The sequence below is a fragment of the Balearica regulorum genome, chromosome 1 (genome assembly GCF_011004875.1).
Source record: "Balearica regulorum gibbericeps isolate bBalReg1 chromosome 1, bBalReg1.pri, whole genome shotgun sequence".
Classification (NCBI taxonomy): domain Eukaryota; kingdom Metazoa; phylum Chordata; class Aves; order Gruiformes; family Gruidae; genus Balearica; species Balearica regulorum.
Window position 1 is genome coordinate 109304846 of NC_046184.1, and position 72089 is coordinate 109376934.

General features: G+C 41.2%; 1 protein-coding gene across 2 annotated transcripts; it reads right to left on the reverse strand.

Annotated features, from left to right (window-relative positions):
* Nucleotides 1–10059: 10059 nt before the first annotated feature.
* C1H21orf91 (chromosome 1 C21orf91 homolog) lies at nt 10060–28956 on the reverse strand. 2 transcript variants are annotated; one of them, XM_075769924.1, is made up of 5 exons: nt 28629–28956; nt 28074–28198; nt 14823–15356; nt 11439–11501; nt 10060–10974 (listed from the first exon to the last, which is right to left on the reverse strand). In XM_075769924.1, the coding sequence occupies exons 2-5, from the start codon at nt 28195–28197 to the stop codon at nt 10814–10816; spliced, it is 882 nt and encodes a 293-aa protein (XP_075626039.1). In that variant the 5' UTR covers nt 28198; nt 28629–28956; the 3' UTR covers nt 10060–10813. The 2 variants fall into 2 exon arrangements, with proteins under 2 accessions (XP_075626039.1, XP_075626031.1); XM_075769916.1 differs by having other exon boundaries at nt 28074–28203; nt 28639–28955.
* Between the last annotated feature and the right edge of the window lie 43133 nt (nt 28957–72089).

Sequence of the window (72089 nt, forward strand, 5' to 3'; positions counted from 1 at the left end):
GGAGGTGGAGTGGGCCTACACAGCTGCTTTCGCATGCCCTAGCTAAAACCGCAAAGCAGATCTTGCTTGGGTTGAGGCAGGACTGAGCCTGGCATGGACAGCCCTGCCAGCCACGCTCAAAGTGGTGACCTCACAGGTGGCGGTCGCAGCACCAGGGGTTTCTCAGAGGGACGTAGGTCAGTCGGCTTTGAGCGCAGCCTCACACGGGCAGGAGAAGGTGTCCTCCCGCAAAGGCTTGGTGCCAGGGACGGTTTCATGTCCTCATGCCAACGCACAAATGCGCAGGCGCTCGGCAGCGCTACTGGCATTTGGAGGTGGGAAAGGATAGCCTCTGGAGCAGACACCTCGTGTCAACGTGCGTACACCAACAGAGTGATGCATAGCAGCCAAACTAGCAACTGAGGCAGCGTGTTACTATCAAATGAGTCTGAAAACTGTAATGTTTTTACACCAGGCAATGCTATTTTCCCTGCTTATATCAGCTATATGTAAAATGTATGGTTTTTTTTTTTTTTCCCAAGAGATAATGTGCAGCTACAAACAAGCTTTTAAAAAAGATTAGTCTTGCTCCAGCCACACCTTGAAAAAGGTCTGCGATCAGCAAACAAAACTGAAACGTTCACAAAGCACTATAGAAAACAGCACTGTGTGCTGGAGAACTGATGCACCGAAGTTGAAGGTTAATGTAAATAATATAAATGATGATTAAGCAGTGTGCTTTTAGCAGGGCGAAAAGCTGCATTTCACATTTAGCTATGCCGTATCTAGGAACTGCCTCTCTGGTAACAACCTGAAGAATGTCAAAGGTAAATTGGCAAAGCCTTGAGCTGACCTTAAACATGAAGCAACACATCCCCACAGTGACTTCCTTCGCAGGGCCTGCTCGTGTCTTATGGAAGATGACACTGAACCAGTCGCCCCACCGTCACTGCTGGAACTGTTTTAAAGTGCATTTGCCAGATAAAACAATGAATATACTTGTAACTGAGATTCACAGACATATAGTGTTTTATTTACACATAAACTCTATTACTGAGTATAAACTATCTGCTTTTAGAAGAATATTTCTGTCATCTGATTTTTCCTGTGTGGAAAACCTCACCTCATCTGCTAAATGGCATGCAGTGTAAGAAAATGAGTACAAGACTAGAGCTAGCAAAGAGATTACATTAACCATGGTGCAGCACTGAACACTAAAATGTTGAATCTAAACATTAGGCACTTAATTTTGATCAATGCAGTTAATTAACAGATTTGTTGTGATTGAATAGGACAGAGCAGAAATAAGGAAATGGCTGAAAGCGTCTGGCTACTGGTTCTTTTCTTCTGGCACTGAGGGACACCATCGCATTACTGGCAGCAATAGCTGGTTTGCTTTTCCTGTTGGATCAATGTCTTTGACTCATAGGCCAAAACTCAAATTCCTCTCTAAGTGCTGTGTTATTTTAACAAGTACAAAAATAAGTGCCAGCCAATGACCTTATCCATTTGTCACAGTGAAAGAAAACAAGTGCAAATGCTCACGAGCAACAGGGAAGGTTTGTATAGTGTTTCTGTGGCTGACAAAGCTGCTGTGGCGCATCGCAGCGCCTGGGCTCTGAGCATTATCTGGCCACTCACCCAGAAGAAAAACATGCCCTCGGTACAGGCTGCTCTTCTTCTTCACCCCCAGCCCTTGCCCTGGGCAAACCCAAGGACAGGCCCCTCTCTCCCTGGAGGAGAATCTTGTGGGAGCCAGTCCCACACCTGCTGCTCATGAACCCAACTTTGCGGGTGCAGATGGAGCTATCTCAAGGAAGGCAGAGGTACAGCTGAATTTGGGAGGGGTAGGGGCTGGAAAAGACCGGATTTCCTCCCACTCCTCCTCATTTCACTTATCTCAGGTTAGTGGAGCCAAGTACAAAGGTAGCTGAGTGTAGACAGGGGCTTGCTGAAGGCCAGCCTGTGCCTCCTGGGGATGTATGCTGCCTGCCTCCCCTGAGGTTGTGACCTCTTGTTAGTTACTGAGAAATCTCATAAATATCTTTTGTTAAAAAAGCTAAGCAAAAGAAAAAAAAAGGACTTGCCTTTTCCTTCCCTTTCTTTTGCCTGTCAATACACCACAGTGCTTTCAAAAATGTGTCTCCTTTGCTTCTCAAGAGTTGATCATGCAGAGAAAATACACTTTCTGAGAACCAAGCAGTTTGGCTGGAACTGTTGTAAGGAAATGCTTCATAAGTACATACAGTAATAAAAATAAGTGCTCATTTGCTGCTGGGACAAAAATATATGGGATGATCTCAGGTTAATGGAGACCAGTTTGACCTGCCAGCTGGTTAGTGGTGTAAGTGAGTGCATCTTTACCATGAGTGGATTCAGCACTCTTTAAAGCTTTTTTTTTTTTTGCCCCCAATAGCTATGATTCTACAAGAGGATGATTTTTTTTAAAGTATGTTTTTGAAGGAAGAAGGAATTTCTACAATTTCTTTTTTGAGTGGGGGGGAGGAGAGAAGAAAGAGATATAGCAGCAGCCACAGCAAATGGAGGTATTACTTGGCTGTTGGTGTGCTCCAGCTAATCTGCTGGAAAGAGAAGTAAGAAATGCCCTGCTGTGTCCAAGCAACGGTCTGTTTAGCCCAGTAGAGTGACTCCAGCAGCGGCAAGAGGAGAGGCTATTTAGGGACTCCATGGGAGCCTGGCTTTCCATGGGCATCCGCTCCCCTCCCACTAACCCAGCATCTGTAGCTGCAGTACTTACAGCCCTGCGCATTGCCTTTTGCTGCACGTTGCTGGCAGTGGTTAATTATTGAAAGATTATTACAAATTGTGTTATGTTTGGGTTTTGGAGCTTTTGGACAAAGACTATGGTCCAGCTTGTTCTGAATGGCAAAGCTGCATCAGCATTATGGAGGATGCTGTTGCTTATCCAACTCTTTGAAGCCTATAGCATGCTGAAGGAGGAGAAATATTGCATGTTCCAAAGTTAACTGCAAATTCACACTGTATTTTTCCTTCACCTGTCTCCACATTGAAAGACCTATCTTTAAATAAAGTCACCTGTACAAAAGCCTCATTGAAGATTAACCACACAAAGAAGTTACAGCACTTCAAACAAACCTCTAGTTAGACAGAAGCACAAATATTTTCCAAAAGTGCAGCCTACATAAATATCTAGTCAGGATCGCTTTTTAAATCCACCTTGGCAAAGAAGTCCCTTATTGTTTATTTCAATGCACGGCTCTAAACAGAATAATTTGCAGTCTATGATCTTTTCATTTTGAAGTCTGGCTGCCTTGGATTTTGAATTCTAATTAATATATCTACTGGAAGCCACAAACTGCTATCCCTCCTTCCCCAACCCCCTAAAAACTGACTTACGACAGTATTTTTTAGCTTCAGCAGATTAGCAAAAATAATTGAAAAGGTGAAAACTGTGAAACTATTTTTCGATAATTCCATCTTTTTAGGAGGATTAAAGAAGTCTTATCATTTAAAGCTGGCATTTGGCTTCACAGTGTACTTATTTTTTCTGCTATATCAGGGAAAAAAAGTATTTTAAAGAGGAATTACTGGAACTATTCTGCTCAGGAACCTGTACCAAACTGGTGCTATTAAAAAAAAGAACCCAATCTTTAGCCAGGTTTCTTCACTTATGGATGAAACAATGAGGGATACAATCATTCATGCATTGTAACATACACTGTTACATATATATTTAGATGTACATGCTATGTATAAAGGTATTGTGTATCCTTATGAGAAGTCAATGAAGTCTGCTATGTGCTCGAGTGACCACAGAATGCACACACTGACTTGCCTGTATTCAAAATACACAGAAAGGCACAATAAACAGTTAATTGTTTTCAAATAAGAGGCAGAAAAAATTCTTAGCCAAGTTATCATTTTAGATATATATGACTGTATCGTCTCATCAATTTTGTGAATATAGCCACACCATGCAACTTAGACTGCAAAGGCTACCTCTATCCAAAAACCTATTTCTACTTAGTCTCTCGGCATTGCAATCTACTTTTGAATGAAGGATGAAGATCCCGAAGCTGTGCAACAGAGGTTCACGTACGAGTTGCTCCAGGACTGCTCTTGGTAGGCCTTTTATTATTGCTGAGGATTTTACTCAGAGGCATCTTGATCCAGAGTCAATACAGTACCTTAGGAACTAAGGTTTGAACTGAACTTGCATTAACTATTTTGTTGTTATAAGTAAAACTGAATGGTACAATGAGAGTGTGTTTTAAATGCTAGCCTAATACACAGACTACATTTTAAAGAATTGAAAAAGGCACTGTTGGGTTGTGTCAGGTTTTAGACCTGCTGAGAAATTATGATTGTACAAAAGAAGCATTACAAAGCATCTCCTGGTGGTTTTATATCAGATTTATTAACCACTCGTGTCATTAACCTCATATTTTGTGTGTGACATCAGTAATTTTAAAACAAAATCTTGCAGCTAAACTTCCATCCTAGTAGGCTGGTGTTTCTCTGCTCTTCCACACAGCTGGTCAAGTGCCCCCTGCACAAGTTTAACAGTGACGCTGCTGCTGGTCTCAAGTGAAACATCACTAGTTCATTCAATGCCTCTCTCTGGTGGCATGATGTTCTATAGATCTGATGTGTTCTGCAAAGATGACATCATGGGGTTGTCCCAGTAAACCACCAGGAGCTGCTCTGCTGCTGCCTCAACCCACAGCAAGAAATGAGTCGGAAACCTGGTGTGTAAATCTCATCTGGAGGGGACACTGCGGGATTGCATTACCAGCATTGGAGCATCTCAAGAAGTCAACACAGGTGCAGCAGTGGAGTGAAGCCCTTTTGCCCACAGCCTTGTGTCATGGTTCAGCCCCAGCTGGCTCACTCTCCCCACTGCTGCATGGTGGGATGGGGAGTAGAATGGGAAGAAAAAGGCAAAACCTCGTGGCTTGGGCCAAGGACAGTTTACTGGGACAGCAAAGGGACACAACAACAGTGCTTATAACGGAACATACACAACGGGTGATACATAATGCAGTTTCTCACCCAACGCATGCTCAGACCCGTCCTGAAGCCGGACTGTCCCTGAGCCGCGCGTCCTGAAGCTATGCTGACCCTCCCCAACTAGCCCCCCTTCTATGCTGATCATGACATCACATGGTATAGAATATCCCTTTGGTCAGTTTGGGTCACCTGTCCTGGCTGTGTCCCCTCCCAACTCCTTGTGCACCCCCAGCCCACTCGCTGTGGGGTGGTGTGAGAAGCAGCAAAGGCCTTGTCTCTGTGTAAGCACTGCTCAGCAGCAACAAAACCATGTCTATATAACAAAAACATCTTTATATTCTCAACACTGTTTCCAGCAGAAATCCAAAACACAGCCCCATACTAGCTACTATGGAGAAAATTAACTCTCTCTCAGCTGAAACCAGGACACCTTGTGACTCCTCCTTGTTCCTAAGCTCCCTACAAAGCTTTCCTTGTGGTTGGGGCATTCCCAAACACACAGATATGCACCACTCTCCCTCTGCCGATGCTTTGATGTAACCCTGTCCTGCAGACTTCTTTCTTTCCTTGTAAGTGGAACACCTGTAGGGGGCTTCAGAAAATCTCCTTGAGCCACACCATCTTATAAAGATTTTGAGATTTTTAGCTTTCTACCTAATTTCCATCAAGTTTAGGTAAAATTAACAGATTCCTGAGTTACTGGGTAGAGTGAGAGAACAGGACAGACACACATACAACAGCAGAAGCCTTCCCTTGCTAGGTATTAGGTGATTATTAAGAATCACACACATTTTTCATCACCGCTAAGTAGTATCTTTCCTAAAATAACATATATTGAACATTTTCTTCAGTATGTAGGTAGGCTCTTTTCCACCTCACGATCAGATGCACTTAATTAAAAGGTAGTATGTTGACTGACCTGATCTTCCCTCAGGAACCTCCATTAAACAGGCTATACAAAGGAGTATTGCCTTTTTTTGTCACCCTTTTTAATAAAAAAAACCAAGTTGAAGCTTACCTACATAACTTCGAAAGATGAGAAATGCAAAACCAATGCACGTATTCATTCCTTCTGCTAGCATAGGGGCACATAGGTATGGTATCGCAAATAAAATATCGATTTTTTTTCCTTTTCTTTTAGGTGTACCAGTAGCACATCTGGTATACATTTAACTTTGAATTTCACAGCTGGAATGTTTTTGTCTCCATTTGTGCGCAAACAAAACTTTCTTGACTTTATAAGTGATCACCTTCACTGCAAATTTAACCACCTGTATACAGCAGATTTTTTTCCTTCTGAAACACCTGACCTGTAGCATTGATACCCATATGTAGCATCAAGGACATTTGCTGAGTGCTTATCTCCAGTTCAGCCAGGATACAATATACCTGCATCTACCTAAAGACTGTATTTGCCAAACGCTGACATCTTTTACTGCTTGAGTCACTATATTTGGCCATCCGTAGGCTGCTGTGCCTGGGACCCGGGGAAGGGTACCGGCAGGTTACCGAGAGTGCAAGATGAGTGTCAGAGGGGCAGAGAGGAAATTTTCAGGTATTACAAGTACTGAGAAGTTAACTAACTGTTAACAGAGGAACGATGGCATTTCTCAGGCTTTTCACAGCGACTTGGGAGTGGAGACTACAGTGAGTAGAGGAGGGTGCTCGTGCAGGCGAGGACCGGGAGGTGTCTGATGTGGGTGGCTACCTTAGGAAGGGCCTATGGAAAAAAATTAACTACATAACTACACCTTCAATTGACTAATTTCTTCTTGGTAATTGAGGAAAACACTCCTTTAAATAACCATTTAAGCAGATGGTAGATAAACAACTGATTGCAAGACATTTCCTGCAGGTTTCAGGACTCTCTGGCAATGGGAAATGTACGGGATACAACTTAAATGGAGGCAAAACCCCCAGTAACGTTCTGCCTTTCATTTCACTGTGGGATCCACGATTGCCTGGTGTTATTATCGCACAACCAAACAACAACAGTAATTTAGTAGCATCTTTGTTTTTTCCACCCTACTGCAGAATTTAATCTACCTGGAGAACTATGACTACTGGCACTCCTACTTCCCTTTACTCCAACACACGGTCTTAACATAATGTCCTTCTGAAATCGTCACTTGAAAACTTTAAGCCAAGAGATGCTAACATATTTAATCATTGCAAAAGTGAATAGACAGCTGCTGCACACAATTTAAAAAAAAAAGGATTTCTTCAAAACCAATAGATATACTTACATTCTTTATGAATTTAAACTTCTTTAGCCAGGAGCATAACGATTTTGAGACTTTTTAGAACCACAGCTACTCTGTAAAAGCTTTCTTAACATATGATCCAACAAACTTTAATAGCTTCAAAGCTATTACTAGAGACACAGTTTCCTTAATGCCGTTTCAGTTATACATCACTAATTTTATATCTGGTAAAAACCAGAAACATTTTATTTGTTCTTAGAACCAAAAATCCCGAGGAAAAATTAATAAAGTAAGCAATCTGTTAATCTGAAAAAGAAATTAACAGATTGCTTTATTACATTTCCCTCAAAATGAAATCTCAGTATTTAAAAATGTAGAAGTCAGTCTAAATCTGGTAATTGCAAAAAAAAAAACCAAACAAAAAAAACCTGCCCGTGCAATCTATTATGTATTTGCTACATGTAATTAGCATTTCCAATTTTGACATAAACAGTTGCATTTTCTAGAAAGTGTTATGTGGCAGAAATATTTCTAATAAAGAAAAATAAACAAAAGAAGCCAATTCTGTTCCTAGGGCTTGATTAACTAAGAAGCAGCCCCAAGCCCCCTACCCACTTTCTGGAAATGGTTTGTTGGCATGGAAACCAGCACATGCATTATCATTCAGGGATGCCAACAGAATACCCCTGCCCAATGGAAGATCTCAAGTTAGGAAAAAGGGAGAACAACGTTTTTATACTGCAGTTACTGAGTTGCTCCTAAAAAGGGAAGAATCTGCATGAAAATAATAGATTAAGCCCTTAAATGGATCTAACTTTGTGGTATGCTCTTTTATACTCATACGGATCTCATTTTGATCAAGAGTCCTCCTTGTGAATTTAATTACTGTCTAATCAATCCTTAGATCCAGCTGTGTTCTCACAGCAGGGGTGTCCAGGCACTGAAATAAAGTAGCAAAAGATTTTAAGGTTCATTTTAGATGAACATTTTTACTGGTAATATATTCTTCTGTTAAAAAACAGTATTCAGTTTCTGCCCTTCACCACTAGCAACTGCAAAAAAAAAAAAAAAAATCTGTAGCAATTCTGCTTATGTTTCCAGATCCTTCTGTTTAAAGAAGCCACTTTCTAGCCAGTTCTTATTACCATTTAAAACAAGCGATAGCTTGTAATGCAAATGAAAACTGCTAAGTTTTAAGCTGTTAAAGTGTCTCAAATTGGATTTTATTTGATAGGTGTTCACAGCCTCAAATATCACTTCTGCAAATGCAAGTCTTTCCCCCTGCACCTTCCATAAAGCTTGTTCACTACCCACTAAAAATACACGCATCTCTTATTTGAAAGATCAGCATTTCATATACAGAAACAACTCAGATTCAACTCAAGATTTACACCAGACAGATTTCCCAATGAAAGCCAGGAAAGCAATGAGGAAAGAAATCCCATGCATGTGACAGCAGGAGCATTTTCTTATACCACATTATTTTAAACCAAAGCACCCAAGAACTCAGCTGCTTCCATCTTCTTGAACTCTGGGCTACCGAGATGTGCAGCAGCAACTCGGTTCAGATCAGCCAGACAGCTGGGGTACACCCTGACCCCTCTCCGCAGCTTGAAATTAAGAAGAAACAGTTGTATAGTTCTTTTCTTTTAAACACATACACTAGGTGCATGCTTTCCTTTCCCCTGGTCTCACAATTGTATTGAGGGCAAGTAAAAAAAAAGAATTTTGCTGCTACAGCTTATGTGCCCCAGAAGCTATCCTTCCTAATTATAACCCATCTTATAAAACCAAAATAAAGCCCCCCCCAACCCTGTTTGGATCAAAACCCTAATGTAACAAAAATAAAATACAGAAATGTAGCAGGAAGGACTTAAATTGTAGATGCTATGCTTTTAACTCCCGCAAGAGCAAACAGCAAAAGTGGATGTACAGTTTAACTCTCCTCACTGTCTAGTGAGGTGACATGGAGATTTTCATTAGTCTGATCAGACACCTGGGGAATTCTAGATCCAGCCGCACTCAGATGGTCATTTGCACAGATACGGGTAACAACGGTATTTCCTCTCTCACCTTATACTTGCAGTTATCCTAGTACTGTATTAATAAGGTTTACAGACTTGCACATGCAGATTAATCCATCTTCTGACAATTTTAATTAGGGATTAGCTAGCACACATTTACTTATAGGCCCACTTGCATATGATGCTACCAATTTTTTTTCCCCTCCTGAACCACAAAGCACTCTGAGATGGACAAGTTCAAGTCCCCACTCATAGTTACTCTCAAGCTGTTCCAAATCCCTTTCAGGGCCCTTCTAGAAATGCATTATGAAAACAAAATTAAAAAAAAAAAAAAAAAAAATCGACCTGTCCTATATAGTCCTGATCTTACTATAGGGAGGGCAATCAATAAACCCAGTCTGAACTTCATCTTACTTCTCAGTTTGATTTTAAAAATAAAATCTAAACCTTTCTTCATGCTAGTCAGGCTTTCAGCTCGGCTATATAAATTGCTCCCCATTTTCACTTAAAGTGATAAAATCAGAAAGCACAAAGACTTTAGTGTGCGTGCGTGAAGTTTTTTTGGCAAAGACTAACACAGATTTCTCAGTATGGTAGACAGGTAGAAGTTTTTAAAAAAGCAGAGGCTGTTCTCTTTTATAATGTATCATCACTGTTTGCATTTCAAGATGAAAACACTTTATCATAGTCTGATCCAACTTTATAAAAACTCGTAACAAGGTAATGTAGTATTACAAATTTATTTAGCTTCTTCAAAGTAGTTTTTCAGCATTGAAAATTTCACACATACAAAACTTCAACTGTATGCATTAAAACCAAAGTATGGATTTTTTTTTTTGAAATTTAAATGAAGTGCTGTGTTGTTTTTTTTAAAACATCTCTCACGAACCAAATTCTTCAGTCATAAAGCTGATAAAAAATAAGTGATGCACCACCACATTTTTTTTTTAAACATGTAAAATTCATCTCTTTGGGAAACAAGTTTTTTTAATATTTTTAAAGTGTATCATGAAAGATACAGACCTGAAAAAGGATAAACAATCATACACAAGGCATAAACATTACACACAGTAATTCAGACATTTTATAAAGAGATCTGGAAAAGTACCTAAAATAGTGATATTTATTTAGTATAAAATTTCAATAATAAAATATTGCTCATAATAAATAAGAAAACATGAGTTTCTATTAATACTGTTCTCCCCTTAAAGCTCTCTTGGATGTAACATGATCAGACCTGATCAAAACTCAAATGTTTATTTTTCCTCTGTATGAAGGAGGCAGGTTACAGGCTTCAGGTCGTTCTTTACTTGAAACAATTTTATTATCAACAAAACACAGAATTCATTTCAAGGCTCACGTGTAGTTAGGGGCAAAAAAAAAAAATATCCCTAAGTGTGAATAAACCTTATTACAGCAGATTTTAACACCTAAAAGAGTTGCCTTTTTTGTTAAAACCAAAGTGGAATAAGACCTCTCATGGATTATGAATGCAAAGAGAAAGCTGCCCAAGATTTCTCAAAAGCTTCTAAATATCTGTGCAGCCGTACGGAATGGTTACCAAAGCTGTTAGGGAAAGTTAGCTCTAGAAGGGGATGGAAGCTGTATCCCCCTTTATATGGGGACGTTTGATTTCATCCCTGCTCGTCCCATCTGTAGACACGGCAGTTTGGAGTAGTTCTTCAGCAGCTGCTCAATAGCAATATGACGGCCATTGAGCTCCGAGGCCAAAGAGTCCTTTTCTTGGACTTGCTGCGTCAGCTCTTCAAACACATCTGCAAGAACATTATTAGGTTAACGCACCTGGTCCCCGTACTTCCACGGAGCGCAGAAGCAATGCCGAACATTACTATGAAAGAGGCACAGACAGTTAAGTGGGCTCACGCACAAGAACACCGCTTTGTCTGGTTCCAGCACAGCCTGGTGTATGCACTGCAAACTGAACGGGATCACCAGTTTATAGTTTTAGGTGACCTGAGGAAGGTGGATCAGTTCATAACTCAAAATTAAGGTGATTCTAGTCAAAAAAATTAAAGAAAAATACTATATGCAAGCACCAGTTTGCAATGACCAAGAAGGTTACATAATAAAAGCACCTTGTTTTTTGCGGAAACGTGACATACAGAGATTTCAGTTCCAAACTCAGCTGATAGTAAAGCCACTGCATTTTTAAAAATAAAAAGATTTTCCTTATTACAAAGCAAGACAAAACCAAATCAAAGTATTGAAAAATTCTCACCCTGGATTTGCTTGAGCAGTTTTTCATTAAGTTGCTTTAATTCTCCAGGAGTCATCACAGTCACTGTAACAATGAGATCTGTTATTACTACTACCGAAGTCACATAAGCATCCCTAAGCAGATTCCTATTTTCTCAAATGTCATTTGCATCCTAAAAGTCAACAGATGTGTGGCAGCAAGTCAGAGGCCACATTATTTATCAGTCATTTGTGGAAAGTATGAAAAAAATCTCTTTATGTTGATAGACAAGGATTTACTCCATAGAAAAGCTCCTTCAGTGTCAAAAAGCTGGAAACTCAAGCCCTCAAAAGTGTCCAGAATCAGAATTGTTTGTAAATTGCTTGACATCTTTAAATACTTGACCTTCCTCTGACTGCAAAACATGGTTTCCATAGCGTAACCCCTGCAAGTACATCTGTTTAATTGCAGGCAAGTGCACAGTTCTGAGTTAAGTCCTGCTATGTTTGCAAGCCTGCAGAAAATGGCTTCTGGATAGAATCTTCAGCATGCAGCTACTTGTTTTGGCTGTGAATTTTTGCACTTTATGCATGTAAGAATAACATATACAGTTTCCACTGAGTACCTCAGTGACAAGTGATGAAGTCTAACTTAGATACAAAGAGACAAGTCTTAGTTAGATACAAAAAACAGAATATAAAGGTTTACTTCTCTCTCCTGCTATGTTCCTAGTGAGAACTCAAAGACCCTCTGCATCATTCAAAAGTCCTTCTGTATCTCAGATTATGTGTACATTGATCATCCCTATAGAAAAAAAAATTAAACCTCAGAGGAGAGAGTTGTGAAAGTATTGTATGCAGCCCTCGATCAAGCGTAGCAAGTAGGGAAGCACTGGCCTGCTTCCTAGAAATCCCTCAATCCAGCAGTGGCGGGCATAGGTCGGTGTTATCCCTGCTGCTGAGATGCCCTAGGCAGACAGTGAAAAGTGACAATCTTAATCACCACAGCAGGATACAGGGCACTGAAACAAGCTTGAAGACCTTGTAATTTTTAAATAGTTTTTAAATGATGCTGCAGCTTAGCAAAGCTCTCACTGCATACTTGAGAAAAACCTACGCTGCAATCACACAGCTTTTGTTCAGAGATTTCTCAGTGCAAGAGGGTTCTATATAGTAAATTTAAAGCGTAAGTTCTGAAAAGGATGTTTTTTACCTGCCCACAGGACTATTCAATTATCCTAAGCTTCTCTTTCAACCTTTCTCACATCTCACAGTTGTGGGATACTAACTTTCTGTTAGCATTAACAAACCAAAGTTGAGTAACAACTAAGTGATCTTAGCTATTGCTGAGACATAAAGGCCACTCTGGAGTGGTGACACAGATTCACCTTTCTCTTCCAACAGCCAGGTACAGCAGTGCTCCTTCATACCTCCAGCTATCACTACAACTGACAATTCCTTTCTCACATCTTACCATCTTTTAAGTTAACAGTTTTTCAGCTCCATGAAAACCCTGATTGGATTTAATATAGTAATGGACAGCTTTACAAGAATTTCAAGAATTGTTTCCCCTTTTATACCCAGTGGTAGGATGTTACTTCCCATTTGTGCATTATTTTCATCAACATTTCATCTACTGTAGCAGACAGGCAAGTTCACACATTTTGTGTATGTGCCCGTGTATCAGGACAGGACTGTATCAGAATTGTGATGTGAAACAGAAGGGGAAGGGAGAAGGAACAGAACACCAAATTTAAATGATAAAAGATTATTCTATCCATGGCTGAGGTAAATTATACAGAAATATTGACCAAGCTATTTACAGTTACATTAACAATAGTTTTGGTTTTTTTTCCCAGTAGACTGCTATGTTGCTACAGTGGAGGTACTGCAATAAGAAGGTACCTAATTCTGGCAGAAAAAGTGTGCTAAGTTTTTCTCCAAAATACAAATTTTATACAATCATAGAGTCTCCAAAGGAATGTCTTTTAAAGCTAAATACTGCAAAAAGATTAAACAAATACCTCTAATACAAAGCAAAAATGCCTCAAAAGTGTGTTATGCAGTCATAATAGAGGGGGAAAAAAAGAAAAGCTGTTCTCACACTCAAAACAGCTTTATGTTCCCCTGTCCTGAAAATCAGGGATCAGAGAGATAAATTCCAAGTCACTAACTTCAGTTAGATAACCTCATAAACCAGGTCAAGCTTTCATAATTCCTGTTAACTGCTGTCCTGATTTATGTAATCCCAATTTATGACTCCAGAGGACAGGTGGTCAAACAGTACAGCATATCTGTTTTGATTTATGGCTCTAAGACTACTAATTCACTACAAATGCAATATGAAGCATCATATAGCAGCTAAATTAAATCCTTTTATAAAGAATGTTAAATTACTGAACTTTCCAAGGACAGGTTTGTTTACTTAAAACAAAGGAGCCTAAAGAAACTGATTCCAACTTTTTACAGTACCTCTTCTCACTGTCTCTTCTGACATTCTGAATTCCATTATTACCTTCTTTTTTATTACCTAATTTTCCACTGAATATTTTACCAGCTTTTTTGTCTTCTTTCTCAAGTCTTTTGAAATTCAGAAATCCTCTCCAATTACTTTCCTCATCTACAAAACTAAGAGTGGGTGTATTCCTGTTTAGGACCAGGCACTGTTCTAAAAGCAGGACTGAAACTGCAGAGATCTCTAGGAACTTACTTCTAACACATTTCATGTAGATTGATTCTAGAGACACTACAACATCCTAGGTTTTTCTTAAAGATTTCTTCTAGTGATCATCTTAAATAATGGGAAAACTTATTTTCTGCTGCTTTCAGTACCACCACAGTCATCAAAAGAACTGCTCGGGTCTACTGCTACAGCCTTTAAGGGGACATGGTGGCACAAGGGCCTACTCATTTTCTTACGCTCACTAAAAGAAGAAAAAACAATGTAGTAAAAAGCACAAAGTCTTCTAGTATTAAGAAAGTTCCTTCACAAATTTGCTCTGCTACCTTACCTCTAATTTCCCCTATTGCCTAGGGCATGTCTGTGTAAAGCGTAAGATAGTTTCAGGAGCTTAGTAATCTCCACAGGCAGGACTGTGCAACTGCCAGGACTGACATATTAAAGTGACTGCAATCAACTGTTAACAGTAACTTTTTGTGTAAATTAGGCATGTTCTGTGTCACACTGGGGTGTAACTAACAGGAAAATTAAAAAACAACCAAACAAAACCCCATCAACAATGAAACCTTCCACACTATTTGCTTAACCACGTAGCCTTTTTCTTCACAGGTTTTACAGTAACTCCAAACTGTTAAAAGCTGCATTTCAGGCTGTGAATGAATGCTCTGTGGGGACATTAAGTGGTCAAGAGTTATTTCGAAGAATGCCTTTGCTTGCTAGGTTGTGTATAAATAGATATATACTTACATTCTTCCCTGCTGTATTGAGGATGCCTTCTACGAACACTGGTAAGTGAATCACCTTCAGCTTTTTCAGCCTTCTGGGGTTGGTTGTGATTAGACCACAAAACACTGCTGCAACAGAAGGTAGCACCTGCATCTTGTAACACACCAAGTCTGAAATCAGTGGATTCTCTTTGTTGTAAAAGAGTTTGTGAGCAGCTTGAGATGCCCCCAGAATTCCCATCTATCCATTTGGCAGAGTATCTAGGTACTGGGGAGTCAAACTGTGGGAGTAATTTTCTATCAGTCTGATGTCTGAAGTTAAAAAGCTGGTGTTGGGATGTTTTTGAGCTTTCAGGATCAGAGTCCAAATCCTTGTTTTGTGCATACTGTATGATCCAGTTAATTTTTTTGCTCAAGATATTTTTTACTTCTGCATATGGACTTTTAGAGAGCTTTGATCGTGGACAGTCCTGATTTGCTATTAAGTGGAATTTTTCAAAGCAGTCTCTGTGCCCCCTTAAAGATCTTGTATGTAGAAGATCTGACTTTGGTACTCCTGTAAAGACACAATAGAAAAAAGTTCACTTACTGTATTACTCAACTAATTTTTCAAAATCTTTACTCATAAGCAGCTAAGAAAACAAGAACTTAACCGATGCTTTCCTATTAACAGTCTACTCACTAAAGTAACCTGAGATATGCGATACTTTCAAAAAAAATCTCAAACTCCACTCAGTCTTGAGTCCTTAGCATACAAAGTGTTTTGCACAGAGTAATCTCTAGTGCAGGACTTACACATTACTTGCACGTGCCTCTTAGATGACATCACAGATGAAACAAACTGCTAACTCTGTACATATTGCATCACACCTATACCCAAGTGTATCTGCTGTAGAACTAAAATAATACCAACTGTAGATCAGAAAGTTTTATATAAAAATACTGAGGAGCATTTTAAGAACAGTCATTCATGCTCCTGTCTTCTGTGGATAACATTATGAGCTATCTGCTCAACACGAACTGCAGTGTGCAGGCTTGTGTCATCCAAGTGGTCAAACATAATTCAGTTTATTATTTTGCATTGGTACAAGCCTGCAGCCTAGCTAGAGAAGCAAGTTCCAATACTGTCAACACTTGCCAACATTAAACTGTCCTGACATTAATTTCATGTAAGATGGATGCCTGTTCTCCTCTTTGCTTGTCCTCCTTCAAATAATATTCAAACAGCTACAGCAGGTAATTTACTCAAACCCCAAAGTAATTGATAGTGATTGACATGTTAAAAAGGAACACAATCTGTGAAGATCTACAGTTGGTGAGTGAACACAGATGGTATGAGAAATTACTATTTCAAAGTTAATAGTACTCCAGTACGAAATTAGTTTCTGCAACTTCAGTGGATATTTATTTTTCTTCAGATTCACCTACGCAGTAGATTCAGTATCCAAGTCCAGAATATTCAACAGTTCGACATTTATCTCAACACTCAGTATACTACTTAGGAGGTTCCCAATATAATGAAAAACAATTCCGTCAAACAAGTTCCTCATTGCAAATAACAAATAATATACCTGTGAACCACTGTTTGAAGGTGCTCAATGCTTACTAAAGCCAGAATATTTAAGTCAACATACGATAATGTAATTTGATTTTTGAAACTAGGCAACATGAACCAAGCTGTAGCCATTTCACCTTTCAGCACAGAAGGAAGTATATAAAAGTGATTAAAATAAAAACCATTAAATGCAACAAAAGCTGATAATGGAGACTTTAACAAGCAATTAGCAGAAAGCTACATGTTATAACCGAGAATTGTTGTATCTGACTTACCTCTTAAATTCTTGTGGTAAACTTTAAGCCCCCCCACCCCAAAAGATTAACAAATGATAAGCTGTGATTCAATTCTGCAAAATCCCAAACTACTCTCATAACTAAGCTACAAAGGTAAAATTGTTAACATGAAACTAGTGAAAGCAAATCCAAGCGCTTAATTTTTATTATCTCACTTGCTGGTAACTGGTGTTTCAAGTTGGGGAGTTCAAACATTGAGAGTAGCCATTATAAATTTTTGATCTTCCATTCTTTGTGCAGCATTGAAACTCAAGAGCATTACTGTTCTGGTCGAGTTTGTAAGAGTGTACACAAAATTTATGGGGCAAAATGACAAAAAGAGTAGAAAGTGACAGAGGACAGCAGTGGAATTTATTTTGTTCTTAGCAGCAGGGGGAAAACGGTATGGTCATGAAAACACACACTCCTGTCTGTGAACTAAGTATTAGAACAAACAAAAGACACACCCTAACCAGAGGCTCCTTTTAAGAAGGAAGTTCTTGAGAAAAGCACAAAGGCAGATGTTGTCTTCATGGCTAGAGTGAAGATTCTCTACACCTCAAAGTTATCTTTCCACCTCTTTCAGCAAATAGACATTCACTAACTTTTCTTAAGCTCTACGTGATCTACTGCCTACTTGGAAGGCTATTTTCCCTCTCTATCTCTACAAAGACTTAAAAAACCAAAATAAACATTTCTGGTGAAAACAAGAAAAGTAATTTGTTTTCATGACTTATCAGTACCATTTAAATATAGCAAGTCTGCCTAACTCAAGTAGCATGATGGAAACCATTAAATCTTTAAGCCATCAAGGAGGCTCAAACACTGTCAATTGAAGTTATAAGGCACATATTAACAACACTGCAAAACTCTACAAAAGCAGACCAATTCGTTCAATGTTATGTGCTTGACCCAAGTGATTCTACCAACATGCCACACTGCTGATGCTTATAGCGCTTTCTTTTTACTTACAGAAAACATCATCAGATTGGCTGAAAACCCAGTTTTACACATACATAACAGTTTTTTATACGGTAATTCTCAGGAACCCATCTAACAATTCAACCATGAGATGAATGAATGTCCTTCTGATCTCAGGACCGAGTAATCCTGTCTAAAGCAAATACTTGAAGATTTGGTGAAGAGGGAAGAGAACTGCAGAAAGCACAAATAGTAAAACCTGGGACAAATGCAGTTTTGTACACACTGTTTCTAGTTCATGACTGCTAATAGGTACTAATGTCTGTTTAGCTCTAAGGATATCACCCTTCTACAAACTCAAAAAAAAAATTCAAACATACTTCCCAAGTTTTTACTTGTCTTTATTTTCCCCTGCATCCCTTCTTTCCCCAAAGCCAGGGAAAGAACTACTGGACTGTTTCTATTAAAAACAGAAAAACTGAATGTTCCAAGTTTAATGAAATATTCCCAGAGCTGGCTCTAGAGGCATGGCCTCTTGCAGTTAGGTCCTCCGCCTGGCACATCTGAAGAACCAGGTCAGACTATGTTTCCTCACATATACACACTATCACTTCTGGGACAATCACAAAAGAAACACCTGCACAACAAATGATAGAATACTGCAATCTCACTTAAAAAAAAATTCTTTGAGGCTTTCTATTTCATTATTTCCATGAATAGCATGTAATTTGTCCAACAGGACAAGCATGTGAGAGCACACAAAACCAGCAACACACAATTTTAGTTATACGAAAAAAGAACAAGTGCCATATGAGTTTATGAAGCCACATCTGATTTATGTCTAAGCCATAAGCTCAAGATTACTCAAGTTTTTACAAATTTATCTTTTAAAAGCATTCTGAACATTAACTTCCCCACTCCAGAATGATGCTGCTCTATTTTATCAGAACTCAGTAGTACTGGGTATGGCTGATATTAGCAACTATTACAGAAGAAAAAAAGTTACTTCAAAAGTCTAAGTTTTGCTATTTATATGCCACGTATTAGCCATGTCACTATTTCTGACCATAGAGCAAGTCATTACAAAACACTTCCACTACACAAGAATAAACACACCCCAAGACTAGAATGTACAGCCTTCCAATAGTCCCCTGAAAAAAAAAGGTTTATCTAAATACTCTTCAATACAGTAAGGAACAGAAAACGTACAAAACCAAACCAGTTTTGTACAGAATTGCTAACAGACTTGCTTCAGCTTTCACATAATTGGTTTGGATTTCTACTGTGACAAACACATGCAAAAAAAACCCCAAACAAAAAAACCCCAAAACAAGCCTTGATCTTTCTTTTGTACTGAAGTGACCATTAGCCCCTTCCTATATAGAGGATGTGAATAACATCAGCCATTGACCTTCTGGAATCACATACCAAGAGCTCAGCATTCACAACAGCTCCTGTGCCAGCACAAACTAGTAGTGACATACTAGTATTACAGCAAGTAAGAGTACATTTCTTTGACACAAATCATTCTGTTGTGGGCAATACCATCAGCTTCATGAGGCAGAAAAGATGCCTATTTCTTTTAGTAAGACTTAATACTCCACTCAGATTACTTCATATTTTTCCCTTCATCACAATTGCAGAAAAATCTGCCAGCTGGTAAACTGGCAGGGATCAAACAAACGTTCTATAAAGACGATTCAGTTTTAGAAGATACATTACTTCATAAAAATTACAATATCACTTCTTGTAACGCACAGAAGTCTTACCTTGCTTTATTCGTCTCTGTGTATAGTGTTGAGTAAAGAGCTATTTATTGTCAGTTCTAGGGATTTTCACAAGGTTTCAGTTCTGTCTCAATGTTCCTGTTTGCTAATATACACCTCAACTTTTTTATTTTTTGGCTGGTTCTTCAAGTCAGAAATCATACAACCATCAATGGTCTTTTCCACATTTGTAGGTGTGTGTAAATTTGTCCTTTGTCTTACTTTCCAAGTATAGGATTGCAGACTATGTCCGAGTATGTCCTAACTTTCATACTTATTTTTTCAAAGAGGGAAAAAGAACCTCAAAAAAGCAGCAAAAAGCCCACAACCATCCAGAGCAGGAAAGTTTCATCTGCAGGGAAAAAACCCCACAAAACCCCATCAAAATTCAATAACATCTTGAAGACCGTATCTAACTACCTTAAGACAGCAGATGCTATTAGGAAATGTTCATGACAGAGATCATTCCTCAAGTGAGCAACATTCACAGGATGATGCCAAACCTCAAGACAAAAATCATAAAAGAATGTAAGTGTTTGCCATCCATTATTTGCTTCTGACTCTGGTAACTCATCTGTCCTAGATGAAATATGGATGGTATCACTTTACTCAGCAGTATCTTTGTATGTTGAGCACTTCTAAGAACACAACTGCTTATTTAAGAGCCTAGTATTTAGGCAAAAAAAGGTTTTCAATATTTCAATTTGTACGATATGCAAGGCAGAATTTCTTCCTTTATACTAGTACAGTTCTCAATATAATGAGTCCTAATCCACTCCTGCGAAATAATTTTGCAAATGAATGACTAGCAATCAGGCAATTTAAAGAGCAGTACACATTTTTGTAACTTCTAGTTATTCATAAGTGCAAAGTAGCAGGGAAAATATTTACCATTAACCAGGTGTGTAATCACATCTCAATAAATTCTACCACATTTTAAAGCATTTGTACCTGAAAGTGTATCAGTTTCTATCATATTAAAGTTCTGAGGTTTTTTTGAAGGGAAGAAGTCTACAAAGACTATTTCTGCTCTGCCTTTGCAGCTGATTCTTTGAGAACTACGTATAACTCTTCCTCATGATAAGAATCAGAACAAAGTTGAAATGTTTGCTTACATTTATATATAAAGCTGGCTAGAATAGTTGTCTTATTTGGAGATTGTTATTATAATGAACAAGTTCAATTCAAATGGAATGCTCTTGAATATCAAGACTATTTCACATCCCTTCACAATCAAATGTTTTCATTAAAAAAACCACATCAGTGATCATTAGCCTGCTTGTTTATCTTCCACAGTGGTTTAATTTGTTATTATTTTTTTATAAAACCTTCTTATTTGGTCTTTTAGTTCCATCAGTTGAAAATAATGCTAAAGAAAGCCTGCATTCCCTTCTTAGCAATTTATAATACAGTGCTGGAAATGAACTGTTTTTGCAATGGTGAATAACTGCAGCTTGAGCAGCTGAAGAAGAAAACAAAAACAACCAGAATTTAAGATGGAGTGAACTAAAATTAACAAGAATACTTCTAGACACATAGTCAATTATAAGTTTGTACTAAGCATTTGTTAATTAAAGCCATATTAAAGTCCCTTTAAAGAATTTACAAATACTTATGGGTAAGATTTATACCTGACCATAGAGAAAGGAAAAGAAAAGCTGCCTTCTCAGTAAAATGCTAGTGTCCACCATACATATAACTTCCATAAATGTGTAAAGTACATGTGGTTATTAAGGACATTCAAAGGACAGTGAATCCATTTAATGCAAATTTGTATGGTACTGGCAACATGGGTGAAATTACCTGTTTAAGTCAGAACACTTAGAAAAGGTTCACCTCTAGTTTTAGCTGGTTGTGGAGACTGCCTTCATAGCCAGTGAAGAAACACTTCTCAGACACAATTCACCTCATCCTGAATAGCTAACTCTAGAAAGATTTGTGATAGGCACCTATGTTTTTTTCCTTTAATCCTGTAAGTAAGCAAGAACCCTTGTGAAAAGCATCAGTCCGTGACTGCCTATTTTAAGAGCTCCGGCTTTCACTAGACATTCCAACCGCTGCTCCGCTCAGCTGTCCACCTCACACACACACAGTACTGCTCTTGAAACAGGAATGTTCAGCCAGCTCCTCAAACAAGGTCCACTCAGAACACTAAGATCAGATGACCCGACAGATTTTACCTACTGTACAGGGCTAATACCTGCAGCAGACAGGGAAATGTTACACATAACATTAAGTGTTCATTTTCATATATTTTAAGCCACTGCTGCATATCAGTCTGCTCATCAGGAGTGCTGAAAGAGGGGGATTCTTACAGTAAAAAAATCAGATCCCAAGACCTCTTCAAAATACATTAAATAAAACCAGCCCATGATGACCTAAGACAGCAAGTCATCCACACATCTACATGACAAGGGGTGGGGAAAACTGATATTCTTCAGTTGTACAATTCTGCCAACACTGAAAAATGGGATCATTAGAGAGATATATCTCCAATACAGCTCTCTGACAAGACTTAAAACCAACTGCTATTTTTAAGTGTATGCATGCAATTTCATTTGAGAGTTAAATCTTACGATTTATTAGATCGGCTAGAAGGAAAACGCCAGTGCCATTCATTAACTTCCAAAATAAGACACATGGTAGTAAAGACTAGATACTATCTTGTTCATAAATTAAAGTTCTCTCCTCACTTTCACATGATAAAGCCAGTGCATTCCATACATCAGGTGTGCAGACAAATCATCCCCCGCTACATTTCTATTAGCTCATTTGTATTTCAGCACATAACAAAGACATCCTATATAAGACAGAACAGAGATCCAATTGACCCTTTAAACACATTTTCAAAATTCATGTCCCCTATTAACTACTATACTATCTAAGAAGATAATTTACTACTGTATTAGACAAGCCAATACATTCTGATGAAAACTTTACTGCAAGAACTACTATGTTAAAGTTGTCTCACGCTTTGTATGAAAAAAATCAATTAAACTGACCTAGAACAGAGTGGAAGCCATGAGATAATATTTCTGCATTCCGGATGATGCTGGTTAAGTAATATAACTGCTCAATTTACTCATTTGCATGTACAGACTTCCCAAATTTATGCACAGAGAATTAAAAATGTACTTTTAGAACTAGCCACACAGCTCTACTCAGTGGTACTTCTACGGCACTTAGAAGATTAAGAATAGCATCTCCAACTATGTCTCAAATTCGTAGTTAAGTGGTTTACTGGAAACCGCAGTTAGTTTCACAAGTCCATTCAAGTTTGCAGAAATGAGTCATACCCCTGGACTGCAAATGCTACCTTGAAACAAGTTCTCATCTGTCTAGCCTAAAGGGCAATGATGAAATTTTTTAGCTTTTGTTGCCAAAATAATATATTTGATCGGTTATTATTTTATTAACATTAAATAATTAAGGATGTGTAATATTTCAGAACAGAATGAAATTAAAACAGCTGTTTCTAATCCTTTCAGCTACACCTTGCAATCCATTTTATTTCAGTGACTCTTCTGTATGGTGTAAGAAAGAAAGAGTGAAATTTAAGTGCTTACGGTTTTCAACACCACCTTTTTTTTTTCCAGATGAACACAAAGAACACAGAATGAGGATATTACACAAGATTTTATAAAGCTTAAGAGGAGAAAAAAAGCTATGCAGTAAGACAGCTTTGTTCATAGCATCTTTATCTCAATGTGGAGTCTGGAATACACCAACCTGATGCTGAAATTGATTCAAAATCTCTAAGTCTCTCAGCACTTTGAAGGACCACCGAAGTGTAACTATTTTAACATAAATCAGGGGAATAAATGCCCAGTACTTACACCATCTTTTCTTTTATATTACAAGACCTGGGATACAGACTGTCATTTGCTGTTCAGCTGTTGTTCAACTCAACTGAAATGGAAGCAAGCCAGTTTGCTTGTCAGCTAGCATTCTCCAAGATGTTATCGCAGTTAGTAGCACCAGATAAGCAAAAGAGTAAATAAAAGTCAGCTAAAACAATCAGATTTTCCCCTTCTATTACAGTTTTGTCTCTTATAAACCCTCGAATTTCAGGAAACCAACAGATTTTTAAGTAATTCTGCATTAAGACATCCCAGCAAAAACCCAGGTTAAGACAGATACATTATGACAAATAATAGAAAACTAAACCATAATTATTACATACTTTCAACTTCAAAAGCTTCAGAGAAAAGTCCAATGTCTGAACAAGCACATTCAAGTATTAAGCTCCTGAAGCTGAGATTTCCACAGGCATTGCTGGATCACAAAGTGCGGGTTAACGAAGGATACATCTGCACTGCACAATGCGTTCCCATGTGAAGATACCTGAATAACTAAGCAGCACCACAGGCAGGCACCACAACTGCTGGGCACTCCAGCTGCCTCTACCTGCTCTGTGAAACACAGGCTAGATGGTTACAGCCTCCTAGTAGGAGAATTTAGAGCACAGTCCGCTACCTCCATACGGCACTGCATTCTTATGAGGAAACACTACAACTAGTTTCAAAGCAGCTTGTAGGGACACCATATTCAGAGGGTTTTGTTGATATATATACACATAGCTTTTAAACACACACACTTTTGTGTGTATATATATTCCCCCCCACATCTGTTGTTAGTATTATACATTTGCTACCAGAGTTCAGTTAATTATTTTCCCATATTATAATGAAATTAAAAAGGAAAAGAAATTTGTCTCTAACACACAACACATGATTTCCTGGCTTATGCAATCTAGTTACATATGAATTTTAAATGTTTCCTGTTTCAATCCACAGATTAGTGTGACACCTACTCAGAAAAACAAAACAGTACACAACAATCACTGACGTTCACTTTGTCTGCACAAGGCAAACAAAAGCCAACATCAAATTCCAACAGACCCACAACACCAGGATATTCTAAACCCCATCTAGAACTTTAAAACCACTGTACAGAATGAGCTTTGTCACAGGTGAAATACAAAACTAACATTTTAAGTATTTTGCATATTTTGAAGTTTAAGACTCATATAAGCATTCTGATGTGCTAAATCACCTGGTAATGATCCTTCAGACACAAAAGCAAGTTCTGCAATACAGCATTTTTGTATCTTAGTCCACTCAGCTTCCCTGAGCATGAATCCTCCAAGTAAATGAGCTGAAAGAGCAAGTGCAAAAGGGACAAAAATACTGCCCTTTCAAGATACCCTGCCCTCTGTTTAGACTGAAGATTAGCATTACTAAACTCTCCTAAGAAAGTTAGCCTTTCCCTGTTCCTCGAGAAAAGCTGATGACATAGGAGGAAGTTTAAGCCTGCATCTTGACTTTTTGTTTCTGTATGCCCATTTTCCCTTTTCTCCTTACTCATACTTCTCAATACTCATTCAGTCAACTTCAGAAAACAGACCCTATAATCCATATACATCACTCTTGAATAAATTCTGTGACAGACACAATAGCCGAACTCCAAGCTGCACTCAAACCAGTGGTTTCTGTGAATTAACTAAACTTAGTAAGAAGCACAATCCCATTTTAGGCTAAGCTATAATTATATTTCATTAAGACTAAAAATATAGTATTACAAAAAATATGGAGACATGATTTCTAATAAAAAACATAAAGGTTTTACAACATAATGAACTTCTCCTCATTCAGAAACTCGGCAGTTATTTAATTACGGCATACCACAGATTAAACCTTCTATGCAGCAATCTTCTGTACAAAGTACTGTAGGAATAACTTTATTTTTTTTGTTTTAGAATTATGTATCATTATTGAGCTATTATTCAAACATAATAAAGGTTACCAAAAAACCACTTCAGTGTCAGGAAGGTATCGACTGACACACGTCACAACAATGATCCAGGAAGAAGTCTGTCGAGTCATTACAGATGGGGATGTTCTCGATTTGCTCATTTCTAATTACTCATATTACTTAACCACAATGATCAACAACATTACCATCTACACGCATGCCAACTTGTACAGCTGTTGAACTCAAAGATGTCAGAAGACACAAAGATTCGCCAATACAAAACTATAATGTAATTAAGCACAGCTAAGTAAATGATGTTTCTGTAGCTTTTTGTTTATGTACCTTTGAGAAAGTCTGTTTCAGATGGGGTTACCAAGGTTAAGCCTTGGGCTAGATCAGTTTCAAGTGCCTGGACTTACCGTAGACAACTTTGAGCAATCACATAATGGCGGGAAGGGAAACAGAATTGTTCTCATCAGTTTTATTAAAGCAATACACTACATTATGCTTTTAAAAAAAGGAAATTGGGAAACCTACTTCCAGAACTTCATAGATGGAAGTTAACAGGGTGCTGCAAACAGTGGGAGTACTTAAGTGTCCTGCAAGATGCTGAGCTGTGACTTACAGCCTGCCTGTTCTTGAACAGCAGCTATTTCCTACCTCACTGAGGGAGAAGTTATGCATGTACATCAACACTAAAATGAACAAGCCTTAAGCACTGTCCGAGCTGTTGCATATGTTTTTAGTACAACCTAACTCACTACCAGAATTACTTAAAAATACAACAGCGAACAAAATGAAACTACTTGTTTTAATTGCTTGGATTTTAAAATACAATTTTAAATAAAAAGGCAAACTATTAGTAAGAATGACACTTATTTGTATGTGTGGGATAGCACATCTACAGAGTTAATACAACTTACAGCTGATGCTGTTCAACAAGTAGCTATCTTATAATGCATGTCTTCTTTTAACATTAACTGCTTATATAAGCAGTCTTCTTTTAAAATTAACTGGAAATGTAGAAGATTATGCAAAGGGGTCTGCTGCACAGATTAAGTCTCTACTATTATCAAGTCTACTTAAGAGTTCCAGAAAAAAAACAAAACTGTTCCAGCTAAAACACGTGATAAGTTTGTAAAGCAATATCCATAACGAGACTTCGACAAACCCACAGCTTCTCAAACAACAGCACACAGAAACCATCCAGCAATTTTTAATGCATCCTGGTTTGTCTGTTTCAACACAAAACTAGATTCTGAATGTAATCAAAGTACTTAATTTTCATTATGGCAATATGCTTATTTCTCATTTTAAAGCCTAGAAAGAAAAACATCTTCACTCCACTCCATATTGAAAAACCATAAACCTATCATTTTAAAGCAGTAAGAAAACTCAAGCAAACTGACAGGTTGTCTTAAGTTAGACAGTTGCTCTGAGTTTTATCAAAAAGTGCAAATACAAAAGCATATCTCTTCTAAACAAAAGCATAAACATGCAAATTACTACTGAAGTATCAAAGTATTGTTCACATTAAAATATATTACCTCTAATAGCAAAGACCTTAAAAGCACCCCCCCTTTTTTTTTTTAAAAAAGTCAAAACACTGTACTGAGTCAGTATTTAAAAGTGACTCCAGTTTGCCAATACATTTTTCAGATTTCTGTCACGTAAGAACAACATTTGTTACCTATACATGCACTAAAGTCGGATGCACAATAGAAACAGTGCATGGAATAGATATCCTTACAAGCTCCTACATTCCAGTCAGTTTTATGCTTCCAGGGTTCAGAATAAGCAACTAAATCTCTGGATACAGTGCTCATATACCACTTCACCCTCAGAAAGAACCACAGAATATCTAGAGTTGGAAAGGACCCATAGGGATCAAGTCCAACTCCCTGTTCCTGGCAGGACTACCTAAAACTAAACCCTATGACTAAAAGCATTGTCCAGATGCTCCTTGAACTCTGCCAGGCTTGGTGCCGTGACCACTTCCCCGGGGAGCCTGTTATTAAGACTTTACCTTAAAACCTTTAGTGTACTCTCATATATATCGGAGACACAGCAAATCTCATTACCTGTCATCAAGAAATGGGACTATTCACATAACAGCATTAAGATCTTCATATTCAATTGCCCTGTACCAGTTTAGATTGCTCTAGAGAGTCACGTGCATGTACAAATGGCAAATACCACTTTATATAACTGGAACAAATTACTTTGTTGTCCAAAAAAATCAAGCAACGATATTTCTACTTTAAAAAAATAAAAAATCCTTATTTGACTTAAAAAGGGAAAATAACTAATCTACTGCTCATTCATGCCCAACACTTGACTCATACATGAATAACAAGATAAGTAAATTCTTCAGCAAAACAAGGTTTGAAATTTTACAAATACCATTTTGGACACCAGAGATGAGGCTTACAAGGCTAGTCTTTTAAAAGATGGGCAAAATTACTACTTTATGATTTGAAAGCTTTAAGAAGCTTTGATAGTGAACACAGTTTTACCATATTACATATATTATCACCTTATTAAAGCAAAAATAAATAATCCTCTGATTACTTCTAATGAAAGTAAACCACTGATCTGCTTCTAAGAAAAAACTATTATGCTTTAATAAAATTTGTTATTTAGGTAAGTTTTATATGTGGACCCTTCTAACTATTGAACAAAAACTCCTTCCCATTTGAATTAACACTAGAGGTCTAATACCAGAAGGTGAAATTAACACTAGGGCATTTCAGAAGCTCTTGGAAGATGGGTACATCTTTACATCTAGAGAAGCAGGCAGTAGGGCACCCACCTTTAGTGGAAATGAGCTATTTAGGAACCTAACAAACTAGTTTGGCCAGGAAAAGAACTTTATAAACATACACATTTTCAAACTAAACCCTTTAGGAAAGCTTTCAGATAAACTTACATTTGTATTCCACTACAAACTAAGCGGTCTATGACCAAAGTTTGCACAAAATGACTCGCAATTAAAACATTACCTTCAATGTTCAGCTCAAAACAAACGTGGCAAAACGAGAGCGTTTCCTTCTCGGTGCCCAGCTTGCAGACGCTGCAGACGTTGTCATCGTCCAGGTCGATGCTCACAAACTGCTCTTCGTTCATAGTGCCCTGGGGGAGAACGAGGGAGGCGACAAGGGACGGGACCGTTATTTCAACCGCCACCGAAGCGAAGCACCGGCCGCCCCGCGCCTGGGACGGCGGCAGCAGCACCACACGCCGGCCCCCAGCCACGACTCCAGCCCCCGCCGAAACCGCCGGGCCAGGGGAACGAGGGAGGGACCGTCCTGGGAAAGTTTCTTTCCCGGAGCGCGGGGAGCGCGGCGCGGGCCGCGGCCAGGCCGCACAGCGGGGCTGGCAGGGACACAGCCCTCCCGCCGCCCCCCCGCCCGCGCACCCCTTCCCTTCCCCTCCCTCCGCCGGACGGTGCCCCGTCCCGCTCCCCCTCAGCTCCATCCTCAGGCTCCTCATCTCCCGCTTCTCCGCGCACCAGCGGCGCGGACACTCCGCCACCGCCAGAACCGCGACAGCCCCAGCCCCGCTCACCGCCGTGCCGTGCCGTGCCACACCGCTCCGTGCCGCCCGCCCCAGCACCGCGCTCCACTATTGTTCACCCGCCAGCGCCTCCGCCGCCGGAGCTCGGCGCCAGGCACCGCCCGCCGCTTCCGGCCGAGACCACGGCTCCTGCGGGACGGGGTCGGGGGGGGGTGTCGGGGGATCCTGGAGCCGGGCTCCGCCGCGCCTAAGCGGCTGCGACACCTCAGAGAGGTGCAGTGAAGGGCGACGGAGAGAGACGAGCGAGCGGCTGCCGCCTCCCCGCCCCTTCGTGCGGCCACAGTGGCCGGGAGCTCCCCTGCTACCCGGCAGCAGTTGGGCTCTCCCAGACCGCGGCTGCTGCCGTACCTCCCCCGCGCGGAGGAACCGGGGCGGGGCGGGGCGGAGGGGGGGTGGGTGTGTGTGTGAGGGGAAGTCCGCCCGGCGTCGCGGGAGCCCCGCCCTTCGCCCCGCCCCGGGAGAGCCGGCGGGTGGGAGCGGGCGGCGTGGTGCTGCGCGTGCCTGGCGTGGGGCTGGTTCCGCGGTTACCCGGCCTGCATTTACGTGTCATCAGCTGGTGACACGTCATACGGGCTGCGCTCGGGATTCGTGCGGGTTAGGTTTTGTTACGAGTGCAAAATTCATTTGCGTATAGGAATTGGGGTGCGGGGGGGCGGTTGCCGAACGGCATGGGGGAAATAGAGTCGGGATGTGCTGCCGCGACGGGCGAATCGGGGCTGGGTCCTTCGGTGGCTCAGGGTGGGATCACTCTAACCTGAGCTTTCTAGGGAATGACAGCGGCTCCTCAGGCGTTGCTGCTATTTTTCACTTTGTGTACCTGCGGAGGAAGGAAAGAAAAAAGTTGAACAGGATTAAAAGTTGGGGCGTGTGAAAGGGAAAAGAGGAGAAAGGAGAATGTGCCTAAGAGGGAAGTAAAGGCCCACGTATACACGTTGGACGTGATGGAAAATATCAAGTACAGATTGTCAGTATGATCAGAATGGAAAGTAAAAGCAAGCTGGGTCTGTGCTTGCACTTTGCAGATCAAGCCGCAACTGGTAGATTGTATCGTCTTGAGAATTTCCACAAATGGCAGAAATTACGTACAAGACATTCCTACGTGTCCAAGCGGGATTATTTATGACAGAGCAAAATAATCTTCCAGAATCTCCTCTGTCGAAACACATCTCTACAGCTTTTATTGTTTCTTTCAACGTATTTTTGTGAGGCATTTTCTTCAATTTTATCAAAAAGAAAGAAAAAAGCCCCATGCTGTGCTAGAGTCCATCCCTCGGAAGTAGTGATTCGACTTCAGATTTGTTTCTGTTGGAGGCTGACGGAGCGTATTTCATCCCAGAGCTTCCTCAAATTGTTTCTCCCACTGGTTGACACTGGACTTGGGGAGGGGTTGTGTTTCCTTTGCCGCATCCTTGAGTGCTTTTTTGACAGCAGCAGCCAGAATTCGTTGCGAAACCAGTATTAAGACAGAAAAAAAGACGTGAGCCTATGGAAGAGGATTTAGAAACAGAAAGGAGAGAGTGGACAGATGATGGTAGAGGATTATAAAATCCTTAAATATTAGAGTATTTCCCTCTTCGGAATCTGACGTAGATCCAAAGGCTATTGAGTCCCGACAGCCCATTGCCACAATGCAGCAGCAGCTGTGAAATCCAATGGCAAAAAAGTCGTGAATCTTATTAATAAATGACATGTGGGAGACAGTATGGCTCTTGGTAACTGAACTGCTTTTCTTGTAAAAAATTGCTCTAAAATATAGAGGTCATTGCAATAAAAATAGTGAAAGAGAACTAATGTTTCGGGTGCAAAGTTATGAAAAAAACTACTAAATGTCAAGATGAAGATTGCACAATCTTAACTACTGCCTGTGATGTGGTTTGTATGTATATTGTATGTCCCAAGACCCTTGTTTCATCAGTGCGTGTTATTCTAGCTAACAGTTTACTTACACTGGAAAATTATTTTAGTAGCAAACAAATCTGTCTTTTTATGTTTCTTTTTCCTTACTGAGTTTGCATTTTCATTATAGTGCTTTGGCAGTGATTGTGTTTTAATAATTCCCACTGCTTCACCTTCCCCCAGCTGCTTGGTCATGTTCCCACACTATTTTCTTACTGTGCTTTAGTGTTTTTGAGATGGCACAAGGGACTGGATCACCGATTTAAAAGAAAGAAAATGAATTCTACCTCAGATTGATCCACTCCTTTGCTTCGCAGTGCAGCCCTACAAGCACTGGTGGGAAGGCAGCTGAAGGGGTAATACACAGATAAAAATGAGTACTCTCTGGCCCTTGTATCATGAAATCATGGCTTGAGCTTCATTAGGATCTTCACTCCAGTTAGCTAAAAATTAGAAATGAAAGCTGGTGTCAGTTTTTTATGGACATACTTTGTTTAAGTTTCCTGAGTGAAAATTTAGCAGTTCTAAAGCTAAAAGACATTTTTACTGAAAAATACAGGGTTAAACAGGAGTCCAGGGAGAGGTGGGGTTGCTTGGGCATTATCAAAAATACTGCAGCAGATCCCCAGTGGAGATAACACATAGTATTGGCACTGCTCAAATGAAAATATCTGTGTAGGTTTCTGTGTGTATATTAAAAGAGACTCAGGAAAGGAGAAAAGTTTATGAAGAATTTGAATTTGCAGCTCACAGTCTAGGTGAGGTAGGTCTGCCCCCCTGAAAACATCTGAAAAATAACATTTCAAAATCAGCCTGACTTCTTTCTCTTCCCTCTCTGCTCTTTTCATTCTGTTCTCCCCTGGGCTTGGGGATATTTTTTCCCCTCTGTAGGTCAGGCAACTGGTGCTTTTCCAGGCACTCTGGCAGATCTTCTTCTTCTTCAGGCAGCTAATAAACACATATCTTTTCTCCCACTCTTCTGGGTTTTTTTGGTTTTTTTTTTTTTTTTCATATTCTGCTGGTTTTTTCCTAGTTTCTTTTACTTGTTGCTGTTTTTTTTTACAGATCTCTTCTTTCTGTGTTGTCTAACCTTTCCTAGTTTATTTTATCTTTGACCCCTGGAAGACTGAACAAATATAGATAGGAACACTTTGCTGGATCCCCTCTCTTTACTCCTCTATTTTGTGACCTGTTACCTCTTCTTATTCTCCCAGTCCTCTTCCAGCTTCACTCACTGTGCAACCTTTATTGACTAGTCTTAGTCCCCTTAGTGTGTGCTGTGAAACCTGATTGGAGGGAGGTCGTTTCACTTACCCTCTCCCTGCCATTTCTTTGTGTTGGATCTGGTGATCTTATGGCTACTGCAAGGTGCAATGAGTCACTGAGGTGATTCAAAAGAAAAAACAACAACAACCAACGGAAAAAACCCCTCAAAACTTTTTTTAATTATCTCATTGAAATGACTATATATTCAGCTACCTTTCTGCTAGATTTGGTGTAAGGGTTTCTGGGGTGGGAATGTGACTGACCTTCCAGCAGTCTGAAATTGCATCAAACTTGATGTCAACATCATGAGTTTCATCTCTTGCTCCAAGTCCTTCTGTTCATTGATCCAGTCCCTTTGCTATATCTTCCCTCTAGGCTATGATCCCATGATCCTCTTTTTGGCAACAGTGCCAGCTGAAGTATTCCCTCCTTCTATCCATTTTTTTCTGTGTTATTTTAACATGTGCTGAAAAGTAGCCAGTGTCAGTTAGATTCCTGTCTGGTTCACTGCATGACTGCCCAGACATTCGTTGTGGTACAGCAGGGCTTGTGTCAAGACTGCAAGAGGAGTAGAGAGCAGTAGCAGGGACTGTTTAAGACAACTTCATGAATACGTGGGTAAAGACAGCCAAAGTCTTTCTTCTCCTGCCTTTTTCTGTTTTTCTCCTCTTCCCCTTGTGACCATTTTCCTCCAGTCCATTTCCTTCATGTCCGTCCTCTTCTGCCATATGGAACCACATAGTTCCTCCACTGCTCATTCTGTAGAACACTCCTGTCTATGCTATGGCACAGCACCAGTCTTTATCTCTTATACCTTCTTCTTCTTGCACTCACCGAATTGCATGCCTTCATTACACTGAGGTCTTCTCCTGTGGAAATTTAGTTTGGTTCATTAATCGGTGACGGAAGAAGATGTAGGCCTGTTCTGGACACTCGGTAAACTCAGCACTGAACTTGAAGAGACACTGCTAAGGAAAATTTTAAAAGCTAACCACGGTACCACTGGTCTAATTCACAGATGCCATCTCAGTAAACCAGCTAGAAAAGGAGAGGTTGCTCATTGTTAAGTTTTTTTGCTTCGTGATTGGCCCCTGAAATTAAATATCTACCTAGTGTGAAAAAATATTCCTTAGAAAGTCATGCCCTATATTTTCTGAGGTTAGAAAAACAAATCTGCAACTGTGTACATCTAATAGGCCACAAGATGGAGGAAGCTGAGCCAACCTAAACTTACTCCTGAGTCACAGCATGCAAGGGTGGAGCGACAACAATTCGTGTCTTATAAACAAAGGCTTATAGCAGGTTGCTGGCTACAGTGGATCAGAGACATGATAAATCAGTATGTGGGTATTCAAACAATCCATGAATGGGAGACAGAGGAGGGGAATGACTTCTCTGCCTTTGCATTCTGGTAAAAGACTTCCTGGTAACTAGTTTATCCTGATTTTCTATTCAGAAGAATACACAAGATTTCCTGATCCTAACAAGATCTCATTGATTAATTACAGTGATGAAATAGCACTTAATTTCTAAGTGGTGTTTATGCATTCCTTTTTCATCCATAGATAAATATCCTTTACAATGCCTCTTGCCCCTTTAATGATCAACAATGCTCTTTAAAGCTCTTTACACGTCTTCTTTCAAGGTTAACTGAATGTGTTGTCTATTGCCACCGCCTTGTTTCTGGCACAGCCTCGCTTTCCTCCTTGATCATCACAACGTGGAGGTCTACAAGTCACTGACAGTGCTGTCCCAAGCTGAGCATGCCTTCATTCCGCCCAAATCTCAGCCCTTCTATTCCACCTTAATCTCCCTTGACCTCTCAGTATCGTCTGACAGTGCAAGTCATTCCATCGTTTCTAAAATCAAGACTTAATTTTAGCTTTTGGGTTTTGTGTGATGGGCCTTCTAATTCTTGGTTATTTCTCTTAAAGCAGCTGATCCTTGTTAATCAGCTTTTAATCAGGATCTGTGATACATCCCTCAAAGTTCTCACAGCTGTGAGTCCTGTGTCTAGTTCTCTTTCCCATGAACTTGGCATTGACTCATTCTGGTGATTCATGGCTCTCCATCTTTATTGCTGGCCTGTCTTTCCACACCCAGTTAAATCGGTACCTTTTTGCCACCTCCTTGAGGGCAGCTACCACAGCTTACACTTGGCAGAGTACTTTCAGGTCCTGTTTTTTCTTTCACAAACCTCTCTCTCTCCTTCTTTTTACTGCTAATGCCACACTACCCTTCCAGTCATTTAGGTCTTTAATTTGACTACTGCTTGCATCATAGCAGCTTCTCTGGATCTATACATGAAGACTGTGTCTAAATTATGTTGTTTCGTCCTGCCTGTCAAATAGAAGATGCAGCCTTGTTGACTGCCTCAGCGCCCCTGTCACTTCACACCTTGGCTATTACCAACTTCTCTCTCTGACTCCTGTGACTTCCACTGTGTTCTCCGAAAGCTCATTCAGAATTGCACTGTGAGGATTATCTTCCTTGCTGACATAATGTCTATGTCTCTCTCCTGGTTTTCCATTTCATCAGCATCAAAGGCAAACTCATTGTCCTCTTCAAAGTTTCTGATCAATTGACTCTGTACTGAATCAGCTTTATTGTCACATTGAGCACCAGCCCTCATGTACTCTCTGTCAGTAATACTAGTCTTCACTGTCTCATTAGTGCATTTCTCACACAATCACCTTTGGCCTTTTCACAAAATACGGCCTCCTTTGCTGGAAGTTCCTTGCAAACTTTAAAAGAATTAGTTCATGCTGTTATCTCACCCAAGACTTTTTTCTGCATTGTTACTTAGAACTGTCGTCCAGAGCTGAACATGTAAAATACAGTCGTTGTGCTCTGTACCCTTCATTCTCTTCACCAGTGCTATTTACCCAATTGTTGTTCTCCTTGTGTTTTTGCAAACCTATAAACTTTGGACTTCCTTTTATTACAAATGCTTATGCAGTTGTTATCAAAGGATTACGGTTGCCAAACTGTCATCTGCTGAAAACCATCTTAAGTAGTCTGCAGTCTCATGTTGCTTGAGTAAAAGTTTCATTAAAGTTTTGGCCAATTGATGTTTAATATTAGATGAGACATTTTAATAATATATTATAACAACATCAACACACGTTATGAAACCTACATATATACCTACAGCATTATGAAACTTTTGTGGTCTTCAATGGCTTTCCACATGTTGAAACACCAACCTGAAATGTATACAAGAAGTTATGTATCATCTGAGAAAGCAGATATCTACTATGCAGATTAAGGTGTGGCTTCTGGTCAAGCATTGGAACAGGCTGCCCAGAGAGGTGGTGGAGTCACCATCCCTGGAGGTGTTCAAAAAACATGTAGACGTGGCACTTCGGGACATGGTTTAGTAGACATGGTGGTGTTGGGTTGATGGTTGGACTTGATGATCTTAGAGGTCTTTTCCAACCTTAAGATTCTATGATTCTATGATTCTGAAATATGTAGGTGTTTCAGTATCTTAGCAAATCCTCTATACTTACCTAGAGAACTGATAGCATTAGTTGTGCTATAAGAATACAGAGTATGCCGTCTTCATGCTACAGTCTTCTGTGGCAGCAAATGCAAGAACAGCATCTTCATGATACTGTTCTCCCTTTTTTTTTTTTTTTAATCCTGAAACTGCTCTTTAACAGGATATCAGAAGGGGCTGATGCAGTAAGTGGTTGCTTCCCCTGTTTATTTCCTAGAGTTAAAGTTCAGTAGACCAAAAAAAACAGAAAAAGAAGAAAAAAAAAAAAAGGGAAAATCAACTACCTGTGCATAATTGTACAACAAGCTAAAAACATTTAGTGAAACTTGTCAAAAATGAGAACCACTTTCTCATTTGAATGCCATTGTTTGAATTATTTCTTCTCTACACTCTGTTTTCGGATGATAATAATTCTCCAAGTGGTAGGATCCCTCTGTGATGGTAGTGCTTGCCTTAAGAAACATATACACGATTGAAGTGCCTGAATTGTTCACTGCAACACTAATTCCAATTACTGCCACAGCAGAACCATCCTTTTGGAAACTCATTTATCCAGTGACACTGTTTGCTGCTACTCCTGCCTCTTGTTGCTGTCACCATTTATGTGTTTATACATACACAGATATTTAAAAGTTCTTGCTTCAATGAAAAAAGTCAGTAGGGCATCAGAGGAAATGTACTTGCAGAAGCAAGCAGCACTTTGCAGCAACATGAATTTGCACTAGTGCAGATGGTGAACCTCCCACAATACTTGCTTCACTGAGGTTCCCTGTTATAAAGACTTTTTGCCTATGTATATATAGAGTTGCACTGTAGCATGGCTGTTAGAATCCCTGTGTCTGGGTTATTGGCTTAGCCCTGCCTTCCAGCTCTGATAGGTGTGTTTTGGTGCCTTTGCACTAACTGGTCACTCACAAACTACTTAGATCTGCAGGAGGAGGAGTTAGTGCCATACCACAATGTTAGAAAAGACCACTACTAATTCAGCCTAAACATAGAAGATGAAAAGTGAAGGAGGAAAATCTCATCAAGAATTTGTGCAACAGATGTGGGCTGTCAATTTTAGAATTATCTGAGCACAACACACTCTGCAACATTTCTAATCACACACACAGTTGGGGACCGGGAGGGAGGCAGGGAGGCACCTTGGGAGATGGCCTGGTCCAACCCCTGCCCAGAGCAGGCCCAGCCAGAGCAGGTTGCTCAGAGTTGTGTCCAGCTGGGTTTTGTGTATCTCCAAGGTTGGAGACTCCATGGTCTCTCTGGGCATCCTCTTCAAGTAGTCAAACACCCTCACAGTAAAAAGATTTTCCTTATGTTTCAGTGGAATTTCCCGTATTTCACTCAGTACCCGTTGCCTCTTGTCCTGTCACTGGATACCACTACGAAGAGCTTGGCTTCCTCTTCTTTACTCCCCCCATCAGGTTTTTATACACATTGGTAAGATCCCTCTGAGCCTTCTCTGAGCTTGAGGCTGAACACTCCCAGCTTTCTCAGTGTCTCCCTGTAGGACAGAAGCCTTCAATCATCGTGGCACTCCATTGGAGTGTGTCCAGTGGCTCTATATCTTTCTTGTAATGGAGAGCCCAGCACTGGACCCAGCACTCCAGGTGTGTCTCACCACTGTTGAGCAGAGGGGAAGGATCACCTCCCTTGACCTGTTGGCAACACTCTGCCTAATCCAGCTCAGGAGGCTGTTGACCTTCTTTACTGCAAGGGCACATTGCTGGATTATGTCCCACTTGCCCACCAGAAACATCAGCTCCTTTTCTACAAAGATGCTTTCCAGCCAGTTGGTTCCCAGCTTGTGCTGGTGCATGGGGTTTTTCCTCCTGAGGTGCAGGCCTTTGCGCTTCTCTTTGTTGAACTTCTGGAGGTTCCCCTCAGCCCATTTCTCCAGCCTGTTGAGGACCATCTGACTGGTAGCACAACCCTCTCGTGTCTCAGTCCCACCTCCCAGTTTTGTGCAGACTGCAAGTAGGCTGAAGACATACTCTGTCCCATCATCCAGGTAGCTAATGAAGATGTTAAACAGTATTGGCTCTGCTTCAGCCCCTGAGGTACACCATTAGGGACTGGTTTCCAGGTGAACTTCATGCTGCTGATCACAACTTTTTGAGCTCAGTTCTGCCAGTTTTCAGTCTACCACACGTACTTTTATCTAGTCCATATTTCATCAGTTTCTCTATAAGGATGTTATCAGAGACAGTGTTGAAAGCCTTGTTAAAGTCAAGATAAAGAACATCACTGCTTTTCCTTCATCCACTGAACTATTTATTTTATTGAAGAAGACTCTCAGGTTGGTGAGACATGATTCTCCCTTCATAAATCCTTGCTAGTACTAGTCACTTTCTTGTCCTTCACGTGTTTGGAAATGATTTCCAGAATTATTTGTCCCATCACGTTCCCAGGGATCAAAGTGAAGCTGACCAGCCTGTGGTTCTCTTCGTGGTCTTTCTGGTCTTTCTTGAAGATGAGGGTGGCATTTGCTTTCTTCCAGTCCTCAGAAACCTCTCCTGATTGCCACAGCCTTTCAAAGATGATTGAGAGTGGCCTCACAGTGACATTGGCCAGCTCCCTCAGCAATCATGGGTGGATCCTATCAGGTTACAGGGTCTTAGGTATGTCCAGGTTGCTTATGTGCCTCCTAGCCTGATTCTCCTCCACTGAGAGTTAAATCCTCCTTGCTCCAGACTTTCCCTCTAGTCTCATGGGCCTGGGATTCCTGCAGGCTGATCTCTACTGGTAGTCAAAGGCATTGCATACCATGGCCTTTTCCATGTCGTTTGTCACCAGATCCCCACCCCATTAAGTAGTGGGCCCACATTTTATCTGATCTTCTTTTAGCTGCTGATGTGCCTGTAGAAGCTCTTCTTGTTGCCCTTCGCATCCTTCACCAGATTCAACTCCAGATGGTTGTTTGGTTTCCTAACCCCATCCCTGAACACGCTAGATTTCTGACTATCTTATTGATTCAATTTATCAGCCTCTTAAAAATGCAGGCGGTGCCCCATGCAGCTGCCCAATATACATGTTGTCTCTATTAAACTTAATGAGAAGCAAAGGCTGTGTTTACTTGTGTCTTTTTACTTAATTAAAATTAAAATGATGCATCACTGTATGTACAGGCTGAGCCTTAATCTGCAAAGAATGTCAGTTAGTATTAGGCTCATTGCTGACTAGTGGCCTAGTTTCCATTGATGGATTAATTAAAAGTTTTAGTCAGCAAAGTCAGGAAAAAGTAGTGACTGATAGTCCTGAACTGAAATGAGGGGGGAAAAAAAAGCTCAAACCCAACCTGTTTTGTTAATCCATCCATGTACATGAAAACAGCACAGCAGGATTGGGGAACTAATCCCATTTCAAATCAGATGCCTGCTGGTTCTATTTAATGAGCATTATGTCTGTTTCTTTTTTAACCCTAAAATATCTTAATACTTAAAACAGCATTCCGATTTATTTTTTTTTTAACTACAGAAGTCTGGATTCATCTGAATCATTTTCAGGGGATGTCTCTATTTCTCCCTCTGCTGAGATGTCACAGTTAGGTGCCTGACATTATGATATGAATGATGCAGGACTTGACCATCACTTCCATTTTACAGAATGAAGGGCTCTACAGTAAGATCAAACGAGAACATATGGTATGGAAAGGAAACTTAATGGTCACCCTTTCCCTTGAAGCTCCAAGAGCAATGTCTGACAGTCATGTGGGAAGAGATGACCATCATAGCCTCAGGGAAGAGACTGCAGACGCCAGGGATGCTGAGTTCCCGGCTCTCCCTGCTCTTGCTCTATCGAGTTCTCCAAAGCAGAGAAGGGGCTGTGGTTGCTACATGCACGCCTGTCTCCTCAACTAGCTGTGTGATCCAGGAGTAGAATTCCCATCTTATACAGTCTTGCCCTCCTAATCAAATTAATATTTGATTTGTCTCTCAGAAGCAGCAACAGACACCTACTGCTCTCCTTTTCATTTTGAGAGTGTCGTATGGACGCAACCTTTTCAAAGTGATGGCTGCTAAATTTATCCTTCAACACAAGCTGTAGGCTTTTGTTGAACAGATTTTTATTTGTTGACCCAACAATCAGAATAGGTATATCCGAAGAAGTGCAAGCCAGACTACTGAGGAAAACAAAAGATACCTGAGGTTAGGAAGTCCGGAAACATCTATTTTAATAATGTAGTCTGTAGCGATGCTTGTACTTCTTGAACAGCACTGAGAACACTTTTAGGAGATAAGAAAAGCCTCGACACATATAACTGTACCTGCTTGTCTTGTCACATCACAGAGAGCTTTCTGAAATAAAATGAAATGAATTTGCCTTATTTCTTGTATTGTACTTTTGATTTATGCAAGGTACTTGCTTCTATAACTGGACCAAAGGTGGATTGCTAACTACCATGTTTACTGCCAAACTGCATGCTGAACTTCATTCATATGGAAATACCCAGAAAATGGAATTAGCACCAAGTTCTGTGAGCATTAGTACTGATGAAATTTCCTACAGATATGTACCTTGTGAGTACTCTGGTGTGTAGGAAGGAATAAAGTCACGTGAGAGATTGTCTTAGGGTTGAGATATTTAAAACATCTCTCTCCTCACCCACCTCTAGTCCCTAATAAATGTTTTATACTCTCACACTGCACTCTTTTCCTGTGTAGGGGCACTGTTAAGATCTCTCCACCCTACGTGCTCACTTTCATTAATTTTGCAAAAAAAATGTTGAGACTTTTGTCTGTCTGCCAAATATGTCGGAAAGTGGAGAAAGATCTAAAAATTATTGACATAGATTAAGGAGGATGAACAGACGGATGCATTCTTTGAACAGACCACCATAGCTATTCACAAAAACGCAGGGAGGCACTGTGATCTGGTCGTCCACAGAAGTTAACTGGGAAATCACGTGCATTCTGGAAACTTTCCCTGAAGAGCTCTGGCTCTCGTGGTAACAGATGAATTTTTTTTTTTTTTTACTTAACAGTTGTGCAATGTAATGAAAATAAACAGTTGTGTGTTACAAATATGACATAACAGATTTATGTGTTTCCATACTACGAAATGTAAATAAATGATAACTATGTGAAATTAGAATGAAAATAAAAACAAAAAGGGAAAGAAGAAAAGTAGATCACAAGTGAAGTAAAAGTTGTATTATTTAGTAAAGGAAAATTTTTAATTCCAGTAAAACACTGATAAGAAAATTACCCACTGGGACAGAAATCTGATCTAACTTATCCAAGTTCAGTGACCACAAATCAGGAAGAAATGGGCATCTGCATTTGGGAACCTCTGCATGAACTGTAGGTTTAAGGACAGCGGAAAACTTGGGGTACTTGACTTGTCCTTATATTGCCTTAATAATATAAAAATATCTTAATTTATATAAAGTAATCAGATATGATTATACTATCTTAATATAAATAAGGTAAATTCTCACATGCCAGACTGGCTGCAAGTTTATTTGCTACTTGGCCTTCAGGCTGTTGCTTCTAATCTTGTGCCTGTGGGAAGCCTAAGCTCACTTCTGTCTTGCACCTTGGATATTTTCTGGTACTATAACTTTTGCTTATCTTAGCTAATGCTCAGTTGTCTTAGCCACTCTTATAAGCTATAGAACTATTCACATGCTATCACTGGTGGTTGCCATACCCTATTTCTGATATTATATTAAATACTATACTTAGGGCTACTAAAACCATTAGGACTGATAGATTTCCAGATGACGTCTCACTTTTTTTTTTTGAAGAGAAAATTAAAAAAAACCCAAAGCTAATATCATGTGTCTGCTTAACCACTTAACAAATTTAATATTCTTGCATACCAAGTAATTTTGGAAGATAACGGATTAAAGCACAAACTACCTAGAATATGGAGAACAACACTCAGGTCATTGGAGCAATCTCAGCTGTGGGTCATTCCCATTGTTTGTGACAGATCAGTTCTCTGTAGCATCTTCAGTGCTAAGAAAGATGTTTGCAGTAGTCCAGCCTGACATCACGCATAGCCCAGGCTGTGGAATGAAATCCAGAAGGTCTTTTCTCAAGCATATGGATTGTTTAGTTGCTAGAGCTGTTTGCTTTAGAGAGACCATCAATTTTTATTAAGAAGATGGCCCTTTATTATAGAGAAGTATCACTTAGTGAACAGGGCAATGGTTAATCATCATCACTGTTAACAACATGCAAATTATTTCTAGTCTAAAATGCCTATTTTTAGCTTCTGGATATTTTTGGTGGATTCAGTGTATCAAAAATGATGATAATTTCACTCACTTGTACATGGAACCCCAGCAGAGGACTTAAACTACATAATTCCCATGACTTTAACAGTCTTGTCTCGTCATCATAACATACTTGCTGTCTTATAAACATTAACAGAAAACAGTAAATAGTAGGCACCCTACAAAAATGAATATTAACAATACTGGGGAGGCACTTTTCATTACCCTGGGTGAAAGGCCATGAGAGCAGAATCAGTGAGTGCCTAATGTACCATTTTAATTTGGCAATATGATATCAATGCTTGCACAAAGTCCAGGATAATGAAAAATTAGGTTTACATGATCCAATTCTATTGATTATTGATAGTAGCTTGATATTAGTCTGATAGCTATATATTGATATTAGAGGAAATAGAAATATATTTATGTAAAGTGTATTATTTAATCTAGTTTATTGTGTAATGTGTAAATCATGTAATATTAATATATATGTAAAAATGTTATATTTATGTATTAGCAGTCATCAAAGATCAGTTTTCTAGAACTGAACTGTATCACTGTAGACATATCAGTTGGAAAAAGATATTTTGGAGAATAGGAGCATTTGTCGTTAAAGTTGTAAGCATTTTTAAGGTGAGGAAGCTTACACGGATCAAACTGCTGCTGTGATGCAGCTTCTCCAAGCCACCTTTTTAATGTTTTCCACGCAGCTCCACTTCCATCAGCAGCAGAGCTCCTCAAATAAAGCTAACATGACTACATCTATACTAGGGTGGGATTTTCTGTTTTATTCTTCCTGGCTGGGGAGCAGCCTGCTGAGAGCTGTGTTTCTCCAAGGGCCAACTCACCAGTTGTCAGGGAAGGCGCAGAATAAGCACCAAGTTCCTTCATGAAACTACCACACCACAAAGCTCCCTGTCTCTGCATTTTAAGACAGTAGTTTGAAATTATTTTCAGACATCAGCTACCATCCTAGTACTGCTTATTCTCTCAGCATCTACTATTTTGTCATTAATTTTCTGTCTATTTTAGAATTCCTGGGGAAAAAAATTATCCTCATTCCCCCAAATGTCTTTATCTTAGATGTCGTCTAGAAATAGGTCAATATAGAACACGATAAACGGGTAGACACTTAATTAAAAAAATGTTACCTACATATACAGCTGTCTATGTAAGGGAATGCCTGCAGTAACAATTACTTCAACATCCTCTTCAGCCTAGACATCCTCAGCATGTTCTGTTGGCTTATTTGTTTAATCTTCAAGCCAGGGAAGCCTGCTCATGTATACCAGTGGCCAAAAGAGTCCATTCAATAGCAGAATATTTGCAGTAGCATATTTGCAAAATACATGATGTCTTAATAACATCTGATGTCATGAATAGGAAACTTGTGACTTCTCTGTTAAAGATCAGTTAAATACGGCTAGTGCATTCAGTCACTTCACATAACTGACAGCAGACCAATTTCTATATTTTTCATGCATTTCAGACTTTGCACATTGTGATCAGTGACTCACACATGTGGCCGATCCGATAAAGATATTTATCATCATCCCAGATCATTGCTAATTTTCCATATAATTTGAATGATTCTTCCTTCTTCTGTGCAACAGGTTAAAAGGCAAACCATTTTGGATGGATGAATCAGAAGCATAACGATTCTCCATGTTACTATGATATATATTATAACATTCAGAAAAGAATAAGTTTGCGAATGCTGGGTTGTCATGATTATCAGAAGACTTAAAGGTAGATGGAACTACGGGAGATTTCTAGATGTAAATATATGTCACGTATAAAGTTATATTTCAGTAAGCAAAAGCTATACTCTGTGGACTAGAGCAGCGGCAAGGATAGACATGCCACAGGAACAGCACAGTAGTGCTGACCTACTTAAGCAAGCTGTACAGTAACTGGCATGCAGCTCTGGCTCTTCTTCAGTAAAACAGTATGTGACCTCCAAAATCGGCAAGTAATCCGAAACATAAAATGACCAGGGGTATCTTTTGCAATGCAATTATTAACTTGTTAACTTTATCTGCAACCCGCAAGGCCACCTTTTACATCACAGTGATGCAACTTCTACTAATTTAAAGTCAGTTTTCTGCCAGCCAAGGACACTGGCTGCAAAAAGCAGACACAAACGTGCCCAGGGGGGGAGATATTTTCATTATTTCTTCCTCCGACTCCCTTACTTTACCTGCCATCTCTTTTTGCTACTCTTTGTCTCTCTTTCTTTCTCTCACCTGCCCATACAGAAAAAAAATCTTAAAACATAGCTTTATTGGGAGAAAAAAAAAAAAGTGGAATGATATATGCTGGCCATATGGAATGGTCTTACTATGAGAAAGTATTTGAAATTTATTCCTTAGGATGTTTCTTGGCAAAATACACTAGTGAACAGGCGTGTCAAATAGCACTGCTACTCTTTTTTTTGAAGGTAACAACTGGCTTCATGAAATTTTGAGGGCTGTGGACAAAATTTGAATGAAAATTCTCTTACTTTCCAGTGCAGGTTTACTTAGATGCTGTTTATATTCACAAGACATGCAGGATTCAGACCTAACATTTCACAAGTCTGCCAGATGCTCTGACAGGTTTTAATATTTCTGGTTAGAGCTTTTTAAAAAATCTAGTTCACTCATTCGCTATCCATCCTGATATATTTATCTAGGGCACATTTTTGTACAAGCTATAAAAAACCTAGCAGAAAAAGATTGTTGACCTGGAGATTTTCTGGTTCTTTAGCATTTAGAAATTTATTTCATAAGTAGAATTAAATTATTACTGAGTGTAGGAGAGGCCAAGGTACTGTGTTTTTCTTCTGAATTGCTACAGGTTTTGCACATAGTGGGGTCCAGAATGCAGCTGTTCGTGACTGCTCACGTTGGGAAAAGCCCCCAAGAGACATTAATGCCCAGATCTGGAGAGGACCGCCTGACTGAATAGAGGTAGGAGGAACCAAAACTATTAGAACATCGTTGGAATGACTAGTAAGATATAGCTGGAAGAAAGTGAACATCACGGTCCGCTATTGGGAAGTGACTTCTTCTGTCACAAGTATCCCAAATTTTGGTGCTGCCAGATAGTCGTACAGCCCACTGACATAAAACCTCACGAAGCCAATGGGAAGACTCCTATTTGTTTCAGTGGGTTTTGGCCCAAAGGCTAGCAATCTATTTGGTTGTCTTTCTTTGGTTATCTTTCTGAGTTTTCTATATGCTCTGTCAGTTGGATGTATGGGAACTTCCTGTTTCTTGCTGCAAATCACCTGGCTTCTCAATCAGTGGGTTAATACAGAAAATTTGATGAAAGATGAAAAATTAAAATGTTTTACTGTATGAAACAGAAGGAATAGTGATATCCAAGACTGTTTTATATGACTGTAGCAGGTGTAACCCTGATTCATATGTCACCTAAGCTTTGGAAAGCTCCAGATCTTCTTCCACATCTCAATGGTGTTACTCTGGCTCATCTTTACAATTCAGAGTATGAGTGAGGCTTGTGAATATCTTATTTTTAGGCTTTTTCTCATCTAGTAACTATGCTTTTCCTCTTTATTTTATTTATGCTTGTTACAGAACTTGTCACCTGATGATGAAGTTCAGCAAGTGTAGTGTTAACATCACAGGGAGCCTGCCTGACTTGTGTGCTGATGTTAATGAAGCTGTGAATTGTGTCATATTAGCCTCATTTGCTTCCCATATGCTTACTCTCATTTTCCCCTTAGAAGCTGCAACTCCACTTTTCATCTTCATTTGTATGCCCAAAATGCAGCCAGCTTAATTACCAATTATAACCTTACTCATTTAAAAGCTAAATCAACTGGAAACAACGCTAAAAAGTGTCTCCCTTGAGGAGAGCTAAAGACTTCGTGTTCATTTTCTTCACATATTTTGATTAGTCTAAAGCACTGTGTAACTTACAAGTTAATCTCCCCAAATGATGTTAATTTTAAATCGAGATGACACATGCATACTCATGGGATGACAGTCAGAGCAACCTGCCTTCTCTTCCTCCTTCAACTCTGACCTGCTGCACAAAAATATTTCTCCCTGGGAAACTGATAATGAAGCACGATAGCACCCAGCTCTGCCAGCAGCTTTTTATTTATGTCCACCTTTTCTTGCTTTATTTCTTAACTGCCTGACCTGTGCTATTTCCTTGAGTTTGGAAGTCCCTTGTGGTTTTTTTCTAAATGCAATTTCTTCCATCTTAGGAAATGAGAACTCCATAAAGTTCGATGTAGGTTTCACAGGACCCTGTCAAGCAATACAAGGCATAACAGCTCTTGGGCTTGATATACTAGTGATCGCCACAAAACATCCCTCTGATCAATACTGTAAAACTCTCAGACACTCTTTAGCTGCTGAGTGAATTTACAGTTCCTAGTTACAATCCCCATTGCTGCAATAAAGGCCAGAGTAACTATAAGAAAAGATGCCTAGATTTGGAGAGCTGCCATTATTATTCATGGAATATTTGCATGCCATAATTCATCAGCTCTTTATTTGGAACATGCCACTCTGTGGGAGATGCAAGACGTTTTCAAGGTGCTCTTTTTTTACCAATCAAAAAGTTTAAGGTATTGAAAATTCCTTTTTTTCTAAAAATACCCCAATGCAACTAAGAGAAAATACAACAAATCTTTGGAAATGAGTGAAATGCTTGCACAGTGATGAACTCAGTGCATTTACATTGCCTGCAGCTCAAGTGTGAGTAGAACCTAAGGCCGAACGTGGTTGTTGTGTGCCCCACACGTGCGTGGCAGCCCATAGTCTCCATACAGAGCCACCTGTACCCATTCCTCATCTTCTTTTGAGAATGAAAGGCTCCAACCCTGCTGCCATCCTGGGAAAAAACTAATGGAAAGCATTCACAGATCCCTCATCTTGTATGGTTCATAAAGGTTTTAGCCTGACTTACCAGAGAAGTCCCAGTTACACTTTCCCTTTCATATACCTAGAAATTACTAAACTCATAACAAGATGAATATATTATTCTGCATTTAACAGTCTCTCTTTGATTATTTGACCTATGAGCATTTTATGGACCACCTGTCTGGCTGTGATGGATAATATTCTGATCCTAGTAAAATAAACAATAGTTTTTCCATTATTCCGGGCAGAACAAGGATTTTGCCCTATATGTCTCTCTTCCTACTAATTATACTGTCCTTTCTTAAAAAGTATGAAGGTAAGCTTTTGTTCTGTTCAGCTTGCAATAGGAAGGCCTGAAGGGATACGATTGCTCCTTTTTCGTACAGTGAACAGATGAATGCGATGGAAAAGGCTCAAGCACCGAAGAAAGGTAGTTATATAAAAACAAACGTATATAAACTGGCACAGTACATTTCAACTTGAAACCTAGCAGAATGTTTCTAATAATAAAAAAAAAAAAATTACATAAAGCAGTGTGACGAGAAACGTAGACAGTTTTCACATAGGACTGTGTTGGTTTTGCGTGGCAAGGTTTTGGTAGTGGGGGGGGGCTACAGGGGTGGCTTCTGTGAGAAGCTGCTAGAAGCTTCCCCTGTGTCTGACAGAGCCAATGCCAGCCGGCTCCAAGACGGACCCGCCGCTGGCCAAGGCCAAGCCAATCAGCGCCTCTGTGATAACATATTTAAGAAGGGAAAAAAACAGAGAGAGCTTTTGCAGCCGGAGAGAGGAGTGAGAAGATGTAAGAAACTCTGCAGACACCAAGGTCAGTGCAGAAGGAGGGGCAGGAGGTGCTCCAGGCGCCGGAGCAGAGATCCCCTTGCAGCCCGTGGTGAAGACCATGGTGAAGCAGGCTGTCCCCCTGCAGCCCATGGAGGAAGGATGAGGGGGTGTAGAGATCCCACCTGCAGCCCGTGGAGGACGCTATGCCGGAGCAGGTGGAGGCACCCGAAGGAGGCTGTGGCCTGTGGGAAGCCCACGCTGGAGCAAGCTCCTGGCAGGACCTGTGGCCCTGTGGAGAGAGGAGCCCACGCCAGAGCAGGTTTGCTGGCAGGACTTGTGACCCCGTGGGGGACCCACGCTGGAGCAGTTTGCTCCCGAAGGTCTGCACCCCGTGGAGGAGACTCATGTTGGAGCAGTTCGTGAAGGACTGTAGCCCGTGGGAGAGGGACCCCACGCTGGAGCAGGAGAACGATGAGAGGAGTCCTCCCCCTGAGGATGAAGAAGCGGCAGAAACACCGCGTGATGAACTGACCGCAACCCCCACTCCCCGTCCCCCTGTGCCGCTGCGGGGGGCGGAGGTTGAAGCCGGGAGTGAAGTTGAGCCCGGGAAGATGGGAGGGGTGGGGTGAGGTGTTTTAAGACTTGATGTTATTTCTCATTCCTCTACTCTGTTTTGCTTGGTAATAAATTAGATGAATTTCCTCTCTAAGTTCAGTCTGTTTTGCTTGTGATGATAATTAGTGAGTGATCTCTCCCTGTCCTTATCTCGACCCGTAAGTTTTCTTTCATTGTACCTTTTCTCCCCTGTCTAGAGAAGGAGGGGAGTGATAGAGCGGCTCTGGTGGGCACCTGGCCCCCAGCCAGGGTCAACCCACCACAAGGAGTTTCACAAGTTTGTAGAAGAAATGATATAAATATCTGTAAGAGCAGGGTGTTGGATTCAGTGACTGAAGTTTTCCATTCTTGTCTTATTTCTGAGATCCTTTGTGTTTAACGTCATCACGTCATGCACATATGCAAATACACAAAAGGAGATGAAACTACGGTGCAGGCAATCTAGGTTTCCCTTTCACTGATTTTTCACATTTCAGCCTCCCTTTTCTCACACCATCTGACATTTTTATTTAATTCCTAGTTCCTGGGATGTATGTGATACTGTTTTTCTTAAAGCTAAAGGGCAGACTCACAAATCCTAATGAAGAACATGACTGCACTGTACCAGTTAAAAAACTGGCAGGCAAGAAAAGAAAATTTTGAACTTTTGAAGGTACCTAGATGGGGATTTTTCTCTGAAGAGCTATGTAGTGGCTTTAAATATTGGTTTTGAGGGAATTTCCACTCTGGCAGTTACGAAAGAAGCTTAGTCTTGGGAAGAGTTGGTGCTTTTGGAAGAACTATGGGAGAAATTCACATATATGTACCGCTTACATTGCACTGGAGACAGTGGCATAGTTCCCTAGTCATCTTCTGGTCCTCTATTTTTAGCGTGGAGGAGGAAGCACTGTGAGCCGTGCCATGAAGTTTAACACACAATGTTTCAGTATGCTTCAAAATAACACATTTCAGGGGTTTTGCAGCAACATTGGCATTACCCTCACCTGTGCCTCACTCTGCAATATAAGCACGGATTGTCTTAATGCCTGCTGATTTCTATGAGCTTTCTACTTCATGATACTCAGCACCTTGTATAAGGATTACATTCTGAAAGCACAGCAGCAGGTGTGTCCCTGAGTCTAGCTGCTCTATTTATAGTGTTTTCCTGTAAGCATAACACTGTAATTGTCATTCACACTGTCTTCCTCCAATTCTGCATAGCACCAGGCTGGAGACATAATAAACATTCTTTTATGAACATGGCCTTCTTGGAAAAATAAAAATTAATTGCCTAAACAACATCACATGTAATTAAACAAAACAGAACAAAATATTATGAAGGAACTTTAAATTTAATGCCTACAACATCAGGAAATTCTGAGATGAATTTTAATATAGCAATACATTTTATGTATTAATTTTTACTTTAAAGTGATAAATTTACATTAAATTGCCTGTGAAAATGATGTACAAATTCAGCAAGACAGATTTTCTGCATAATATAGTGAATAAAAATAAGAGCACAGGAGAAGCGATTATTGCATTTCAAAATTGGTCATTAACTTACAGTTAACTATCAGCCATTGGTAGGGTAAGTTACAGGAGTAGATAGACCAGCGCGATCATTTATTTTTTTCTGAAGCTAGTGAAGCGCAGACTGTGGTAAATGGTTTAGAGGCAAAGAACTGGAGCAAGAGACAAGAAACCACAAATCTTATTTAAATTCATCTTTTGTGTACAAGACACCTTAACAATGATGTGTCTTCTGATACCCACATGCAAAATAAAAGCTCGTGGACCCCTGGAAGCAGTCATGGTCATCATGCGCTGTACTTCAGTTCTGCATCAGACACAGATGGCTGAGGGAAAGCCTGCAGAAAGCAGTTACCCGAGCTCAAAACAGGAAATCTGTGCATGGGCCACGTCCTTGCCCTCTGAGGAATCTTTACAACACCTCAGCTGCGTGAAAAAAAGCTTAATGAAACTGAAAATCGGCTCTATTTTTTCAAATCCTGTTTGCTGCTTAAGGAGAATGATATTCTATTGGTTTAGACTAAGGTGACATTTTGAAGACTTTCTTCACAGCAGAGGTGTAGAAACATAATCTGTTGGTTTAGATAAAAGCTTAGATTTTGGAGCACAACTTTATCAGAGAGAATAAAGACTGCAGCTAATTTTACTGCAGCTAAATTAGAGAAAACGCGAGGCTCTGTCTTTTAAAACAAAGGCTCACTCCATTTTTTCCCTGTAGTGGTGACATAACATTTACATTTCCACAGATAATGGACTAAATCTTGCCAGCAGACCAACCCCATAGGGGATTCATTCCCAAAGCTTAAGTATTATTTTTCTTTCCATCTGCTCCACATGGAGCTTGAGGTAATCTATTCTTAATGTCTTACGAGGATCACCATTTCTTGAAAGCAAATGCACTTTTCTTCTTTAAACAAAAAGATCTTATTACTACCTGTCATGGCTTCTTCGCTGCAGTTGCCATTGCTGCTTTTAATTGGTAATTCACTAGTTTTGCAGATGAGGTTTTAGGGCCCATAAAACTGCAGGGAGTTAACTCTCAGCCTAAACGGACCTTTTGAGGATATAGGAAGCCTCAACAATGTTACTCACATCTCACAAAGGCCCTGAAAAGCAGTCTCCATTAATTTTAAATGGTTTCACAGTCAGCCACTCCTTCCCATAACTATGTTTATTTCCTATTGGTTCTTAAGTACATTCCAGGTAGGAAATGAAATAAATGTCGAGGAAATACACAGTTCCTTTCTGCCAGGGATCTCTCCCAGACCAGTTCCTTTGCCCTCGTCTACCTAAAGTGTTTATACAGCTGCCTTAGTCTCTGCAAAGGATTAGCATAAAAATCCGTATTAAGGGCCAACAGATCTGTCTTCCAATTATGGAAATGGGATCAGTAGGAAATTAACAGTGTGCAATTCCAATGCCCTCCTGATTGAAAGGTCTCCTCAAGGACCGAGCCTCTGGGGAGCATTTTGGCCATGGCTCTTCCCCAGGGAGTCAATGCTTGGTCGTGCCTCCTGTTTTAATACCCGCCTGGCAGCACCATAGGTGCTGTACCATGCCCTGCATCAAAGGAAAGATCCCGTTGCCCGGTGTGGAGCAGCAATCAGCCAGGGAGTGCAGTGGGTCACCAGCAGAAGGGCTAAGAGCAGCTCAGGCAATGGCAGCTCCAGCTGGCAGCCAGTGATGCCTTAGATGTCTGGGTGGGAAAAAAGCCAGGCTCACTGGCTCAGTCTGATGGCAGAGGAGTTTACAGATACCAGTGCAGTGGAACAGGAAAGTTGGTTGCTGTTTCAGCTGACTCCGTGTACATGGTTACAGCATGATCATCTGATACGCAAGCTTTTATGTACTGGAATATTTCCCTGTGTTACAAAACACCTCTAGGCACACCTGGGCCCCCACAGCCTGTTCCAGGCTGCAGCAGCCTGCCTGCAGTCTTAAAGGAAGCCAGGGACAGCTCACGGCTTTTCCTGCTGTCTCTTCCCTGGGCGTCCTGCATCCCTATGTACTGCGGGCCCTTTGTCAGACTTGGACATGACCTGTGTGGTCTGAGCTATATTTGAACAGGTCAAAAAATCAGATCTAGGAAGTTAGCCTGAGTGAGGTGAGTGAAGGTGGTTGGTCCAGTGAGATCTGTGGTTCCCTAGAAGTCACTGATGCTGTGTGGCACCTGTGTGAAACCAGGGAGCAGCACCTCCTGATGAAACCAAAGGAGCGTGGCTGACTGGGCATCATTGACCCACAATAACTAGGTGTAATGAAAAGTGAGAAGAAGGGTTGCAATGATTTTTCTTGCTATTCTACATCTCATTCCCATGCCTCTGAGACCTCTGCTGGACATTGCTTTCTGTTTTGTACTCAGCCTAGCTTCCTACCTGTGCCAGCATTTTAAGTGCTTTTTTCCACTGAAAGGCACCTACAAATGAATGATATATATAACTATAGTAAAGAAAACAGGAAATTCACAAAGGAAATTACTTCTCTTTCTCCACGCTACCTTGGTTTTCTAAAGAAAAAAGGTTCCAGTGACTGTAACTGCAGTCCAGTAGTTTGGTAAAAAACACTGTTGCTAGTAACTGGCCACAGGATTTGTGCTGGTTTTGCAAGACCTCAGAACGAAGTCTTGTCAGATTTGTTTTGTTTAAACTTGTCCTGGCCAACTGGAGCTTTGTCTTTGCATGTTTTAGATGTAACAGCAATCTTTCTAATCACCAGGTGGCTACGCCTAGGTTTTTTGTCTTTGGTTATCTTTGTATGGTATGACTGTAACTTTACATAGATAGTAGTCACAAGCAGTTATTCTGCACAGAACAAGACATTTATGACTGACACAAAGACACAGTGTAGGGAAACACAGCCTTGGTGTGACAGCAGAGGCCTTGAGAAGTGGAGCACAGGAGGCTGCTTAGAGGTACAAAGGCATAGGATGGTCAGAGATGGGACGCAGGGTGGCCCTGGAGGCCCCACGGCTATACACAGCTCGCCCACAGTCCATTACAGAAATGCAGATCTGGAGCCAAACAAAACCGGTTTTAGGGTAGTGAAAAACACAAACAAGAAGTGTCTAAGCTACGTAAAACACACCTACATAGTAAATTGAGATGTAACCTGAACTGCAGACAAATGCAGAAAAAGCAAGGTTTGAAAGTGTGTTAGCAAACATATAAAAATGACCCTAAGCAGATCCTAGGGGGAGGAAGAAGACACCATCAACATCAAACTCCTGGTGAAGGAGTCAGGATGCTGATGACTCACAGTACCCCTTCACCCAGACTAAAGCCACTGACCTTGGGAATCAGAGGGGCACTGACAGGGTAGCACAACACCAGGAAAAAACAAACACCACCCCACGCCCCCCCAAAAAAAAATCCAAACAGGAACCTATTAAAAATGTGTGTATAATATTTTTAACTGTATTACATTATCATCATCAAGTAACTTCTGAACCTACTAGCTGAGACTAACTTGAAGAAAAGTCTTGAATTCTCAAATATACCATGCCTCTACTAGCTTGGTGAAAACCAGTGCTCAAACAGGAGAGAGACATTAATTCTCGCACTAGGGAAAGAAAACACAAGAGAACACTGTTGTTACCTGTTTTCTTTAGCAGAAATCAGTGCACTGCCATAGCACACACTATCCCCTGTGGAATGACACAGGGAACTGGAGAGAAATGGGGGAGGCATTGCAGTTATTATAATAGTGAGAAGAGATTATTTAAAGGAAAAGGACATATTTCAGTAGGAAACCTGGCTTAATAGTTCTATTGCTCACGGAAACACTATTCTCATGCCACTTTTGGACATTACATTAAGTCATTTAACTTAAGGAAAAATTTCAGTGAAATTTCAGTTCAGGCCTTGGGTTTGCAGGAAACTCAAAGATACTCTCATTTGCATCAACTATATGGATTGAATTTTATGTAACCCCCTGTTGTTTTTTTTAAGATCAAGGACCATTGAATATAACAGAGTCGTTAACTTGTATCCTTTGATTTAAGTGACTTCATACTCATGCTATAATCATTTTTTAAGAAGACTAATGATGAGGGGGAGCATTTTGTTAGGAAATCTGAAACTACATTTCAGTAAGGATGCTAAAGAAAAGAATATCCTTTGAAGTGCAGCTGAATGCCCCAATTACTATAATTTTTATAATTACTTTTTTCTCTTTTGAAATTGAAGTAGATTAATTGCAATTTCCTCCCACTGAAACAGTCAGAAGAGAAAAAAACATATGGAGGATAAAGTCTCTTCATACAGCCGCAGCATGATCCCATAGCCCAAAAGTCTGAGGGCAGGATTTTTCTCCAGCATTGGAAATAGCATTAGAAGTGTTTGTAATATTATGCCTGTGCAGAAATGAAAGTCACTTATCAGAGCATTTAGGTCTTGGAGCTGATGAGAAGCCTTCTGCAGGACCGTAGAAGCAGTCCATAATCTCCTGCAATGACGGGATAATGAGCCCTATCTACCCAATGAGTTCAACAGCAGCAGGCCTAGGCCCAGAGTCCCTCAGCAGAGAGAGATATTAAATTGATTTCTATACTTATATCAAATAGCCTCATTTGATTCCAGTGGGAATAGTTTTTCATTCAAGCAAAGATCTTGTCTTGAATGCAAATGTTCTTTCATAGGCATTCAATGCATGAAAGTACAATGATGCATACATGGACTTCATTAGTTTGTTTATTGCTAATCATCTATTGGAGAAGATAAGTGAATCTGTTTTCACTTCTTCTGATGCAAGGATGTCACCATCACAGAAATGATGCCAACACAAACAGAGCTTGATCCAAACTATCCATAGAATTATGTTCTACTGTATAGTACATTTGTAGCATTACTGCTCTTGGGGTTGAACATTGTTCACTTGCTGTTGACATAACTAAATTACACTTCAGCCATACAGGTACATGATTTCTGCACTGCATTTTCAGTTACCATTCAATAATATACTGCAGCTAACGGTAATTAGTCTGGAGATAAATGCAAGACCTCTGTAAAAAGGATTAATTATTGCGTACCTAACAGCAAAAGCAAAGTGCTTTCTCTCTGATATCAGATGTCGTAAGAGGGGACATGTTACAGCACCCAGGAATGACCAAAAGCTGTGACAAACCTAGGTGCTAAGGGAGAACCTGTCTGTGCCTGATTTACTTAAAAAAGAATGATAACTCTTTGTTTAGATCCATTCCAAATCTCCTGGTGAGACTGCACTATTGCAAAGAATATAGTCAGTAAGGTTTGTAAGGAGAAGGAATACATTAGACTGGGAGAGCTTATGGGTCTGATATTTTGGCCCTTTTTCCCCTAGCCATATGAATCCATCTAATAAAACCTGGCTTCTCTTTGTATTATTATTATTATTATTATTATTATTACTACTACTACTACTACTACTACTACTACTACTACTACTACTTACTACTACCACCACCACCACTTCTTCAAGCAAGTTCAAAGCTGGAAACATGAAAGTGTGTCTGACTGCACAACACTTGGTAGCGCGACATGTAACCTTGTGGGGACCTGGCGTCTCCCGGAAAAATCACAGTCCTGCCCTGAGAGCCTAAGCTTCCTCTGTGATGCATGCAAAGAGTTAGATACCCAAGATGATACTGATGCATGCAGAACAGGAAACAGCCACAGGAAACACTGAAAAACAAGTGGGTCTACTCTTGTCTTGGCCTTAAACAATTATCTGTTTCACAAGTCTGGTTCTTCCTCTTCAAGCTCTCTCCAAGTTTCTACTTTATGAAGAAGAGACTATATATAAAGTGCATGTAAAGAGACAGATACAGTAACTTTCTTTTATCTAGTGGCTCAGTATTTAAAATTCTCACCAGGATAAAAAACTAGGATCATTTTCTTCCTCTGAGAGGTTGTAAATCTGTATCTCTCACCTCTTGCAAACAGTCTAACAATCAGACCAATTCAGAAGGGAGGATGCTTACTGCCTCTCCCTGAAAAGACTGATTTCAGGAAATTATAACAAAAGTATTTGCCCTAATAGAAGGGGACAGTTTGGTATCAGAACACTTCCCTGCATGGAAGAAAAGACCTGGATTTCTGTTCTTCAGTATTTGATATGATACTTGTTTAATACAAACTGTAACTGAAACAGTGCCTGAAACTGCTGTGGTAGGTGTGTTGTGAAGTCGTCATTTACATTTGGCTGTGCAGTTGAGGGAAGGAATGAAAAGCCAGGTCACTGGCAAATATGAGAAGGCTGAACACAGGCATACTGTATAATAAAGGATGGCTTATAGGCTATGTAAAGGATATAGATATTTCCCCTCCCCTAAAATAAAACATGATAGTTTAAAACTACCAAGCTGAATACATAGACACACAGAGACTTGTTCTGTGAAACTCTTTCTCAAAAGATACAGTAAAGTTCAGGCACTTACACAACTTATTTAAAACCAAGAGAACAAAACAAAAGATTTCTATTCTAAGAACAATGAAGAGATCCACAAGTTATACCAAAGAAGACTAAAAGACCTCAAACTCCTCCTATTTGTGAGACGTACAAACTCATACACAAATAGTTGCTCATGCACAAATAGTCACTGAACGCCTGAAGGTGAGAAGAAGCCCTTGCTGGAGAGGTTACTGGTAAGTGCTCACTGCAGAGACTCTTTGGAGGCCTCCGGTGCCAGGTAGTGCCAGGGACAGGCTGTTGGACCCTCTGTTTGATGTGTTGTGGCAGCTCCTGCATGCTTGGAGCTAAGCACTGACACTGTGATATGAAAGGCCCATGGGGACGTTAGTTGGCTGTTTTGACAAAAGTACCAGCTTTTAGATATGTCAGAGCGTGCACTTGAGAACTGGACAAACAATGTTTGACATCCTTGAGGGCTCATTAAAAGGGCTCAGTACTTTTCGAGTTAAGCGTTTTGTATTTTCCACTGACAATGCAGCTTCAAATGCTGCTGTCTAAACTGAGAAATATCAATCCAAGCATAGCCAATATGTGCTCTCTCATTGCTTGGCAGTGATTTGGGGATCCAGGTTCAATCATTACCAGTCAGAAAAAAGCAGTTTAACATGCCTATTGCTGCTTTTCTTCCAGTGCACAGGCAAACTTCTTAAAGATCATGTTAAATATCTGCTTGGTTACAGGATACCAGAAAAAAGAAATCTATTACTACAAGGTGACTGAACAAAGAGGTGAATAAGGTAGATGCTTAGATATAAGATGTCCAACAAAGATTGCCACAGTGAAATTTCTGTGTCAACATCTACAAAATTAATGATGAGCAATGTTCATATTCCTAAGAAATAAACTGTGTCACTTCAGTGCCTCTATGTCAATTTAGTATAAATGGCAAGGGGAACTGAGATGATGACGCTGCATACCACAGCTTTTTTTTCTGAGGTCCCCAAAGCCAAATCCTATTATTAGATTATTTAACAAAATTGATCCCGAATGCTAGAAGGACAAGAAAATGTTTTGCCATCAAAGGGAGATGTGCAATGAGGCAGAGTGAGGGACTGTCATATTACTTAAGTGAAAACAAAGCATACAGCTACTGCATTGTCCTGTAGGATGGCTCCAGGCACCACGTGTTAAGCAATTCACAGTGAGAAACTAACTACTAAAAAATGTTGTTTTGTTTCAGAACCCTTCTGCCAAGCTGTCAGCCCAAGCTAAAGGCCAACTCACAATTTTCTACTGTGAAGAGAGAAGCTCATGAATAGATGGAAATGTTTTCCCTGTGTCAGAGTGCAGGTGATAAGGAGGTGGTTCAAAGTGTAGCTGAAATATTAAGGGACTAGGCTCGTATGGGATTTGTTATTCACTTGGGTGCATCAGATTTTGGAATACATGCTGAGGTCTCTGCTGTGCTAACCACACTTTGGAACAGAGCTGGTGCAGGCTTTAAAACATGGTATATGAAAGAAAGACCTGTAAACTAAAAAAAAGTCCCTCCTGTTCAAGCAGATGAATCAATACAGCTGGTGACTTTTCTGGAGCTCAGCAGCCAAACAGAAGCTGTTTTTCACGGCAGTTTAACAAATGCAGCTCAGTTTCCATAGCTCTTCTTTGGGGAGTGGTCTTACTTCCATTGCAATTCACTTAAATATTTGTTTGGATAATATAGAAGAATATATAAGCCATAGCCCTTTCTAACTTGTGCACTCATTGACTAAGTGATTTGATAGCACTCTGAGATATTTATAATGCGGATTTTGGTTCCGAAAAGCCACAGGCATTCCTTTAAGTATATCATAAGTTACTTTGCCCCAACTTACTGACAAAAATGAGAGGCACCAATGGTAAGAAGCTAAGCTAGACTGAGCTATGGCTTGACTGAGCTATTGCACGATATATAATTACTGACTTACCAGAATCAGTAAGGCACATATTCTTTTGTTAAAAATACCACACAAACCTGAAGTAATTAGATATAAATAAAAATTGTAGTCTAAGCCATTTGAACAACCCCCTGCCAGTCTAATTTTCCTTAAAAAGCATAGACGTATAACTGAGAACATTTTATAATCCCAACTGGATTAAACCTTTTATCTCAGCATGTCATAATGTCTCAATTTCTTCCTTTATGTTAGTATAACAGTACGAATAGGTATTATTAATGCACATTTATTAAAATAAACCTAAACACTGGTGGTCACAGGATCTCACAGCCTTTGCAAAGTACAGTTAACTGAATATTGGTGAAAATAATCTTCTTTAATGGACATCTTTAGGAATTTCATATCACTGTATTTTTCAATGGGCAGGGCACTTTTCACTGACTGAGGCTTTCTTTAAGAAGCACTTTAATTTTACTTCCATTTTTAAATTGTCTCTCCAGAAAATGTTTAATGCTGGATTGGCACAGACTGAGCTAAAGCCTTTTGGATTCTTAGACAGTTTCCAGTGATCCGTTTTGTGTGACCTGATGAAATGCCTCGTGAAAGGCAGGCCTGGGTTCCTGTGCTTCTGTTGGCCTCTGTGGTCTAGGTGTGGTATGGTCTTAATTGCACCAGTTGCATCTCTTTTCTTGTTAAAACAGCATGGAAGAAAAACTCAGAATATCTATTCCATATGGAAGACAGTGACTCCAAGCACTCAAACTGTGATGTGCCTAAGAGGAGAAACCAAGTTGTGACCAAGATGGAATGAAACATTTCAACATTTTAAAATTCAGTTTTCTTGGAAATTTTCATTTCAGGAAAAAAGAATGATGTTTTGACTCCTCATGCTGATTTGGGATGAAAAGAAGATTTTAAATGGTGTTTTCCTTGCAATGTAAATTGGAAGTTTGAATAGCTCCTTGCAACATCACAAAATATCTATCATATGGGATTTTAAACTTCTTGCTGCCCTCCTGTGGGTGAAATGAATAATTACTTCAGTAATAACATAGGGGAAAAAAAAGAAATGAGGAAGTAACTACCTTAGTAGAAGATAAATTCCAGCTAAATTAGTAAGATCTATTGCCTTGGGACATGAGTGTTGATTCTGCTCCTCAAGAAAACGGTTGAAATCAGGCAAATCAGATTTAATCTCTGTCACAGTTTCCTGTATAATGTAAACAACAGTTTAGCAACTGAAGGGTTGGCTGTGAAGATAAAATTAATAAAGTGTAATAAAATCCTTAGAAGAAAGCTAGACAGAAATGCAAAACATTTTTATGGAGCACATCGATGCTAGACCAAGCTTGTGATCAACCAACAAGTTCCAGGATGATAGAAAACATGGGACTTAATCTAATCAGCCTCTAAAACTGCTATCATACAGGGTTGGGCTACCATACAGGATTCGAATAATTTTCAGTTCTCCTTTTCTGTCACCATAGTGAAGGATGGATGGGTAATTAAAAAGCCATCCTGAACCTTAGATCCAGGGGATTCTTGGACTTAGAGCACCTGTCAAAGTGCTTTGTCATGAGAAGATGAAGAGAACCAACACAAGAAGTTACACCTGAAATTAACAACAGAGAAAAAGCGAGAAGCAAAACAATTAACCTGTCTGTGAAAAATAGCACCTGCTTTCTCTTTTTTATTTGTTAACCACTTAAGTCCCCTTTCCTCAAGACAACCTCAGTTCTACATTTGTTCTTCCCAGTCAAAAAAATCTTGAGAGGCAGCATCACTTGTAACACAGTTGGCATTATGCAAAAAGAAAGAACTTTCACACTGTGGCACGATCTGCCAGAATATTACAGATCATAATTCAAAACAGCACCTATGAAACAGAGTAAAGTTCTTCACGCAAATTTTTGTCCAAAATCTTACAATATTTTTTAGAATCAGATTGTAGAGTTTAGAACCCAAATCCTAAGTGCAAGCCTGTAGGTCTTTTGTTCCCAATCTCTTTGACACTGCTCAGAGTCTCATACAGACCTGTCACCGTTTGGTTGGGTTGTGCTAAAACACAAATGGAGCTACATCAATTTTCTGGGGCTGAAGACCAGGCTCGAGGCAGTAAGAGTCCTGTTATTAGGAATTATGGTCATATTCATAGGATACTTGGCTTGGATCTGGATGTGTATCTGGTTGTATCCAAAGCCCAGATGAGTCTCACCTCTCATTCTTAGGGGCTGGGATGTTGCCCAATTTTCAGGGAAGGACCAACCTGACACTCAGTGGTGTGGGTTACCAAATTCCTTCTGTATCGGGCTTCATCAAAACTTGAGATCCAACTCTGGAGAACCAGGACTGAAGTTTGTTGCTTGGATCTACAACTTTGATACATATTTTTTGGGGTTGTGCCTGTGCATAAGCAAGGTATTGCATTCAGATTTCAAACAAACAAGTTGATGTGTTACAGCAGAACAGATTCATAAATGAGTGCAGATTTCCATGCTGTTATAAAACATTACCAGTCCTGTAAGATGCATTTTTTTCTGTTAATCAGAAGCCCTCATCCCATACATTAATTACAGAAACATGCAGAACTCTACAAAACAAAATAAAATTAATGTTTTGTACAGAAGATTTAGAGCTGAACTGTACTGCATTTTTGGTTTAATTTAGATCTCTTAAAAATCGTTATTATCTACCCCTATCTATGCCTTTTGCTCAAAAGAATAGCAATGTCAAAGTGAATGTTACTAGAAAGGTATTTTAAATTAAAGGAAAAAGTAAACCAAGAAACCCAAAGACCAAAAAGAACAAACACTCATGATGGCTCAGGATATTTTACAAACTCTTAAAAAGCATTTGAGAAAGTCACATGTTCACAGACAATAAAGAGAAAGACAAAACTGATCTGTTAGACTGTATTATTTCAGTTTGTTGAAATATTTATTGCACTCAATCTTCTCAGCAGGGCTATAGAAATATGTCTTATATATTGCTATTAACTGAAAGTGCATTTGAGAGAAATAAAACAATAAGATGGTTGATTCTGCGAGTCTATATTTTTCTTCAATGAAATAGGAACTTAAGAAAGGAAATAAAAGAAAGAAAAGCACAGCATAACCTGCATATAGGCTAGGTAGTGTGGTGGGGTGACCTCGGCTGGATGCCAGGTGCCCACCAAGTTGGTCTATAACTCCCCTTCTCAGCAGGACAGGGGGAAATAATATGAAAAAGAATGTAATGGGAGGGAGCCGCACAGGATTATGGTGTGCAGGGGTCCAGGAAGGAGGAAAGCCCGGGTGGTCTTTGTTTTCTTGGAAGAGCAACAGGGGCAGACCAGGGCACGCTCTTTTTCAGAAAAAAAGCAGCCTGTGGAAGGAGCAGTCAGTGAAATGCTCCCAAGGAGCACAAGCAACAAGTATAGGGTATGTCCTCGGGCACATGGTCCTCTGGTGCTTTGTGTGTGAGCAGCAATCGCACATGCACGGATGTGCAGATGAGGTGTGCTCCATTAGCAGTCGTGCAGGCAGGCTTCGCACTCAGAAGTGCTTTAACGGGCAGCACTCGCAGGAAGCCAGCAGAAGCATCTCTGAGCCAAAAGACCCACAGGGCCGGTTTGGGCTGGGGAAGGGACGCAGGGACGCTCTGGAAAGCCCTGGCCAAGCCCAGACCATTCATTCAGCTTTGTGCTGGTTTTGGTTGGGTTGTTTTTTCAACACAAATCCAAACCACAGCCCCATATTAGCTGCTATGAAAAATATTAACTCTATCCCAACCAAAACCAGCACAAGCTTATTTCCAGGCTGTGACTGCAGGGGTAGCCGTGGCTTCAAGGTGCCCCCCAAACGTCCGATCCTGGCGCGTGACCGATGCGAGTGCAGACAGTCCCCTGGGCAGTGCCACTCACTGTTTCCCTTCTCTCTGCTCTCCGCTCCCCATGGTGAGGACAAGCACAGCAACCTGCCCGGACAGGAGGGCCCCCATCGCTGCCAACAGCAGTGGTGCTCTGCCATGGCAGAGTTTCCCTCTGGAAAGCGACAAGGGCCTTTGCTGGGCTCTGCAGGGGCCCATGTGGAGCCCTAATTACCTTCCAGAGTGCCCTGGGGCCTTATACAGGCTTTGCAGGGGCACGTTGCAGGTCCCTGTTTACCCCCCAGAGGGCCCCAGGTCCTTATCTGGGCTTTGCTGGGGCCCATTGGAGGTCCCTGCTGCCCTCCAGAAGTCCCCCCATTCTGAAAAATATAAAAGTCTAAACCAAATCCCTGTAAAGTACTAATTCACTTCTGCAGATATTCTGGAGGGTCATATAAGCTATGTTTATTATAACCCATTGTTTCTGTGCTTTTTAGCCCCCAACACCCACATCTAGATCCTCTTCATCTTCCTCCAAAATAGGTGAGAGACTGAAAAGATAATAACAAGGATGATTCCAGTTCTTGTTTTCCAGGTCTTCATCTGGAACTTCTTTGACACAATTGGAGGTGATGAAGCCTCTTCTGCCGTCTACCAGCTCTCCCACACACCAGCCATCTTTGTCCACCTGTCTAAAGACATAAACATATTGTCCAGCAGTTAGCAGAACCTCTAATTCAGGCTGCTGACTGGACCATCAAAAGGATTGTAGCTATATCAAGCTATGAATGTTCAAAACTTTCCCAGTAGTTGTCCCTAAGTCTGCAGGATGACGGTTTGTCTGCTACCAGTTCCTGTGCCTCACTTGCGGGGTCCACCTCTGAAAGAAGGCAGGACCCAGGACTGTCCTCTGCCCAAGCTGACTCTGGGGGGCTCTGAAACTGATTCTCCAGCTTACTCACTGGGGCTTGAAGCAGTTGCATGGCTTCTTGGTGTTCCCTTTTTCCTCCTGCCTGAGCACTGTGTAAAAACTCATCTTCCTTTTCTTTCCTGACTTTGTCTCCTCGCCTTCTTTCTTCAGCTGTTGCCTTCTTTCTGCCATTTCTCTTATGGCTTCCAGTTTGTGCTCTGCATCTTCCAGTCGGCTTTGAAGACAGCTGATGGCTCGAGTGGCAGCATTTTGCTTCTCTGCCACTCGTGTTAGTTGCCCCTTCAGGTCAGCATTTTCAACTTGAACCTTTTCTGCCCAGTACATCTGCTGGTGGAGGCAAGAATTTTCTTCTGCCAGTCTGGTGTTTTCACTTATCATCTCCATAAGGTGCACTGCTAACTCCTCACACCTTTGTCTGAGGGTGCTCACATAACATAAGCCCTCTTTGTCTGCAGCCAGTTGGGCCAGAATCTCAACGGCCTTCTGTAAGGCTTCATTTTGCTTGTCTTGTGCCAGCAAATCTCTGGCAGGCTCTCTCCTTTCTCCAGCCCTCTGCAGAGGCAAGGCTTTCATGCCCGTTTCCTCAGTGGTGCTTTGGAAGGGCAGTGGCACTGGAAGATTCATCAGGTGCTCAATGGTCTCCTGCAGGTGCCTGCATCTTTTTGTCATCTGCTTGGTGAGGGCAGCTAGCTTAGCGCTTTTCTGCTGGAGCCTCTCTGCCTCCTTACATGCTTCCAGAGAGCTTCCCTTTCTCAGGAGGCAGTTCTCCATCTCCAGGGCACTGTGTTGCCTCTTCAGGGCTTCCAGGGCATGCTGCAGGCGGGCCTTCTGCTCCAGCAGCTGGCTGCACATGCTGCCAGGAAGCACCAAACCTTCCCCCGCAGGCTCTGGCACCTGGAGCAAAGCATCTGCTGCAGCCTGGCATGTTGTCTGCCGCCCAGCGCTCTGGCTTTCGGGGGCTGTCTCCTGTAGTGCCAGCAGGAAAGACAGAGGCTTGATCTGGCAGCTGGCCGCTGCCAGGGACCAGGACCTATTTCCATCAGGGGAGCAAGAGCTCTGCATTTCCTGATGGCCCTGGTGCCCAGGAAGACTTTCAGGCCAGGCCCAGCGGCGCAGCTCATGGGAGTGGAGACGCTCACCCTCCAGCTCAGCCCACAGTGCCTCCAGCTCCTGCCAGCGGTCCTCCTTCTGCACAGGGCTGCTGGGGGCCTGCGCCGGGCCCCGGCGGGACGAGAGGCGGCTGCGCACCACAGGCCCCCAGCCTGCACTGCCCTGCCTCATGGCTGAAGTCACAGGGAGCGGGTCGTCGGCCACCAAACACTGCTGCCAACAGTCACCACCTGGGTCTGCGATGGGCGGCAGCCCCCTGCCCTGTGTCAGCTGCCACCTGCCCTCACTGTGCAGGAGCAGAGACTGCGTCTGCCATGGGCCAGGGCTGGGTGAGGGCAGCCTTACCTGTGTGGCCTGGCCTGAGCGCTCAGCAGGGAGGGGCAGTATGGCTTTGTGTGGTATGTCCTGGCCCAGAGCACTCAAAGGGGGGGATGGGGGCATGGTATGGCCTTATATGGAATGTCCTGCCCCTCCCCCGCACACAATGGAGGGTGGAGCGCTGTGGCCTTACATGGGATGTCCTGCCCCTTGCTCCCCCACAATTTAGGGGTGGGGCAGTATGGCCTTATATGGTATGTCCTGCCCTACATTCAATGACAGGGTGGGGCAGTATGGCCTTATATGGTATGTCCTGCCCTACATTCAATGACAGGGTGGGGCAGTAGGGCCTTATATGGTATGTCCTGCTCCCTACAGTCAATGGAGGGTGGGCAGTAGGGCCTTTGTGGTGGGTTGACCTTGGCTGGCTGCCAGGTGCCCATCCAGCTGCTCTATCACTCCCCTCCTCAGCACCATGGGGGGGGGCTGGGAGTAAATAAGATGAAAACGAACTCATGGAATGAGACAAAGGCAGTTTGATAAAGAAAAAACAAAGGCCGCATGTGGAAGCAAAGGAAAGCAAACAGATTTATTCTCTGCTTCCCATGGAGAGATGGCCTTGATACTGTGGGAGCTCAGCAGTAGCCAAAACACTGGTGTGTTATCAAATACAAAGGCCAGCACTGTGAGGGCTACTATGGGTAAAATTAACTCCATCCCAGCCACACTCAATAAAATCTCCACCCCTTATTCCGTACCATTTGTGTCATGCTCAGGTCCCACATAATTTACTACATTGATATATCTTCTCACCATCTGATTGTATCTAATTCTCATTACTGAATTCCCTACCAAGACAACTTATACTACATATGTAAATCATCTGTATACCCAACATGCAGATTTGTACATTCTCATTAACTACTATCCCCTGTCCCTTAACAGATTGATATTTTTCTCCCACTCCATGGGCTTCCTCTGCTCCTCCAGATGTTTACAAGAACAGTCTATGACTTGGGCGTCATCTGTCAAGATGGGTGTTCAGAACAGCAGAAGCGTCATATTCAATTGTTGGGTACCAACACTGGTTTGGTTTGGGTCATCCTTGCACTCTCCCAGTTTATTGCAAAGGTCACTCTTCATCTGTTCAGGTCATTCCTGCTACATTTCTTCCTACAATATAGAACTCATATCACAGATTTCTTTTTCCCTGAGGTTTAATCTCCTTAGAGGCACACACCAGGTCTCCCCATCCTTCCGCATTACCCACCAAGTACACCCAGGTCCGTGACTGAAGATAATCCCAGGAATGGGTTTGCCTTTTCCCAAGGGAGGAGCAATCCACATCGCCTTCCCCAGCCACTTCCCTATGTGCACTACGAGGACCTTATCTCCTCCCGCAGTATGAAGGGGTTTTGTTTGGGACCAGAACAGTCAGCAGATCGTCTAGTGTCAACCAGCCAAGAGGCTTCTGCTAAATTTGTATCCCAGTGCTTCCATGTCCCGTTGCCCTTTGCTCTCAACATAGCTTTTAGCAGTCCATTGTATCTCTCAGCCTTTTGAGAAGCTTGTGAGTGATAGGGGATGTAATACACCCACTCAATGCCATGTTTCTTCCCCCAGGAGTTTATGAGGTTATTTTGGAAATGAGTTCCATTGTCTGATTCAATTCATTGTGGGGTACCATGTCTCCACCAGCTTTGCCTTTCAAGGCCTAAGATGGTGTTTGGGCAGTGGCATGGTTTACAGGCTATGTTTCTAGCCAACCAGTAGTTGCTTCCACCATGCTGATTATGTAGCGCTTGTCCTGGTGTGTTTGTGGCAGTGGTCCAACATAGTCAATTTGCTTGATTGTGGCACATGTTTCACATTCATGAGTGACCTGTATGATGGCCTCCATGGTCAGGTCCACCCCTTGATCACAAGCCCATCTTTAAGTTGCATCTCTCCCTATACGTCCTGATGTTTCATGAGCCCATTGAGCTACAAATAGCTCACCCTTATGCTCTCAGTTCAGGTCAACCTGAGCTACTTGAATTTGGACAGCCTTGTGTACTCATTCATTGTTTCAAAGTTCTGCAGTGGCACCGCTTTTGAGCATGTGAGCATGTATATGATGTACCATTAAAGCCGTACTTTTCTACCCAGGCAGTGATGTCTTGCCACAATGTGGCAGATGGGATTAGCCCTGTGCTGCCAACTGGTCTTCCACTGCTGTAGCCACCCTCATAGGGTATTAGTCACCATCCAGGAGTCAGTATAGAGATACAGTACTGGCCACTTTTCCCATTCAGCAATCTCTAGGGCTAGTTCGACGGCTTTCACTTCTGCAAACTGACTTGACTTACATTCTGCAGTGGCTTCAATGACTTGTCATGTGGGACTCCACACAGCTGCTTTCCACTTCTGATGGTTTCCTACAACATGACAGGATCCATCAGTAAACAGAGCATAACACCTTTCACCTTCTGGTAACTCATTAGATGGTGGTGCCTCTTGGGCACGAGCCACCTCCTCAGACAGTGCTCCAAAATCTCTGCCTTCTGGCCAGTCCATGATCTCTTCCAGGATTCCTGGGCAGTTGGGTTTCCCCAGTTGAGCTTGTTGTGTGATCAACTCTACCCACTTACTCCGTGTAGTATTGGTTGCGTGATGTGTAGAGGGGATGTTTCCTTTGAACATCCAGTGTAGCATGGGCAATTGCGGTGCCAAGAGGAGAGATGCTTCTGTACCGACTCAAAATCCCTCATATGCTGCTAGTATCACTTTTTCAGTCAGAGCATAGTGGACTTCTAATCCTTGATAGCCCTGGCTCCAAAACCCTAGTGGCTGACCTCGGGTTTTTCCTGATGTTCTATGCCAGAGGCACCAGGTGAGACCATGCTCCCCAGCTGCAGTGTAGAGTACAGCTGGTCCTGTCCAGACAGATCCAAGAGCTACAGTACAAGCTATCTCCTGTTCGATCTGCTCAAAGACTTGTTGTTGCTGAAGGCCCACTCAAAATAGTTCTTATTTTGTGTTACTCAATAGGGAGGGCTTGCCTATAACCTGGAATATGTATTCTCCAGAATCCCACAAGACCTAGGAAAGATTGTGTTTCTTTCTTGTTAGCTGGTGGAGACATAGTTGCTATCTTGTTGATCACATCCATAGGGAGATGACGATGTCCATCCTGCTGTTTTATTCCCAAGAACTGAATCTCCTGTGCAGCTCCCTTGACCTTGTTTTTCATTGTGGTGAAACCAGCTTTCAGAAGAATCTTAATTACTTTTTCCCTTCTCAAATACTTCTGCCTTGTTGCCCCACACGATGATGTGCACTGGTGTTAACCAAAGCCGCCTACTTCTCAGGGTCTGATGTGCCAGGCCATTGAATCCACATAGTCCAGTATACCTGGTCATAACTTTCCTCCTTCCGGTTGAAGGCAGGGACTCTCTATTCCTGTTCCTGCTCAGAGTATTCACCGTCTGACCCTTGCAGTGCCAGACCAGAAGTCCCCTTACCAGGATCGAGGGAGGTGATCTCAGTCCTTCTATGTCTGGGAGATCGCTGGTTGCCTTCTTGTGTCTCTACAGCAACTACACTGACAGCCTTCTTGGGTGGCCCCTTCTCAACAGCTGTCTTCCCTTTCAGTTTTTGTACATGCACAAAAGCTGGCCACTTAATAACAGGTATAACTATAGCATGCTTAATACAAAAATGCTGTTGTCTCGTGCCCCATGTTGGGTGCCAAAAAAGGACTGTGGTGAATTGACCTTGGCTGGCCACCAAGTGCCCACCCAGCCATTCTATCACTACTCCTCCTCAAGAGGACAGGGAAGAAAAAATATAACAAAAAGCCTGTGTATTGAAATAAGGACAGGGAGATCATTTAGCAATTATCATCACAGGCAGAACAGACTCTACTTGGGAAAAATAATTTAATTTATTGCCAAATCCAAGGTCAGAGTAGGATAATAAGAAATAAAACCAAATCTTAAAACACTCTCCCTCCACCCCTCCCTTCTTCCTGAGCCCAGCTTCACTCCTGATTTCTCTACCTACTCCCCCTGAGTGGTGCAGGGGAATGGGGAACAGGGGTTGTGATCATTTCATCACATGTTGTCTTTGCCACTCCTTCCTACTCACACTCTTCCCCTGCTCCAGCATGGGGTCCCACCCACAGGAGACAGTCCTCCGTGAACAATGTGGGTCCTTCCCTTGGGGTGCAGTCCTTCAGGAACAGACTGCTCCAGTGTGAGCTCCTGCCAGAAAACCTGCTCCAGTGTGAGCTCCTCTGTGTGGGGTGACATGTCCTGCCAGGAGCCTGCTTGAGCATGGGATCTCCATGGGGTCACAGACTCCTCGGCACGTCCACCTGCTGTGGTGTGGGGTCTTCCATGGGCTGCTCCACCATCATCCTGCAGGGGGACAGCCTACCTCACCATGATCATCACCATGGGATGCAGAGGAATCTCTGCTTTGGCACTTAGAGCACCTTCTATCCTCCTTCTTCACTGAACTTGGTGTCTGCAGGGCTGCTTATCTCACATATTCTCATTTGTTTCCTCCAGTTGCTGTTGCACAGCAGTTTCTCCCCTTCTTAACTCTGTTAATCCCAGAGGCACTACCACTGTCGCTGATGGGCTTGGCCTTGGCCAACAGCAGGTCCGTCTTGGAGCCAGCTGGCATTGGCTCTGTCGGACATGGGGGAAGCTTCTAGCAGCTTCTCACAGAAGCCACCCCTGCAGCCCCTCTGCTGCTAAAACCTTGCCACGCAAACCCAATACAGGCAGTCTGTTAGTCTGAAATAGCTCTTTCAGTCTTCCTATACCTTTTGGGAGGATTATATCTTTTCATTTATATATTGATTTGGTTTTCTTTAAAAAAAGATTTGATGCACATTTAATTGTATGGATTTCTGAATACTATAATTCAACACAACCATAAATTAGTTCCAGTCGATCAGGAAAAAACTCCAATCAAAACTAACTCAGTAATTAAATACAGTCACTTGAGCTTAATTCATTCATTGTTTAGCATCTAATATGATCAATACTTCTTCAACCAAATCTTTGGTACTATCAATAGCAAGAGTTTCATCCTTCATTTAATGAATTTTGACCCTTTTAAGCACACATAGGGTGTGTTCATTCAGTATTGGATTACAATACAGTTGTGGCTTTATTAATAAAAGGACAATGTTGAAAGGCAAAAGAAAAAAATAGAACATAAAATCCACAATAACGACTCCTGAATCCTGCAATATTCAAGCAATTTTGTTGACTCTATTAGTCCTCTTCTGTGTTTTGCAAGATGTGCTCTGCCCTCTGCTGACTATATGGATAAGAAGACTAGTTACTTATTTCACTTAACTAAGAGAATAGATTTTAAGTAGTTCTTTGGCACTATAGCAACTCACTTCTGCTAGTTTAAGTTAATGTAAAGGCATTCAGTTTACTCAGTAAACTGAATAATTTGAGAAATACCTTAACATATTTTAATTACCAGTTAAAATTAATACTATTTATTATTTCTTCCCCAGTAGTACTCAGCAGCATTGTGTGCTAAACAGCACATATTCCTCCCAGCTTTAACAGTTTGCACAGAAGGAATGCGTTTCTTGCAAATTCACGCTGTCAGTATCCAGGTAAGTGACCTTAATTATGCTGACAATTTCAGAGTCTTTAATATCCTTTATATTGCAACATCCCTGTGAACTAAGGAAACCCTGTTGTTTCACACACAGAAATAGAGATGTGGAATGGATCGATTTTGTCAGATGTGTGCCTACTAAGGGCAAGGACGTAGGCTAATCCACTAACCACTGCGCAGCTTTACTTTTAGTCCAGTACGGACTGCTTAAATCACTCTGCAGCATTGGGATCTTAAACTAACAATAGCTCCTTGACAAGTAAAGGTGAAGAAAATTGGGTATGCACTTCTATATTGTTTAAAAGCAATGATAAAGCAAGCACTGACTCACTCTGGTCCTTCAACTTTTATCAATTGGCCACTTCTTCAAGGCATCCAAGCTGTAAAATGCCAGGGGTGGTTCTCAAAAAGATGTGGCTCCTGTATCTGGTTCATCAATAGTACTGCAGTGGTAAATTTGCATGAAATTTAAAATCAAGGTAAGCTTGGAACAAACTGGTTGCATATCCAGACACCTTTGGTCTGGAACTAGCTCAAGAACAAGATGTTTCCAGTGAAGCTGTATGTCAGCCAGGCAAGAAAAAGCTTCCTATACTATTTCAGATCTGGTATTTCTCCAGAAACAGAAAATGCAAACATGTAAGAAGACTGAAAGAAAACAAAAGTAAACTTTTGTGAATTTCCACAAATAATGTGATATGATTCTTAGCTGAAGTAGTTCAAATGTTAGAGGAATAAAGATGCAGAGGTTCCCAGAGTTAAAATCAGATTAAGTATTTTGGGATGAGATGTGTGCATTATGACCAGTTTCTGGCATCTTTATAGGTCAGGTACCTATGGAAAACCTTGGCATTTTTGTTCCTTTGAATAAAACTTGCAGAAAGAGGCAACATTAGGCTGGATCTATGGGCCGAGGCCAATTGAATGAGGTTCAACAAGGCCAAGTGTTGGGTGCTGCACTTCGGTCACAACAACCCCATGCAATGCTACAGGCTTGGGGAACAGTGGCTGGAAAGCTGCCCCGTGGAAAAGGACCTGGGGGTATTGATTGACCACTGGCTGAATATGAGCCAGCAGTGTGCCCAGGTGGCCAAGAAGGCCAACAACATCCTGGCTTGTATCAGAAACAGTGTGGCCACCAGGACTAGGGAAGTGATTGTCCCCCTGTACTCAGCACTGGTGAGGCCGCACCTCGAGTGCTGTGTTCAGTTTTGGGCCCCTCCCTACAAGAAAGACACTGAGGTGCTGGAGTGTGTCCAGAGAAGGGCAACGAAGCTGGTGAAGGGTCTGGAGCACAAGTCTTATGAGGAAGCAGCTGCAGGAACTGGAGTTGTTTACTCTGGAGAAAATGAGGCTGAGAGGAGACCTTATTGCTCTCTACAACTACCTGAAAGGAGGTTGTAGTGAGGTGGGTGTCAGTCTCTCTTCCTATGTAGCAAGTGATAGGACAAGAGGAAATGCCCTCAAGTTGTGCCATGGCAGGTTTAGATTGGGTATTGGGAAAAATTTTTTCGCTGCAAGGGTTATCAAGTACTGGAACAGGCTGCCGAGGGAAGTGGTTGAGTCACCATCCCTGGAGGTATTTAAAAGACATGTTGATGTAGCGTGTAGACCTCCCTTCCTCCGTCCCCCTGTCTTACATGTAAAAGGTGAGAGACTGGATCACTGAAGTTCATTGTACTTTGAAGAAGTTCTACTCATGTAGATGTAGCACTTCAGGACATGGTTTAGTGGTGGACTTGGCAGTGTTAGATTAAGGGTTGGACTTGATCATCTTAAGGGTCTTTTCCAACCAAAATGATTCTAGGATTCTATGATTCTATCATTTAAAGGATGCTGTTCAGTTAATCATCAGAGGTGTGAAAGGAAAATGCATAGCTTTGGTTCTGTTATCAATGACATCAAGACATCTTGAATGTTTTCAAGATAGGAACACTGCTAAAACACACATTTGGGTTGTTTTTCTTTATTTGTATTTTTATTTGTATTTTTTCTAATAGTGAACCCACTTACTGTATAAATATGTTGTTGTTATGCATAGGACAGCCGTAACAGAGCAGAGACCACCTCCCAAGATGAGGGTTGTTCTGCATGGAAAACTTCCATATGAAAATCTGCCTTCGCGTATCTTTTTTTTTTCCCCCCGAGCGGCCGGTGCGGTCCCGCCAAGGGAAGCTGTCCCCGCCGCCGGACGCGGGGAGACGCGGCCGCGGTGCCCACAGGAGGGCAGCAGGACCGCACGGTTAGCGGCAGCGCCGGCAGCCGCCTCCCCAGGGGCAGGGAAAAAAGGCTCCCTGCTGCTCCCCAGTATTTGAAAAATCTGAGCCAGGACCCTTTTTTAATAAAAATTCTTCTAGGGGTATATAACACTCGTGTGCAGATCCGCGGTACGGTGTGTGTTTGTTGTAGTCCTGGCTAGTGGTGGACTCAAAGGATGTGGGCGATTTAGGTTGGTTTGCATTTATAATCGGGCGTGTCTGGATATGGCATTTCTGAAAAATCTGCTATCTAGGTGGTTTTAAAAGGACACCTTCTGGGAAAACTCTTCCCACGTGTCTCTAATATTGTTGCAATTAAAAAGAGGAACAAATTTGAAAACATGTTA

Bases quoted from the DNA above. Each gene is read 5' to 3' on its own strand.
- C1H21orf91 (XM_075769924.1), bottom strand. From the start codon at position 28,197: ATGAACGAAGAGCAGTTTGTGAGCATCGACCTGGACGATGACAACGTC. The intron at 15,357-28,073 runs GTAATGTTTTAA...GTGTCTTTACAG, and splicing joins TTTTGAGCTGAACATTGAAG to GAGTACCAAAGTCAGATCTT. The intron at 10,975-11,438 runs GTGAGAATTTTT...ATGTTCTTGCAG, and splicing joins ACTGCTCAAGCAAATCCAGG to ATGTGTTTGAAGAGCTGACG.